The 72,089-nt window shown below is 44.4% G+C and overlaps 3 protein-coding genes across 4 annotated transcripts; 1 reads left to right on the forward strand and 2 right to left on the reverse strand.

Moving 5' to 3' along the window:
* The first annotated feature begins 18,002 nt into the window (after positions 1-18,002).
* LOC125555980 (GDSL esterase/lipase At2g04570) lies at positions 18,003-19,912 on the forward strand. The gene is made up of 2 exons (XM_048718782.2): positions 18,003-19,112; positions 19,508-19,912. Exons 1-2 carry the CDS (start codon positions 18,233-18,235, stop codon positions 19,699-19,701), a joined length of 1,074 nt encoding a protein of 357 aa, XP_048574739.1. The 5' UTR covers positions 18,003-18,232; the 3' UTR covers positions 19,702-19,912.
* Positions 19,913-21,474: 1,562 nt separating this feature from the next.
* On the reverse strand, positions 21,475-24,232 carry LOC125508934 (SWIB/MDM2 domain superfamily protein). The gene is made up of 2 exons (XM_048673746.2): positions 23,838-24,232; positions 21,475-21,850 (listed from the first exon to the last, which is right to left on the reverse strand). Exons 1-2 carry the CDS (start codon positions 24,003-24,005, stop codon positions 21,719-21,721), a joined length of 300 nt encoding a protein of 99 aa, XP_048529703.1. The 5' UTR covers positions 24,006-24,232; the 3' UTR covers positions 21,475-21,718.
* Positions 24,233-35,671: 11,439 nt separating this feature from the next.
* On the reverse strand, positions 35,672-46,235 carry IBR1 (indole-3-butyric acid response 1). 2 transcript variants are annotated; one of them, XM_048673747.2, is made up of 6 exons: positions 45,975-46,235; positions 45,774-45,890; positions 44,269-44,403; positions 44,054-44,179; positions 42,172-42,273; positions 35,672-36,137 (listed from the first exon to the last, which is right to left on the reverse strand). In XM_048673747.2, exons 1-6 carry the CDS (start codon positions 46,104-46,106, stop codon positions 35,988-35,990), a joined length of 762 nt encoding a protein of 253 aa, XP_048529704.2. In that variant the 5' UTR covers positions 46,107-46,235; the 3' UTR covers positions 35,672-35,987. The 2 variants fall into 2 exon arrangements, with proteins under 2 accessions (XP_048529704.2, XP_048529705.2); XM_048673748.2 differs by lacking the exon at positions 42,172-42,273.
* Positions 46,236-72,089: the final 25,854 nt, after the last annotated feature.

Genomic DNA, 72,089 nt, shown 5'->3' on the forward strand with positions numbered 1-72,089 from the left:
ATCATGGTGCTACTTTGAAGCACAAGTGTGGTAAAAGGATAGTAGCACTGCCCCTTCTCTCTTTTTCTCTCATTTTTTTATTATTTTTTTATTTGGGCCTTCTCTTTTTTATGGCCTCTTTTCTCTTTTTTTTATTTGGGCTTCTTTGGCCTCTTTTATTTATTTATTTTCGTCCGGAGTCTCATCCCGACTTATGGGGGAATCATAGTCTCCATCATCCTTTCCTCACTGGGACAATGCTCTAATAATGATGATCATCACACTTTTATTTTTCTTACAACTCAACAATTACAACTCAATACTTAGAACAAGATATGACTCTATATGAATGCCTCGGCGGTGTACCGGGATGTGCAATGATGCATGAGTGACATGTATGAAAGAATTATGAACGGTGGCTTTGCCACAAATACAATGTCAACTACATGATCATGCAAAGCAATATGACAATGATGGAGCGTGTCATAATAAACGGAACAGTGGAAAGTTACATGGCAATATATCTCGAAATGGCTATGGAAATGCCATAATAGGTAGGTATGGTGGCTGTTTTGAGGAAGGTATATGGTGGGTGTATGATACCGGCGAAAGGTGCGCGGTATTAGAGAGGCTAGCAATGGTGGAAGGGTGAGAGTGCGTATAATCCATGGACTCAACATTAGTCATAAAGAACCCATATACTTATTGCAAAAATCTACAAGTTATCAAAGCAAAGTACTACGCGCATGCTCCTAGGGGGATAGATTGGTAGGAAAAGACCATCGCTCATCCCCAACCGCCACTCATAAGGAAGACAATCAATAAATAAATCATGCTCCGACTTCATCACATAACGGTTCACCATACGTGCATGCTACGGGAATCACAAGCTTCAACACAAGTATTCTTTAACTTCACAACTACTCAACTAGCATGACTTTAATATCACCATCTCCATATCTCAAAACAATCATCAAGCATCAAACTTCTCTTAGTATTCAACACACTCATAAGAGAATTTTATTATTCTTGAATACCTAGCATATTAGGATTTTAAGCAAATTACCATGCTATCAAGACTCTCAAAATAATATAAGTGAAGCATGAGAGTTCATATATTTCTTCAAAATAAAACTACCACCATGCTCTAAAAGGTATAAGTGAAGCACTAGAGCAAACGACAAACTACTCCGAAAGATATAAGTGAAGATCAATGAGTAGTCGAATAATTATGCAACTATGTGAAGACTCTCTAACATTTAATAATTTCAGATCTTGGTATTTTATTCAAACATCAAGCAAAACTAAAAAAATGATGCTCCAAGCAAAACACATATCATGTGGTAAATAAAAATATAGCTCCAAGTAAAGTTACCGATGAACGAAGACGAAAGAGGGGATGCCTTCCGGGGCATCCTCAAGCTTAGGCTCTTGGCTATACTTGAATATTACCTTGGGGTGCCTTGGGCATCCCCAAGCTTAGGCTCTTGCCACTCCTTATTCCATAGTCCATCGAATCCTTACCCAAAACTTGAAAACTTCACAACACAAAACTTAACAGAAAACTCGTAAGCTCCGTTAGTATAAGAAAATAAATCACCACTTCAAGGTAATGTAATGAACTCATTATTTATTTATATTGGTGTTAAACCTACTGTATTCCAACTTATCTATGGTTTATAAACTATTTTACTAGCCATAGATTCATCAAAATAAGCAAACAACACACGAAAAGCAGAATCTGTCAAAAACAGAACAGTCTGTAGTAATCTGGATCGAACATATACTTCTGGAACTCATAAAATTCTCAAATAAATTTCTGTAACTGAGTAATTTATCTATTAATCATCTTCAAAAATAATTAACTAAATATAAATCTCCAAATAAAAATGGCAGCAATTCTCGTGAGCGCTAAAGTTTCTGTTTTTGACAGCATGATCATAAAGACTTCACCCAAGTCTTCCCAAAGGTTATACTTGGCACAAACACTAATTAAAAGCATAAAACCACATCTAAACAGAGGCTAGATGAATTATTTATTACTAAACAGGAGCAAAAAGCAAGGAACAAAAATAAAATTGGGTTGCCTCCCAACAAGCGCTATCGTTTAATGCCCCTAGCTAGGCATGATGATTTCAACGATGCTCACATAAAGGATAAGAATTGAAATATAAAGAGAGCATCATGAAGAATATGACTAGAACATTTAAGTCTAACATAATTCCTATTCATAGGAATTTTATGAGCAAACAACTTATGGGAACAATAATCAACTAGCATAGGAAGGCAAAACAAGCATAACTTTGAAACTTTAAGCACATAGAGAGGAAACTTGTTATTATTGCAATTCCTACAAGCATATATTCCTCCCTCATAATGATTTTCAGTACCATCATGAATGAATTCAACAATATAACCAGCACCTAAAGCATTCTTTTCATGATCTACAAGCATAGAAAAATTACTACTCTCCACACAAGCAAAATTCTTCTCATTCGGAATAGTGGGAGTATCATAAGAGACTTGAATACTATAAATTGTTTCCACATTAAAAGAGTAATGTTCAGAGAAGGGGTAATCATAATCATGACAAGTTTTATAAATATAATCACTACTTTTATAGCATAAGTATCATCACAATAATCATCATAAGTAGGAGGCATGCTATCATCATTATAAACTTGCATATCAAAACTTGGGAGACTAAAAACATCATCTTCATTAATCATAGCATCCCCAAGCTTGGGACTTTTCATAACATAAGCATAATCACTCTCATCATTAATAGTATGGATAGCACCAATAGTATAGCAATTATCATATTCTTCCAAGCAAGTGCCAAAAAGATTTTCAAGATCATAAGAAGTATCATTATCTTCCACAATTATATTTTCATGAGGCACAATAGTAATGGGAGCAGCATTATTTGGGGGAGATATCTTTTTACCTCTCTTCCTTTTTCTTTTATTCTTCTTCACCACATCATGTGTGGGTTCAATCCTCTTTTTGGAGCTCCTTATTAATGAGATTGGTTGAATAGGAGGCTCCTCCTCGTTACCTGATTCATCATAAGAAATAATAGGAGGATATTGGGAAGTCTCTTCCCTTTCATTAGTATTCTCTTCATCTTCTATTTGTTTTATTTTCTTTATGTAATTGTCAATATAAGGATTTTCAATACAATTCACCGCACAATACATATAAATATTCTCTAGATCAAAATGAAGAACTTTATCAAGATTAAACTTGGGAATACCCTTAGTTATACATTTCATTTCCTCATACCCCCAAAGAAGACTAATCTCTTTATGATGCTCAAGGGTAATCAAATTATCACAATTTTTGGATACGGTTCGGTCATGAAACAATTTGCACTGGAGATTTAAATGACCATGTTCATTGCAAAGTTCACAAGGAGCGCGAAAAATATTGAATTTTTCAGCAAATTCATCTAGCTCTTCTTGCAACAATTTGGTTTCTAAGTACTTATGCCTCTTGCAATATCTATCTTCCCTATTTGGTGTGTACTTGCAAACCCAGTCTACTCCACAAAAATTGACATGTTTATAGGAGACATTTTCATCATAACTAGTGCAATCATCATTAGTATCATGGATATTCAAAGAATTCATACTAACAACATTGCAATCATGCTCGTAATTCAAATATTTAGTGCCAAACATTTTATAGATTTCTTCTTCTAGCACTTGAGCACAATTATCCTTTCCATCATACTCACGAAAGATATTAAAAAGGTGAAGTGTATGAGACAAACTCAATTCCATTTTTTATAGTTTTCTTTTATAAACTAAACTAGTGATAAAACAAGAAACTAAAAGACTCGATTGCAAGATCTAAAGATATACCTTCAAGCACTCACCTCCCCGGCAACGGCGCGAAAAAAGAGCTTGATGTCTACTACACAACCTTCTTATTGTAGACGTTGTTGGGCCTCCAAGTGCAGAGGTTTGTAGGACAGTAGCAAATTTCCCTCAAATGGATGACCTAAGGTTTATCAATCCGTAGGAGGCGTATGATGTGGTCTCTCTCAAGCAACCCTGCAACCAAATAACAAAGAGTCTCTTGTGTCCCCAACACACCCAATACAATGGTAAATTGTATAGGTGCACTTTCGGCGAAGAGATGGTGATACAAGTGCAATGTGGATAGAAGATAAAGGTATTTGTAATCTGAAATAATAAAAACAGCAAGGTAGCAAGTGATAAAAGTGAGCGTAAACGGTATTGCAATGATAGGAAATAAGGCCCAGGGTTCATACTTTCGCTAGTGTAAGTTCTCTCAACAATAATAACATAATTGGATCATATAACCATCCCTTAACATGCAACAAAGAGTCACTCCAAAGTCACTAATAGCGGAGAACAAACGAAGAGATTATGGTAGGGTACGAAACCACCTCAAAGTTATTCTTTCCAATCAATCTGTTGGGCTATTCCTATAAGTGTCACAAACAGCCCTAGAGTTCGTACTAGAATAACACCTTAAGATACAAATCAACCAAAACCCTAATGTCACCTAGATACTCCAATGTCACCTCAAGTATCCGTGGGTATGATTATACGATATTCATCACACAATCTCAATTCATCTACTCAACCAACACAAAGGACCTCAAAGAGTGCCCCAAAGTTCTACCGGAGAATCACGACGAAAACGTGTGCCAACCCCTATGCATAGGTTCCCAATGTCATGAAACCCGCAAGTTGATCACCAAAACATACATCAAGTGGATCAATAGAATAACCCACTGTCACCACGGTTATCCCACGCAAGACATACATCAAGTGTTCTCAAATCTTTAAAGACTCAATCTGATAAGATTACTTCAAAGGGGAAACTCAATTCATTACAAGAGAGAAGAGGGGGAGGAGAAACATAGGATCCAACTATAATAGCAAAGCTCGTGATACATCAAGATCGTATCATCTCAAGAACACGAGAGAGAGAGAGAGATCAAACACATAGCTACTGGTACATACCCTCAGCCCCGAGGGAGAACTACTCCCTCCTCGTCATGGAGAGCGCCGGGATGATGAAGATGGCCACCGGTGAGGGTTCCCCCCCTCCGGCAGGGTGCTGGAACAGGGTCCCGATTGACTTTTGGTGGCTACGGAGGCTTCTGGCGGCGGAACTCCCGATCTAATCTCTGTTCTGGAAGTTTTAGGGTATATGGAGTTATATAGGTAGAAGAAGCACGTCAGGGGAGCCACGGGGGCCCCACGAGGCAGGGGGCGCGCCCTAGGGGGGTGGGCGCGCCCCCCACCCTCGTGGGAAGCTCCCGTATCTTCTGACGTGGGGTCCAAGTCCATCAGGTGTGTTTCCTTCCAAAAATAACTTCTCTAGTTGATTTCGTTCCGTTTCGACTCCGTCTGATATTCCTTTTCTTCAAAACACTGAAATAGGCATAAAACAACAAATCTGGGCTGGGCCTCCGGTTAATAGGTTAGTCCCAAAAATTATATAAAAGTGGATAATAAAGCCCAATATTGCCTAAAACAGTAGATAATATAGCATGGAGCAATCAAAAATTATAGATACGTTGGTGACGTATCAGGCACCGCATTGAATCGAGCAAATGCAGTCCATCCGAGGAGTGCGTGATAGCCACTGCGGAAGGGGACAATGTCGAAGATCAATTCTTCGCTTCAGAAGTTGCCCGGAGATCCGAAGACAACTTCAAATGTGATTGAACCCATGTAGTGGGCCTCTACACCTGGTATTACTCCTCTAAAGGTAGTTTTTGTGGGCTTGATCCTTGATGGATCGATGCCCATTTTGCGGACTGTATCCTGATACAGCAGGTTGAGGCTGCTGCCACCGTCCATGAGGACTCGCATGAGGTGGAATCCATCAACGATTGGGTCGAGGACCAGTGCGGCTGAACCGCCATGACGGATACTGGTCGGATGGTCCCTGCGATCGAAAGTGATCGGGCAGGCCGACCATGGGTTGAATTTTGGGGCAACTGGCTCTATCGCATAGACGTCCCTGAGCGCATGTTTGCGCTCCCTCTTGGGGATATGGGTAACGTATATCATGTTCACCGTTTTAACCTGGGGGGAAACTTCTTCTGTCCCCCCGTGTTCAGCGGACGGGGCTCCTTGTCATCATTCTCACTTTGCGACCCCTTCTCCTTGTCTTCGACTTTTAACTTGCCGGCCTGTTTGAAGACCCAACAACTCCGGTGGGTATGATTAGCTGGTTTATCAGGGGTGTCGTGGATCTGACATGGACGATCGAGTATGCGGTCCAGGATGGAAGAGCCCGAGTTGTTCCTTTTATATGGCTTCTTCTGTTGATCGGACCTGGAGCCACTGAATCCGGCGTTGATCGCCGTGTCATCAGTATTGTCACTATTGTTTCGACGCTTATGCATGTTGCGTCGGGGCTTGCCATTGCTATTCTTGGCTTCGGAGGTGCCAGGTTTTCTTGCATTATGGTTGCTATGGGCTAGCCAACTATCTTCGCCCGCACAAAAGCGGGTCATAAGTGCGTGAGGGCCGCCATGGACTTCAGCTTTTCTTGACCGAGGTGTCGGGCGAGCCATTCATCACGGATGCTATGCTTAAGGGCCGCTAGGGCTTCGGCATCCGGGCAGCGACGATCTGGTTCTTTTTAGTTAAGAACCTTGTCCAGAATTTCCTGGCTGACTCTCCGGGCTATTGAACTATGTGACTTAAGTCGTCGGCATACGGGGGTCGGACGTATGTGCCTTGGAAGTTGTCGCAGAAGGGGTCTTCCAAGTCCTCCCAACTGCCAATGGAGTTTTCGGGTAGGCTGTTCAACCAGTGTCGAGCTGGTCCTTTGAGTTTTAGCGAGAGGTATTTGATGGCATGAAGATCATCACCACGGGTCATATGAATATGGAGAAGAAAGTCCTCAATCCATACTGCGGGATCTGTTGTTCCATCATATGATTCAATATTTATGGGCTTAAGCCCTTCTGGGAATTCATGCTCCATTACTTCGTTAGTGAAGCAGAGGGGGTGTGCGGTGCCTCTATATCGGGCCAGGTCACGACGTAGTTCGGATGAAGTCCGTTTGCGGCTTTCGGCCCAGGCGTGATTATGCTTGTCATGTTTGGCTTGATAGCCGTCCTCGCGCGTCAAGGCACGCCCCCGCGATCCATAGATCGACCTGGTTGGACCTGGTTTATTCTTCAGGTCCTGCCGCAGGTCATATGTGTGTCCCTAAGCCGTTTGGTCTCTACCTTTACGGCGAGATAGTATGGGTCGGTGTTCGGCTTGAGTTGCCATTTCTCCCGGCCATGTGGTGGCCGGTCAACTGCATTATGCGCTGCTGGTATGGGCTCAAGTGCCTCGTCGTCGAATTGAGGTAGCAGTTTGCGCTTCGCGTAACTTTTGGTTGGGCACACGAGGCCGTATTCCTCGGCTGCCAGGACATTAGTCCATCTGTCGTTGAGTAGATCTTGATCAACTTGAAGCTGCTGTTGTTTCTTTTTCAGGCTCCTTGCAATGGCTATTAGACATTGCTTAAAGCGCTCCTACTCGAGAGGTTCCTCAGGCATGATGAAGTCTTTGTCGCCGAGGCTCACCTCATCCTCGGAGGGGGGAAGATAATTATTGTCCTTCGAGTCTTCGTTTGCGGCCTCTTCATCAGGGCTAACTTGCCCATCTTCTCGGTCGTCCTGTTCGGAGGTTAGCTCGACGGGGTTTTCTTGGTCTTTGGCCTCGTCCGGAGTGTTGTTGTCTCTCGTGCCGGTATCGTTGTCTTTTTCACAGTGTGATTTAGAGTGGCGCCGCTGACGTTGGCGTTTTGGCTGTATCACGGGAGGTTTGTCCTCGACTGGATTTTTCTCATTATCGTCGTCACCCTCGTTGGGTGTATCCACCATGTACACGTCATACGAAGAGGTGGCCGTCCAACGTCCGGTAAACGGCGGGTTTTCGGCCTGCTCCTCTCCGGCATCGTCGTCCATACCGTCGATGTCTTCGGAGCCGTAGTCGAGCATGTCAGTTAAGTCCTCGACAGTGGCTATGAAGTGGGTGGTGGGTGGGATGTAAAATTCCCCGCTCTCATCCCCTAGTCCGGGTTGGGCATAGTCCAGAGCCTCGCTTAAAGGCGAGGTTTGGCCAGGGAGAAGAAAATCCATGGAGTACGGCGGGAAGGGGATTCCTCGGTCGAGCTCACACGATGCTGACTCCGAGAGTGCGGAGCCAGTGTCCGGGGAAGAGTCCAGATTTTTGATGGTTGCCAGCGACACTGCTTCCTCCGGCTCTCCCGTACTGGGCTTAGTGGCCACAGATAGTCCGGCGGGTTTAAAAATCTCGTCTTCGGACCTGGTGACGCGCTCCGGCTCTAAGGCCAGAGCGAAAGTTGGGGTCGTGAATCCTTGGAAGATCAAGTCTCCTCGGATGTCAGCGACGTAATCCAAGTTTCCAAAGCTAATCTAGTGACCTGGGGCGTAGTTATCGATCTGCTCTAGATGACCAAGCAAGTTGGCCTGCAGTGCGAAGCCGCCGAACACAAAGATCTGGCCGGGGAGGAAAACCTCCCCCAGGGCAGCGTTGTTGTAGATGATTGATGGAGCCATCGAACCTTCCAGTTGTTAAACATACATGGTGCATTACACATATACATGACAGAGGAGGATCTTCAGAGATAGTTCAGGAGGTAGTTTAGCTAGGATATGATATCTATTCGGTTGTAACCAAGTCTATCTCTTGCTTTCTTTCTCCTCAAGTTGTATCCTGATTCTCTCTTATCTTCTCAACCAACTCATGTATGCGCCTTAGGGTTATTGCACCCCTGCTATATAACACGTAGCACGTTTCCCAGGATAGGGCAAGACGTTTCCGCCATCGCACAGGGTATCAGAGCCTTCCTCTTCCAATCTAGCCTCCTGATTGCATCTAGTGCATAGACATGTCTTCATCCTCCGGTGCCGCTCAACCTAGCATCAATGGCCGGGTCACCGAGAAGCTCAACCGCACGAACTATGTGCTATGGCGCACGCAGGTCACACCCCACCTGCGGGGCGCCGGTGTCTTCGGCTATGTCGACGGCACCACGCCGGAGCCGGCCAGACTCCAGGTCACCAAGGACAAGGACGGCAAGGAGTCTTCTGAGCCCAACCCTCTCCACCCACTTTGGGTCCGGGAGGATCAACAGGTGCTTGGCTATCTGCTGAGTACCCTCTCCAAGGAGGTGCTAGTCGCGGTCACCGCAATCACCACGGCGCGCGACCTCTGGGTGGCCTTGGCGGGCATGTTCTCATCCCAGTCCCTCAGCCGCGTCAACAACATCAGGACTGCGCTCATCAATGCGTAGAAGGGCAACCAATCGGTCGTCTCCTACTTCGCCTCCCTGTGCGGCCTCGCCGATGAACTCGCCGCCGCCAGAAAACCTATCCAGGACGACGAGTTAATCTCGTACATCCTCCACAGCCTCGACGTCGACTACCAGCCGCTCGTCTCCGCCCTCGACACCCGCGTCACGCCCGTCACCCTCGATGAGCTCTATGCCATGCTGAGTAACTTTGACCAGCGCATGGCCCAGTTCCACAGCTCCTCCGGCGGCTTCAAGTCTTCGGCCAACGCCGCATCTCGTGGTCGTGGTGGCGGCTCTCGCTCGCGTGGATCTCCCCGCAACAAGGGGCAGTCAGGAGGAAACAACAACTCTAGCGGCTCCTCCAACTCTCGCAACGGCCGCTCCATCAACTCCAAGCCTCGCCGCGGCGGCGGCTCCAGCCGGTCCCGTCCTGATGCGCCCCGCTGTCAGATCTGTGGCAAGCTTGGGCACACAGCCAAGGACTGCTGGTACCGCTACGATGAAGATGACGACTCCTCCCAAGACGAGGACAAGGTTGTTTCGGATGCGGACGGCTCCTACGGTGTTGACACGAACTAGTACGTTGATAGTGGGGCTACCAACCACATCGCCAACGAGCTCGAGAAGGTCACCATGAAAGAAAAATACCGGGGCAAGGATCAAATCTACACTGACAACGGCGAAGGTATGAGGATCAGTCATGTTGGTCACTCACTTTTTAGTACCCCTCGTCGTAAAATTCATCTAAAGAAAATTTTGCTAGTTCCTAGTGCCGACAAGAATCTCATTTCTGTTCATCGAATTGCCATTGACAACCATGTCTTCCTTGAGTTTCATCCTTATTTTTTTCTTGATCAAGGATCAGGCAACGAAGAAAGTGCTCTATCAAGGTAGATGCGTTCGAGGGCTCTACCCGTTGATTCCAGAGCGTAGAAGATTCAATAAACAAGCCTATGGTTCTGCCAAACTCTCATCAACACAGTGGCACGATAGATTAGGACATGCTGCTTTCTCTTTAGTTGGAAAACTTCTTAGGAAAAATAAGCTCCCGTTTGTTGGTGAGCGTGATCTTGAAACTATTTGTGATTCTTGTCAACATGCAAAAAGTCATCAATTGCCTTATCCCATATCTACTAGTGTTTCTACCAAACCCTTGCAATTAATCTTCTCTGATGTTTGGGGCCCTGCTCCTAGTTCTGTTGGTAGACACAATTATTATGTGAGCTTCATAGATGACTACAGCAAATTTTCTTGGATTTATCTTCTCAAGAAAAGATCCGATATTTTCAAGTCTTTCAAAACTTTTCAAGCTCTCGTTGAACAAAAATTCGATAGTAAGATCATTGTTGTCCAGTCGGACTGGGGAGGGGAATATGAAAAATTTAATTCCTTCTTCCAAAACCTTGGCATATCACAACATGTGTCATGCCCTCACGCTCATCAACAGAACGGCTCTGCTGAACGCAAGCACAGACACATAGTTGAGGTTGGTTTAGCCCTCCTAGCTGGCGCATCTATGCCCCTCAAGTTCTGGGATAAGGCTTTCCTCCCAGATGTTCATATCATAAATATGCTTCCTAGTCGTGTCATTAACAATCAAACACCACTAGAACGACTTCTCCATGTTAAACCCGACTACAAATCTCTTCGTGTCTTTGGGTGTGCCTGTTGGCCCAATCTTCGCCCATACAACAATCGAAAGCTCATGTTTCGCTCCAAACAATGTGTTTTCCTAGGCTATAGCACCCAACATAAAGGTGTCAAGTTCCTCGACGTTGCCACTGGCCGTGTGTATATCTCACGCGACGTTGTCTTTGATGAAACCAAATTTCCTTTCGCTAATCTTCACCCCAACACCAGTGCTCTTCTTCGCCAAGAGATTCTTCTTTTGCCTCCTCATCTCTCCGGTGTTGATCAAGGGGGAAACAATAGTGATGATCAACTACTGACTAACCCTCTTACTGATGATATGCATGAGCCTTGTGGTGTTACAGGTGAAAACAGCAAGGAAAATGGCGAAATCAAAGAAGAAAATGGTGAAGAAAATCCTCCACCAGCGCCATATTTCATGTGCCCGGAATCTGGAGACAAATCCCCCTCAGGATCCGTTCGCTTGCAGCATATCAGATCCGCCTCGGGATCAGCGGCGGCAGACGCGCCAGGGGCGCCAGCAGCACACACGCCCGCCTCGGACCAAGCGCGCCCCACGCGGCCACCGCTCACGGGCTACGGCGCGTCGTCACCTCCGCACCAATCGCCATTCGCCACTTGTCAGCATGTGGTTGGCGCGGGCGGTGCACGCTTCACCGGCCAACCGGTGTGCTACAAGCGGCGGCACCCGGTCCGCCCGACCGGTGTGGGGCCCGAAGCTGGCGCGGGATCCAGCGTCGATCCACGCGTGCGCCCGACCGGCGTCAGACCCGAGGCTGATTCGCCATCATGTGGCAATGCTGAACCTGCTGCTGCGGCCGGATCTTCTGTGGATTCTGCATGTGGGCAACCACTACCCCTTGCCACAGAAAAACCGAGCGGGGCAGAATCTGCTGCTGCTGCGCGCGAATCGTCCTCGGGATCGGCCCCTGCATAAACTCCTATTCAGCCTGCGGGATCATCTGTGGCTGAAAATCTGGGCACTTCTCCTCGGCATACACGACTACAAAAGGGAGTAATACAACCTGTTAATTACAAACGTGTAACAAAACATGGCATGGTTTATTCTACAGGTGAATCAGGTGAACCTCATACTCTAGAAGAAGCACTTGGTGATGAAAAGTGGAAGAAAGCAATGAATGAAGAGTACATAGCTCTAAGGAAAAATAAGACATGGCACTTAGTTCCTCCACGGCAAGGTAAAAATTTAATTGATTGCAAGTGGGTATTCGGGATCAAGAGAAAATCTGATGGAACTATTGACCGCTACAAGGCTAGGCTCGTTGCAAAAGGATTTAAACAACGGTATGGCATTGACTATGAGGATACCTTTAGTCCAGTTGTTAAAGCTGCAACCATCCGTCTTGTTTTGTCTATTGATGTTTCTAGGGGCTGGAGTCTCAGACAGTTAGACGTACAGAATGCGTTTCTTCACGGTGCTCTAGAAGAGGAAGTGTACATGAAGCAACCTCCTGGGTTTGAAAGCAAAAATTCCCCCTCTTATGTGTGTAAACTTGATAAGGCACTTTATGGGTTGAAGCAAGCACCGAGAGCATGGGACTCTCGTCTCTGTCATAAAATGCAAGCACTTGGCTTTATTCCATCCAAATCTGACACTTCTTTATTCATTTACAACAAGTCCAACACATGTATATTTGTTTTGATATATGTTGATGATATCATTGTGACAAGCTCATCAAATGAAGCAATCACGGGAATGTTGAAAGATTTGAGTGCATATTTTGCTCTAAAGGATCTTGGTGACTTGCACTATTTTCTTGGAATTGAGGTGAAGAAACATGCAAGTGGGCTTCATCTCTCTCAGGAAAAGTATGCAGATGATTTGGTAAAAAAAGGCTGGTCTGCAAGGTTGTAAGCCAACACCTACTCCATTATCTAGCTCAGAAAATCTGTCTCTCACAGAAGGTAATCTCTTGAGTCCAGAAGATAGCACAAAGTACAGGAGCTTGGTAGGAGCACTTCAATATCTCACTTTGACCAGACCTGATATATCTTTTGCTGTCAACAAAGTGTGCTAGTTTCTTCATGCACCTACTAATGTCCATTTTACTGCTGCAAAACGCATAGTGAGATATGTCAAAGGAACTATGAACATTGGTCTAGAATTCAGCAAGTCATCTTCAAATCTTGTTAGTGCCTTTTCTGACTCAGATTGGGCAGGATGCCTGGATGACAGACGCTCCACTGGTGGTTTTGCAATCTTTTTTGGACCGAATCTAATCTCATGGTGTGCTCGAAAACAGGCCACTGTTTCTAGATCCAACACAGAGGCAGAGTATAAAGCACTGGCGAATGCTACAACTAAGATTATATGGGTTCAGTCCATGCTGAAAGAACTAGGCATAAAGAACACACCAGCTCCATGTCTGTGGTGTGATAACCTCGGTGCAACTTATCTGTCTGCCAATCCAGTTTTTCATGCAAGGACAAAACATATTGAAATAGATTATCACTTTATTCATGAGAGAGTTTCTCAAAAGCAACTTGATATTCGCTTTATTCACTCCAAAAATCAGCTTGCAGATGGATTTACAAAGGCTTTGCCTATGAGAAGCTTTGAAAATTTTAAACATAATCTCAACTTGATGAAGTTGTGATTAAGGGGGGTGTTAAACATACATGGCGCATTACACATATACATGACAGAGGAGGATCTTCAGAGATAGTTCAGGAGGTAGTTTAGCTAGGATATGATATCTATTCGGTTGTAACCAAGTCTATCTCTTGCTTTCTTTCTCCTCAAGTTGTATCCTGATTCTCTCTTATCTTCTCAACCAACTCATGTATGCGCCTCAGGGTTATTGCGCCCCTGCTATATAACACGTAGCACGTTGCCCAGGATAGGGCAAGACATTTCCGCCATCGCACACTGGTGACGACGCAGCGGAACTCTCAATGAAAGCACCAATGTCGGTGTCAAAACCGGTGGATCTCGGGTAGGGGGTCCCGAACTGTGCATCTATGGTCGATGGTAACAGGGGACACAATGTTTTACCCAGGTTCGGGCCCTCTTGATGGAGGTAATACCCTATGTCCTGCTTCATTGATATTGATGAATATGAGGATTACAAGAGTTGATCTACCATGAGATCGTTGTGGCTAAACCCTAGAAGTCTAGCCTGTATGATTGATCTTGCCTCTACGAACTAAACCCTCCGGTTTAGACATCGGAGGGGCCTAGAGTTGTACAGAGTCGGTTTACAAAGGAAGGAATCTACATATCCGAACGCCAAGCTTGCCATCCACGCAAAGGAGAGTCCCATCCGGAAACGGGAGGAAGTCTTCTGTCTTGTATCTTCATAACCCATCAGTCCGGCCCATGTTACATAGCCCGGACGCCCAAGGAGCCCTTAATCCAGGACTCCCTCAGCCTCCACCACATCCACCTTGATGATATCCCAGGCACTTCGTAAAACTGCGTCGTGAACCCATCTGGACCCGCGACCCTATCCACCGACAAGGATTTGAAAACCTCCCACACCTCATCCTCCATCATTGCCTCTTCCAAGTCTGAAAGGTCCTCCGTGGCTAGATCTAGCTCGGCAAAGTTGATCGAGCAGCCCCTCTCCTCTGCAATCCCAAGGATCTGCATGAAGTGGTTGTATGCCATTTCTTCCATACCCTCCTGATCTGTGCAAAGAACCATGCCCTTCGCAGCTTCAACGTGATGTTGCGACATCGCCTCTTGGCCACGTGCGCATGGAAGAATTTTGCATTGGCAGCCCCCTCATTCGGGGTTGTGGTGCACAATATTTGACTGGCGATAGTGTGATGCAACGATGCCAAGCCGAGGCACTTACGCTTGAGATCAACCTTGGACCATGTTTCCTTGGCGCTGAGATCCCTCTCATCTTGTCTCTAGGCTAGCCTTGGCACAATCACGTTGTCCAACATAAGCTACTCGCAAATGTTACTCACCGAATGGGCACTCCATCAGTTGAGCCTTTAGCCACCGTGGCAAGCTTTTTTGAAGAACCACCATCTTCTCGGTCCTGAACATGGGAGCAGCCCAAGCCCTCTCCACTTCTACCATGAAACCCAGAAGTTTGGTCCAAAAACTTTGGAATTAGCACCGCCATTGAGTGAGCATGCCAACATTAGTGCTCAACAACATTGGGCAATGGTCCGACATGGACATAGCCTGAGCCACCAGCAAACATGAGAATGCGCTTCCTCCCACTCGAGCAAGTGAAACCAACGATCCAACTTGACGAGCGTGGGGCTCTCACGCTCATTGTTCCACGTGAAACACCGGCAATGAGAGGCGCCTCGGAGATCTCGGGGTTATTAACCAACTACCTGAATCCATTCATTGCAAGTCGGTTGATACGTGCATTGTTTTTTTCCGTAGCATTCAAGGTGATGTTGAAATCTCCCGCAATACACCATGACCCTACAGAACTTTCCAGCGGGAGCCGAAGCTATTGAAGAAAATCAGGTCTCAATCTCTCATCCGTGGGGCCATAGACCATGGACAACCACCAACTATCCCCATTCAACAACTCTAGCATTATGGACACAGAGAATGTGTCCACCCTGGTCGTAAGGAGCTTATCATCGCTCGCATGCCATGCCACGATGATGCCCTCGGTGGGTGCCCACCACCGGCAACGCAACAAAGTCACCGTACTCCAAACCGGGAATTCTCATTAAAATCTGTGAGGTTACAATATTGAGCTTGGATTCCACCATAGCAACTACGGCTGCAGCGGCTTCCCTAGCTGTGTCATGAACCACAGCCCACTGCGTCGGTTATTAACACCATGCACATTACACACTAAGAAGCGTGCATTGATTTCTAACATGAGCCAAGCCCACAGGAACGCCGATACACAGCTGTGGACTCACAGCCTCGCCTCCACCATCATGAGCTCCTCTAGCAATTGGATGGATGGCGAACAATGCAGCGAGAGCAACGATCTGCTTCGGCGACAGCGGGTCCTTGAACAAAGCCGCATATAGCTCGAGGTTGTCTTGCGAGATCTCCTCCTCCGACACAATAAGACCCAGCTTCTCCATCAACAAACGTTGCGCTTTCTCAACCGCACTTGTTGGCAGCCCACGCGATTTTCCAGCCAGCCTGCCACTCCTATGGCCATCGAGACCTTGCGCTTGCGCGCTTCCTAATATGCATTGGCAGCCCGTGCTGGCAGTTGCCTGATTTTTTTCCAGCGGAGCTTTGGCTTGTTGTGTCCGTCTGAATTTCATATTTAAACCCGATTGGTGGCGCTATTTTTTCTTGCCGAACAAGAACTCTTTTATTTTAGTTCATGATGAGCGGATTCACAATCATGCATTATGCAAGTCGGCAGGCTAGGTGTACCCACCCACATTACAAGGTGATCCTCATAGGATGCCTGATTAGCACAAATCAAGATGTGACACAGTCCAGTCTATTCTAAATAAAAGCAACAAAACCTCTACTGAGCCCCTTGATCTCTGCCTAGATTGGGGATACTTCCGATCCCGAGCGAAGGAAAGTGCCTCTTTCCACATCTGCGCCGTTTGAAGAGAATCACATTGGACTGGACTGGAATCCTCAGGCGTGTGGTTCCATCAAGGACTGCAATAGCTTCAGCGAGCAGGTGCGACATGCTCCTCCCACGGGGGATGTTGCCGCGTTAAATTCACCAACCTCGTCTCTGAATATGAACGACGCTAGTCCCGCCTCGGCCTTGATCAGTAATGGAAAAACTGAAAATGCCTCTCCGCGCATCGGAGTGACACAAGGCACCGTGGGTTGGTTCACCTGATGTGGTGATGAACTCTGGAAAGTCTGTTTTTTCAACCTGAAGAAACTATTTCATCCTGATTTTCTGAAGGTGCTACTCTCTTTTCACTAGGCACCCTATGCACCTGGAGGAAGGGAATACTACTACGGTGTATCTCTACACTGTAACCACGGAATACACGGGAGTGGGTACTAGTACGTCAAAAGAATCGAGACCTTGGAAATAGGAAGCAAATGAGAATGGGAGGCCATAAATACGTACGTACAACAGGGGCATCAGCGCCATTTTACATCAGCTGCTCCTGCTCACGCGCGCTTTTCCATGAGGCTAGTCATAATGGGAGTAACTTAGGTAGTAACATAGCGCACTTCAAGAATTTTTTGCTTATATGACACATAGTTAATAAGGAGAGAGGTATTTAAAGTAACATAATATGTTACTGTAACATAGCGCTTCCCGAGAAAGTATGAGTCTATAAGGTAATAAATGTAGTCATCTATGACACTACTACTCCCTCTTTTCATCTATATAAGGTCTAATGCGTTTTTCAAGGCTAACTTTGACCAAATATTAGAGCTATAATATATGACATGCAATTTACACAAAGCACACCGTTAAATTCGTGTGTGAAAGGAGCTTTCAATGATATAATTTTCACATTGTGCATGTCATGTACTATTAATCATGTCAATAGTCAAAGGCGGTCTTAAAAAATGCATTAGGCCCTATATAGATGGAAGGAGGAAGTATTATGTTACTTTGCACTATGGAGGTAGTAACTTAGGGCCTGTTTGGTTTTAATAAGTCACCCGATTTATAAGTCAGGTGACTTAAAACTAGTGATTTATAAGTCACGTCTGTTTGGTTGTCACCTGACCTATAAGTCACCTGACACATCTTTCCACACCAATCAACATCATGCAGGTGATGGGACCCACGCAAAAGGAGGTAACTTATAAGTTTTAAGTTGGGATGGAGCAATTTATGACTTATAAGTTGGGGTGACTTATACGTCAGGTTTGTTTGGCAAAATAAGTCATTTTTTTTATTTTTCGACTTATAAATTGGTGACTTATTTGAAATCAAACAGACCCTTAGACTAGTGTCATATGCATGACACTATTATAAATTACTCCCCGCTATGACCATCCTGAAGGCAAGGCACGCACAGAGGAACGCGCGATTTTAATGCGGTCCGAATTAATTAAGCGCCTCACATGCAGCTGAACCTATCGAGCTCCTCAAGGCCTGAAAACGGCCCATCGCTCTCGGGGGCGTTGCCACATCGGGCGTGGCATCGCCCGCATACACCACGCCACCACAGTCTCAGTGCCACTATATATACATGCTGTCGCCGCCGGCGATACGTAGAGCAGCCAGTCAGTCAGGCGGCGTTACAGTACGTCCATTCGGCGCCTTAATCTCGTGACGACACAGACACCAACCTCCTGTCCTGCACCAAACGCTCGCAACAAGAGAAAGAAAGATCGTTCGTTCGTTTCCAACGAGATTGATCGGCCTGTCTAGTCTAGCCATCAATGTCGTCGCTCCACAGGTGCCTGCCGTGGCTGATCCTCCTCCTGGTGCTCCGCGACGGCGGCGGGGGGACGGCGGTGGCGGCTGCCGGGAAGGTGCCGGCGATCATCGTGTTCGGCGACTCCTCGGTGGACACGGGCAACAACAACTTCATCCCGACCATCGCGCGGAGCAACTTCTGGCCCTACGGGCTCGACTTCGCGGACGGCCACCCCACGGGCCGCTTCTCCAACGGCCGCCTCGCCACCGACTTCATCTCGGAGGCCTTCGGCCTGCCGGCCTCCATCCCGGCCTACCTCGACACCACGCTCACCATCGACGACCTCGCCGCGGGCGTCTCCTTCGCGTCTGCCTCCACCGGCCTCGACAACGCCACCGCCGGCATCCTGTCCGTGATCACCATGGCGGAGCAGCTCGAGTACTTCAAGGAGTACAAGCTGCGGCTGAAGCTGGCCAAGGGCGACGCGCGCGGCGAGGAGATCATCCGCGAGGCGCTCTACATCTGGAGCATCGGCACCAACGACTTCATCGAGAACTACTACAACCTGCCGGAGCGCCGGATGCAGTACACGGCGGCGGAGTACGAGGCGTACCTGCTGGGGCTCGCCGAGTCGTCCATCCGCGCCGTGTACGCGCTCGGCGGCAGGAAGATGGACTTCACGGGGCTCACGCCCATGGGCTGCCTCCCCGCTGAGCGCATGGGCAACCGCGGCGACCCCGGGCAGTGCAACGAGGAGTACAACGCCGTCGCCCGGAGCTTCAACGCCAAGCTGAAGCAGGCCGTCGTCCCCAAGCTCAACAAGGAGCTCCCCGGCCTCCACCTCGTCTACGCCGACACCTACGACGTCCTCGACGCCGTCGTCAGGAAGCCGGCCGACTACGGTACGTGCGCAGTACGCGTGGCCATGCATGCACAGCCGATCAACTCCGGCATGCATGGCCGTGGCCGAGCTCGCTTTTCTGAGTTGGTAGGATGCATTCATGCCCTGCGCTCAATCGTTTCGATTGATGGTGCACAGCACTGCACCACTGCAACGGGAAGCACGGCATGGGCGCCACATGCCGTGTCTCCTGTTGCATGCACCACCTCCAGTTGCACGCACAGTGCGTGGCATCATCATGCATTGAATTAACGTCCGTTCAGACTTTTGTTTCTCTCTCTGTACACATTCTTAGACTCTTAGTAGTAGTAGTCCCTTTCACATTCCTGACTAGTTATGCAGTGACTTTACCTGTCCAAATTTATTCAATTTCTGATGATGATGATGATCTTGCAGGTTTTGAGAACGCAGAGCGAGGGTGCTGCGGGACGGGGATGTTCGAGGCCGGCTACTTCTGCAGCCTGAGCACCTCGCTGCTATGTACGAACCCCAACAAGTACGTCTTCTTCGACGCCATCCATCCCACGGAGAGGATGTACAATATGCTTGCCGATAAAGTCATGAACACCACGCTTCATGTATTTCTCTGAATTTCAGTTCGGTTTTCTCGGTTGAGAAGACAATATATGGAGGGATGACCGTATATGTTGTGTGTGCGTGTTTATGCTCTATGAAAACGATACATCATGTTACACTGATCCATGGCGATCGACCATGTGTACATGTAGTACGCAATGGACTGTAAATGAAAGCTTTTTGTTAGTTTTGTACTCCCTCCGTTCCTAAATATTTGTCTTTCTAGAGATTTTAACAAGTGACTACATACGAAGCAAAATGAGTGAACCTACACTCTAAAATATGTCTACATACATCCGTATATTGTAACCATTTGAAATGTCTAGAAAGACAAATATTTGGAAACGGAGGGAGTATAATGTTTTTTTTTGCAAGATAGTTTTATAATGTTATTTTAGACAGCTTTATAATATAAGATGATCCGAGGAAGATATGAGTTTATGTGCCGTGGACAAGAAAAAACAGTAGTCAAGTCCATATAAATATGGTAGTGAGTTTTTGGTGTGATGCTGCTGCTCACATCTTACTCCGTTCGGTGAAAAGTGTACATTTGGCTTTGAAATTTGTCCACAAAAGAGTCTACTTTAAAGTAGAAAAAAAATGTTTCCCTCTTATCACACGATAATCAAAACCAATAACATTCTACGCATGGTCTTCTTAATTTCTACATGTATTTAGCTCATTGGGGTTGGATAATTAAATAGGAGAAAGATGGTGGCTGGCACTTTTTCAATGCATTTTTTACTTTACTTCATAATTTATCTTAATTTTTTATATGTACATTTTTCACCGGACGGAGTATGTACCAAACAATTCTAAGACTTTCTTAAAAAAAACAATTCTCAGACTTCAGCCTGGCTTTGGAATAACCGCAGCCTACCATTTTATCCCCAAGAAAAAAAAAATCGTAGTGAGTTGATGATTGCTGCCAAAAGCGTCTAGTTGAACTACTCAAACTTGAACCTGCAAGGTGTTCTCTTTCTTCCTTTTGGCAGAATCTCTACCAATAATGTTTTGTTCATACAAAAAAATCCACACACACTATTTGTTTAGAGAAACAAGGTGTTTCCTTTCTTTCTTTTGGCAGTTTGTATTCTCTTTATAAACCTCTACTTCCAACAAATTTGCTCATATCAACAATTTCGCACACTGCCTAGAGAAATTAGTAGTGCTATCATTATGGTCAATGAATTCTATTTATTCACAAAGATATTTTTGATTGCCAATAAATTTTGTTTATGAACATAGGACTTACATGTCTGCACAAGGATGTCACGTTTTTTTCTACATCTAGCATAGCATCACCTGCTTAGGGCATCTCCAACAGTTGTGAGATAGGTATTGGTAAATTTGCCACCTAGGACATAGTGATGATGTGGCATGTATTAAATGTGAAGAGAGAGTAAAGTTGTATGTAGATTAACCAACAACCTTTGCACAAGCTCCAAGGTGAAATAGAGAGCAATCACATTTATTGTCTCACCATCTATTGGATAGCTTGAATACAATTCATTAGAGTAGTTGTATGATAGCTTGTTGGTTGATGACATGGACATTTTACCAACAAGACTAACATACAACATGTTGGAGATGCCCTTAAGCGTACCATCACCCCATTCACTCTGGGTAGTAGCAAAGTTAAGGAGGCCCTGAGCGTATATCTTCTAATGAGACTTAATGAAGTACCCTAGTTGTTAGGGACGACAGCTCGACTGCTCACGTACAAAAGCAAAAGAAAGAGAAAGCTATCATCATTAAACTCCACTTGCCGGGCAGATAGGAATATCTAACCAACAATTTCAGGCCTTGCATTCAATAACCGCCTTCCAAATTCAGTTCAAGTTCAATACACAATATGCCAAGAGAGACAGGAAGCAACTATATGGTACTACATGTTTTTCCTTCATCTGGACACAAGCTGAAGCTACTAAAAGTTGAAAAATACACACGTACCAAAGAGGTTAGGAGGACTCATATGTTGTCTACACATCAGCCATGCATGGAGATTTTGTAAAGGACAGCTTATTATTCTTACGACTTGAAAACTTTTGGGAAATGTAGCTTGACAAGCATTGGGAGTTCCGAGAGCTCCACCTTAGACCTGCCCAACAGCACAGTTTTCAGCTTCTCATCGCAGTTTACTATGTTCCTGTTGGTCGGGTCCTGCAAATCAGAGTAATTTAATGTAAACAACTTGTAGAAATCACATATCCATATGAAAAGTAATAAGAGGGTGCTTGGATACGTATTCTTGACTAAAAGTAGTGGGATTAAAACTTGCTAGACTCACCCATGCTTGGATCCAAATACTCCCTCCGTTTTTATTTACTCCGCATATTAGAGTTGACTGAAGTCAAACTTCGTAAAGTTTGACCAAGTTTATAGAAAACAATATAGACATTTATCATAATAAATCTATACGATGTGAAAGTACATTTAGTAATAAATCTAATGTTGTTGATTTGTTATTGTATATCTTAATATTTTTGTATATAAACTTGGTCAAAGTTTGTAAAGCTTGACTTTGACCAAAGCTAATATGCGAACTAAGGCTGGTCACAATGGGGAGGAACTTAGGAGTAACATCACACACTCCAATACAACTTTGCTTATGTGTCACATATTTAATGAAGAGAGAGTGCTTGTGGTAACTAGCTAAGTTACCGGAACATCACACACTCCAAGAAACAATGAGTCTATAACCTAATAAATACATTGTTGCATGACACTACATAGATGTTTCTACCCACTGTGGAGGTAATAACATAGTCTAGGGAAGTGTGTAAGTTACTAGACTATGTTCTTGCCCATTGTGACCAGCCTAAATAAAAACAGAGGGAGTACTAAAGAGACTAAAATCAAGTTAATGAGCATTTATTATCCTCCAAACCCTCCAATCCAGAACTCGCCTGTGTTAAAGGAGAGGAGTTAAATGAGGAGAGAGGGGACTAATCCACATTTTAGTAGGGGTACCCCTGACTAAAACATTTTAGTCTCAAGACTAGTTTTAGCCCCTCTTTAGTCAGGGGTGCTTGGAACTTTAGCCTCTTAAAGAGACTATTTTTAGTCAGACTAAAATAAGTCCCTTGGATCCAAGCACCCTCTAAATGAATATCATGGTACATCTGACAGGGGTGAAAAGCTAACAGGTTTTCTGTTTCCTCTGAAACAAAAATTGTGCGAAACAAAGCTATGACCTTAAAATTTTAATTTATGCCTTGCCATTCACCAAGATTCAACCTGGTTTTATAGCTGAGAGCCATGAGATTTAAATACTCACTCCGTCCAATACGAAAATTTATTTCATGATGAATCTGACAGTAATGATTTGGTATTCTAGATTTTGAGAAAAAATTCTATAAATTTGGTCAAAGTTTAAAAGGTTTGACTTTAGAAAAAAAATCTAGTACGCACTATATTTTGGGACAGAGGGAGTATATATTACAGCATGACAGAAGAACTCCTTCAAGAATGCAGCAGTGCCACATCTAGGCTTACAAACAACATGTCAAACTCAAGATGACTTTATTGGCGATTATCTAGTGTAAAACGGTTCTAAACAGGTACCTAAATGGAAGATGGAGCCACAACTACTTTCTGCAATGTAGCTCAAGTCCAACTGATGGCAATAATGGTGCCACCCAACTAACTGTATCACCGCATGGCCTGGATATATATGGAGAGAGATGATGTCTTCTTCTTCATGTTAGATATGAAGTCAACAAAAACAGAAGCGCCTGCTCAAACCTCAAAGAGAACAATGGACAGTTGGCCTTGAAAAGGATGTGCAGGCCTCCAGGGGAAGCAATACCCCGAAAGTAGAAACACCGACAGATCCTAGAACACTGAGCTATAGCCCAGACTTAACACTGCAGGTGGTTCTGATCCAACTAAGCCGCGGCCATTAGCTGAGTTGGTCGTATGAATGTCTTATTCGGCAAATTCCTATCCTAGCTGAGTTGGATCAAATGCGTGAAGTTCACCAGCAACAAGAGAACATCTAGCTTGCTGACTAAATGGAAACGGAATTTCAAGGGCAGGTACCAAATCTTCCGTGATAACAGGGACGCTCAACTAATTCCGGGTACTAAACCTAACGTGATTAACTTCCGAGGCGACCAAACAAACAGGTGGAGCCAGAAGGATGTACCTGGAGGTTGTTGTTCTTGATGTGTGACCAGACGCCGAGGAAGAAGGAGAGGTGGGACATCTGGGACCGGCCCCCGGCGAACTCCCGCAGCGCCGTCGGCAGGTTCACCAGGTCGACCAGAGCCGCCACCTTCTTAGGGGACTCCACCGCCGCCCGCCGCAGCACCATCTCCCTCTCTCCCCCTTACGTGGTTGGTGGCTCACTCGCTGGAAGGGGGAATCGAGAGAGGGTAGGTGGAGACGGCAGCTAGGAGGCGAAGGAGAGAGGTGCACGTACGGCGGGCAGCGAGGTGGCGGGGCAGAGGCGGCTGCGCCGCGCCAGAGAGCGGACGGGGGAGCGTGGCGGCGGCGAGGCGAGCAAATGAAGATGGGTACCTTCCTCCAGTGGACGGCTGGATCGAGAGTTGGCACCGATCAGACGGTCCTTGCTCCAATTGTTTTTCTTTTTTTGCTTTTGTTCCAAACTGTTAGCAAGACGCAGGTTTAGGGTTCGACCCGCCGAAATTTTGTCAGTGCCTAAAGAGCTACTCACTCTTGGAAAAAAATTAACAACTCAATATAATGTAAATGGTGCGAAACACGATATACAAATCACTTTCAAGATGACTCTGGACATTGTACCGGCTTTCCATTATCTTCTATATCCCTCTAACATGGCATGAGACCCACATGATAATGTAGTTAGTTGAATAGGACCCGCATGACATAATCTTGCACCATCGTCATCCCCTCTCTCTCTTTTAAGTTTCGCTCTCCGGACTTTCTTCAGTTAGAGGCAACACAACTAAGTGCAAGCTATAGTTCGAAAAGTCGGAGATTGTACCAAATTGTTTTGCTATATCTAAAATTAGATATTCTTTTGCAAAGCGGTGGGCTGCTGCATTAGCACTCCCGCGTATAAAAACAAAGCTCAAAAGTTTTGAACCATTTCTTACATCTCCCGAGAGATATGAAAGCCCATAGACTTTTTCCCCGTTACTACTTCCCACATTTTCTTCACATTCTAAGTAGTCACATCCTTAAAACCCTCTTTCTCTTTCTCTTGCCTTAATTACTGCATCTTAACATGCCAAAAGCTTCAGCACAAGAGGTTCCGTTATACTTGCATAGGCGAGATGTAGCATGAAATCACCATCGTGGTTCCGCACCACCACTCTCGTCCTCTCCCATGCATAGAATTTACCGTGCCATCGATGTTTAGGTTGGTCAAGTCTGGTTCTAAAGGACTACACCGAGCGAGATCAGATCAATCTGCACCCTCTCCATTACATGCGAGAGGATCTTCATGTTGGAAATATGCCCTAGAGGCAATAATAAATTGATTATTATTATATTTTCTTGTTCATGATAATTGTTTATTATCCATGCTATAATTGTATTGATAGGAAACTCAGATACATGTGTGGATACATAGACAACACCATGTCCCTAGTAAGCCTCTAGTTGACTAGCTCGTTGATCAATAGATGGTTACGGTTTCCTGACCATGGACATTGGATGTCATTGATAACGGGATCACATCATTAGGAGAATGATGTGATGGACAAGACCCAATCCTAAGCATAGCACAAGATCGTGTAGTTCGTATGCTAAAGCTTTTCTAATGTTAAGTATCATTTCCTTAGACCATGAGATTGTGCAACTCCCGGATACCGTAGGAGTGCTTTGGGTGTACCAAACGTCACAACGTAACTGGGTGACTATAAAGGTGCACTACGGGTATCTCCGAAAGTGTCTGTTGGGTTGGCACGAATCAAGACTGGGATTTGTCACTCCGTGTGACGGAGAGGTATCTCCGGGCCCACTCGGTAGGACATCATCATAATGTGCACAATGTGATCAAGGAGTTGATCACGGGATGATGTGTTACGGAACGAGTAAAAGAGACTTGCCGGTAACGAGATTGAACAAGGTATCGGGATACCGACGATCGAATCTCGGGCAAGTATCGTACCGCTAGACAAAGGGAATTGTATACGGGATTGATTAAGTCCTTGACATCGTGGTTCATCTGATGAGATCATCGTGGAACATGTGGGAGCCAACATGGGTATCTAGATCCCGCTGTTGGTTATTGACCGGAGAGTCATCTCGGTCATGTCTGCATGTCTCCCGAACCCGTAGGGTCTACACACTTAAGGTTCGGTGACGCTAGGGTTATAGAGATATTAGTATGCGGTAACCCGAAAGTTGTTCAGAGTCCCGGATGAGATCCCGGACGTCACGAGGAGTTCCGGAATGGTCCGGAGGTAAAGAATTATATATAGGAAGTGCTATTTCGGCCATCGGGACAAGTTTCGGGGTCACCGGTATTGTACCAGGACCACCGGAAGGGTCCCGGGGGTCCACCGGGTGGGGCCACCTGCCCCGGGGGGCCACATGGGCTGTAGGGGGTGCGCCTTGGCCTATATGGGCCAAGGGCACCAGCCCCAAGAGGCCCATGCGCCAAGAGAAGAGGAAAAGGGGAGAGTCCTAAAAGGGAAGGCACCTCCGAGGTGCCTTGGGGAGGATGGACTCCTCCCCCCCCTTGGCCGCACCCTTCCTTGGAGGAAGGGGCAAGGCTGCGCCCTCCCCCTCTCCCTTGGCCCTATATATAGTGGGGGGAAGGGAGGGCAACCACACCTAAGGCCTGGCGCCTCCCTCTCCCTCCCGTGACACATCTCCCTCCTCCCGCAGCGCTTGGCGAAGCCCTGTTAGAATCCCGCTGCTTCCACCACCACGCCGTCGTGTTGTTGGATCTCCATTAACCTCTCCTTCCCCCTTGCTGGATCAAGAAGGAGGAGACGTCGCTGCTCCGTACGTGTGTTGAACGCGGAGGTGCCGTCCGTTCGGCGCTAGAATCATCGGTGATTTGGATCACGACGAGTACGACTCCATCAACCCCGTTCTCTTGAACGCTTCCGCACGCGATCTACAAGGGTATGTAGATCCACTCCTCCCTCGTTGCTAGATGACTCCATAGATAGATCTTGGTGACACGTAGGAAAATTTTGAATTATTGCTACGTTACCCAACAGTGGCATCATGAGCTAGGTCTATGCGTAGTTTCTATGCACGAGTAGAACACAAAGTAGTTGTAGGCTTTGATTTTGTTCAATATGCTTGCCGTTACTAGTCTTATCTTGATTCGGCGGCATCGTGGGATGAAGCGGCCCAGACCAACCTTACACGTACGCTTACGTGAGACCGGTTCCACCGACTGACATGCACTAGTTGCATTAGGTGGCTGGCGGGTGTCTGTCTCTCCCACTTTAGTCGGATCGGATTCGATGAAAAGGGTCCTTATGAAGGGTAAATAGCAATTGGCATATCACGTTGTGGTTTTTGCGTAGGTAAGAAACGTTCTTGCTAGAAACCCATAGCAGCCACGTAAAACATGCAAACAACAATTAGAGGACGTCTAACTTGTTTTTGCAGGGTATGCTATGTGATGTGATATGGCCAAAGGATGTGATGAATGATATATGTGATGTATGAGATTGATCATGTTCTTGTAATAGGAATCACGACTTGCATGTCGATGAGTATGACAACCGGCAGGAGCCATAGGAGTTGTCTTTATTTATTGTATGACCTGCGTGTCAACATAAACGTCATGTAATTACTTTACTTTATTGCTAACCGTTAGCTGTAGTAGTAGAAGTAATAGATGACGAGACAACTTCAAGAAGACACGATGATGGAGATCATGATGATGGAGATCATGGTGTCATGCCGGTGACGTTGATGATCATGGAGCCCCGAAGATGGAGATCAAAAGGAGCAATATGATATTGGCCATATCATGTCACTATTTGATTGCATGTGATGTTTATCATGTTTTTGCATCTTGTTTACTTAGAACGACGGTAGTAAATAAGATGATCCCTCATAAAATTTCAAGAAAGTGTTCCCCCTAACTGTGCACCGTTGCGACAGTTCGTTGTTTCGAAGCACCACGTGATGATCGGGTGTGATAGATTCTAACATTCACATACAACGGGTGTAAGACAGATTTACACACGTGAAACACTTAGGTTGACTTGACGAGCCTAGCATGTGTACAGACATGGCCTCGGAACACAGAAGACCGAAAGGTCGAGCATGAGTCGTATGGTAGATACGATCAGCATGAAGATGTTCACCGATGTTGACTAGTCCGTCTCACGTGATGATCGGACACGGCCTAGTTAACTCGGATCATGTAATCACTTAGATGACTAGAGGGATGTCTATCTGAGTGGGAGTTCATAAGATGAACTTAATTATCCTGAACATAGTCAAAAGGTCTTCGCAAATTATGTCGTAGCTCGCGCTTCAGTTCTACTGTTTAGATATGTTCCTAGAGAAAATTTAGTTGAAAGTTGGTAGTAGCAATTATGCGGACTAGGTCCGTAAACTGAGGATTGTCCTCATTGCTTCATAGAAGGCTTATGTCCTTAATGCACCGCTCAGTGTGCTGAACCTCGAACGTTGTCTGTGGATGTTGCGAACATCTGACATACACATTTTGATAACTACGTGATAGTTCAATTAAAACGGTTTAGAATTGAGGCAACGTAGACGTTTTGAAACGTCGCGAAACATATGAGATGTTTCGAGGGCTGAAATTGGGATTTCAGGCTCGTGCCCACGTCAAGAGGTATAAGACCTCCGACGATTTTCTTAGCCTACAAACTAAGGAGAAAAGCTCAATTGTTGTGCTTGTGCTCAGATTGTCTGAGTACAACAATCGCTTGAATCGAGTGGGAGTTGATCTTCCAGATGAAATAGTGATGGTTCTCCGAAGTCATTACCACCAAGCTGCTAGAGCTTCGTGATGAAATATGATATATTAGGGACATATATGATGATCCTTGAGATATTCGCGATGTTTGACACCGCGAAAGTAGAAATCAAGAAGGAGCATCAATTGTTGATGGTTGGTGAAACCACTAGTTTCAAGAAGGGCAAGGGAACAAAGGGATACTTCATGAAACGGCAATTCAGCTGCTGCTCTAGTGAAGAAACCCAAGGTTGAACCCAAACCCGAGACTAAGTGCTTCTGTAATAAGGGGAACAACCACTGGAGCAGAATTACCCTAGATACTTGGTAGATGAGAAGGCTGGCAAGGTCGATAGAAGTATATTGGATATACATTGTGTTAATGTGTACTTTACTAGTACTCCTAGTAGCACCAGGGTATTAGATACCGGTTCGGCTACTAAGTGTTAGTAACTCGAAACAAAAGGCTACGGAATAAACGGAGACTAGCTAAAGATGAGCTGACGATATGTGTTGGAAGTGTTTCCAGGGTTGATATGATCAAGCATCGCACGCTCCCTCTACCATCGAGATTGGTGTTAAACCTAAACAATGGTTATTTGGTGTTTGCGTTGAGCATAGACATGATTGGATTATGCCTGTCGCAATACGGTTATTCATTTAAGGAGAATAATCGTTACTCTGTTTATTTGAATAATACCTTCAATGGTCTTACGCCTAAAATGAATGGTTTAGTGAATCTCGATCGTAGTGATACACATGTTCATGCCAAAAGATATAAGATAGTAATGATAGTACCACCTACTTGTGGCACTGCCACTTAAGTCATATCGGTATAAAACGCATGAAGAAGCTCCATGTTGATGGATCTTTGGGCTCACTCGTTTTTGAAAAGTTTGAGGCATGCGAACCATGTCTATTGGTGTATATGCATGAAGAAACTCCATGCAAATGGACCGTTTGACTCACTTGATTTTGAATCACTTGAGACATGCAAATCATACCACATGGGCAAGATGACTGAAAGCCTCGTTTTCAGTAAAATGGAACTAGAAAGCAACTTGTTGGAAGTAATACATTTTGATGTGTGCAATCCAATGAGTGCTGAGGCATGTAGTGGATATCGTTATGTTCTTACTTCACAGATGATTTGAGTAGATGTTGAGTATATTTACTTGATGAATCACGAGTCTGAATTATTGAAAGGTTCAAGTAATTTCAGGGTGAAGTTGAAAGATCATCGTGACAAGAGGATAAAATATCTATGATATGATCATAGAGATGAATATCTGAATTATGAGTTTGGCACAGAATTAAGACATTGTGGAAATTGTTTCACAACTAATACAGCCTGGAACACCATAGTGTGATGGTGTGTCCGAACATCATAACTGCACCCCATTGGATATGATGCATACCATGATGTCTCTTATCGAATTACCACAATAGTTTATGGGTTAGGCATTAGAGACAACCACATTCACTTTAAAAGGGGCACCACGTAATTCCGATGAGATAACACCATATGAACTATGGTTTAGAGAAACCTAAGCTATCATTTCTTAAAAGTTTGGGGCTGCGACGCTTATGTGAAAAAGTTTCAGCCTGATAAGCTCGAACCCAAAGCGGATAAATGCATCTTCATAGGACACCCAAAACAGTTGGGTATACCTCCTGCCTCAGATCCGAAAGCAATAAGGGATTGTTTCTAGAATCGGATCCTTTCTCGAGGAAAAGTTTCTCTCGAAAGAATTGAGTGGGAGTATGGTGGAGACTTGATGAGGTTATTGAACCGTCTCTTCAACTAGTGTGTGGCAGGGCACAGGAAGTTGTTCCTGTGGCACCTACACCAATTGAAGTGGAAGCTTATGATAGTGATCATGAAACTTCAGATCAAGTCACTACCAAACCTCGTAGGATGACAAGGATGCGTACTACTTCAGAGTGGTACGTAATCCTGTCTTGGAAGTCATGTTGCTAGACAACAATGAACCTACGAGCTATGGAGAAGCAATGGTGGGCCTGGATTCCGATAAATGGCTCGAGGCCATAAAATCCGAGAGAGGATCCATGTATGGAAACAAAGTGTAGACTTTGACAGAACAGCTCGATGGTCGTGAGGCTATTGAGTACAGATGGATTTTAAAAGGAAGACGGACAATGATGATGGGTATCACCATTAAGAAAGCTCGACTTGTCGTTAAGATGTTTTCCGACAAGTTCAAGGAGTTGACTGCGATGAGACTTTCTCACTCGTAGCGATGCTAAGAGTCTGTTGGAATTATATTAGCGATTACTTCATTATTTATGAAATCTTGCAGATAGGATGTCAAAACATTGTTTCCTCGACGATTTTCTTGAGGAAAGGTTGTATGTGATACAACCGGAAGGTTTTGTCAATCCTGAAAGATGCTAATAAGTATGCAAAGCTCCAGCAATCCTTCTAAGGACTGGAGTAAGCATCTCGGAGTTGGAATGTATGCTTTGATGAGATGATCAAAGATTTTGGGTTTATATAAAGTTTATGAGAAACTTGTATTTCCAAAGAAGTGAGTGGGAGCACTATAGAATTTCTGATGAATATATGTTGTTGACATATTGTTGATCAGAAATGACGTAGAATTTCTGGAAAGCATATAGGGTTATTTGGAAAGTATTTTTCAATGGAAAGCCTGGATTAAGCTACTTGAACATTGAGCATCAAGATCTATAAGGATAGATCAAAACGCTTAATGGTACTTTCAAATGAGCACATACCTTGACATGATCTTGAAGGTGTTCAAGATGGATCAGCCAAAGAAGGAGTTCTTGCCTGAGTTGTAAGGTATGAAGTTAAGACTTAGAGCTCGACCACGGCAGAATAGAGAGAAAGGACGAAGGTCGTCCCCTATGCTTTAGACGTAGGCTCTACAGTATGCTATGCTGTGTACCGCACCTGAAGTGTGCCTTGACTTGAGTCAGTCAAGGGGTACAAGAGTGATCCAAGAATGGATCACAGGACAGCGGTCAAAATTATCCTTAGTAACTAGTGGACTAAGGAATTTTCTCGATTATGGAGGTGGTAAAAGAGTTCGTCGTAAAGGGTTACGTCGATGCAAGCTTAACACCTATCCGGATAGCTCTGAGTAGAGATATCGGATACGTATAATGGAGCAACAATTTAGAATAGCTCCAAGTAGAACAGTTATTTGAAATGGCTCCAAATATAGCGTAGTAGCCGCATCTACAAGATGACATAGAGATTTGCGAAGTACATACGGATCTGAAAGATTCAGACCCGTTGACTATAACATTTCTCACAAGTATAACATGATCAAACCCAGAACTCATCGAGTGTTAATCACATGGTAATGTGAACTAGATTATTGACTCTAGTAAACTCTTTGGGTGTTAGTCACATGAGGATGTGACCTTGAGTGTTAGTCACATAGCGATGTGAACTGGATTATTGACTCTAGTGCAAGTGGGAGACTGTTGGAAATATGCCCTAGAGGCAATAATAAATTGATTATTATTATATTTCCTTGTTCATGATAATTGTTTATTATCCATGCTATAATTGTATTGATAGGAAACTCAGATACATGTGTGGATACATAGACAACATCATGTCCCTAGTAAGCCTCTAGTTGACTAGCTCGTTGATCAATAGATGGTTACGGTTTCCTGACCATGGACATTGGATGTCATTGATAACGGGATCACATCATTAGGAGAATGATGTGATGGACAAGACCCAATCCTAAGCATAGCACAAGATCGTGTAGTTCATATGCTAAAGCTTTTCTAATGTCAAGTATCATTTCCTTAGACCATGAGATTGTGCAACTCCCGGATACCGTAGGAGTGCTTTGGGTGTACCAAACGTCACAACGTAACTGGGTGACTATAAAGGTGCACTACGGGTATCTCCGAAAGTGTCTGTTGGGTTGGCACGAATCAAGACTGGAATTTGTCACTCCGTGTGACGGAGAGGTATCTCTGGGCCCACTCGGTAGGACATCATCATAATGTGCACAATGTGATCAAGGAGTTGATCACGGGATGATGTGTTACGGAGCGAGTAAAAGAGACTTGCCGGTAACGAGATTGAACAAGGTATCGGGATACCGACGATCGAATCTCGGGCAAGTATCGTACCGCTAGACAAAGGGAATTGTATACGGGATTGATTAAGTCCTTGACATCGTGGTTCATCCGATGAGATCATCGTGGAACATGTGGGAGCCAACATGGGTATCCAAATCCCGCTGTTGGTTATTGACCGGAGAGTCATCTCGGTCATGTCTGCATGTCTCCCGAACCCGTAGGGTCTACACACTTAAGGTTCGGTGACGCTAGGGTTATAGAGATATTAGTATGCGGTAACCCGAAAATTGTTTGGAATCCCGGATGAGATCCCGGACGTCACGAGGAGTTTCGGAATGGTCCGGAGGTAAAGAATTATATATAGGAAGTGCTATTTCGGCCATCGGGACAAGTTTCGGGGTCACCGGTATTGTACCGAGACCACCGGAAGGGTCCCGGGGGTCCACCGGGTGGGGCCACCTACCCCGGGGGGCCACATGGGCTGTAGGGGGTGCGCCTTGGCCTATATGGGCCAAGGGCACCAGCCCCAAGAGGCCCATGCGCCAAGAGAAGAGGGAAAGGAAGAGTCCTAAAGGGGGAAGGCACCTCCGAGGTGCCTTGGGGAGGATGGACTCCTCCCCCCCCCCTTGGCCGCACCCTTCCTTGGAGGAAGGGGCAAGGCTGCGCCCTCCCCCTCTCCCTTGGCCCTATATATAGTGGGGGAAAGGGAGGGCAACCACACCTAAGGCCTGGCGCCTCCCTCTCCCTCCCGTGACACATCTCCCTCCTCCCGCAGTGCTTGGCGAAGCCCTGTTAGAATCCCGCTGCTTCCACCACCACGCCGTCGTGTTGTTGGATCTCCATTAACCTCTCCTCCCCCCTTGCTGGATCAAGAAGGAGGAGACGTCGCTGCTCCGTACGTGTGTTGAACGCGGAGGTGCCGTCCGTTCGGCGCTAGGATCATCGGTGATTTGGATCACGACGAGTACGACTCCATCAACCCCGTTCTCTTGAACGCTTCCGCGCGCGATCTACAAGGGTATGTAGATCCACTCCTCCCTCGTTGCTAGATGACTCCATAGATAGATCTTGGTGACACGTAGGAAAATTTTGAATTATTGCTATGTTACCCAACACTTCAGTGAGCTAACAATTTCCTCGATGAGTACGTATCTCCTCGTCATGGGTATAGTTGTTCAAGCTATGTCATATGGCCCACATAAGTATTATGCATATAGTTGCCCTTCTTCGACATCAAACTAGCATCCAGAAATCTTCGGTCCAAGCATTTGGGTGCATCTTTGGTTTGCTTGATATTGAAATATGTTGTTGCTACCTCCCAAAATAGGTTTCCATGGTCGCAAGGCATCAGGCTATATATAGGGCTAGTTTGGATCGAGGCCTGACATTCATGCCTGGGAGAAAGTGAAGCCTGGCCATGGCCTGGATACATGCAAAAAATTTACCGGCCAGGCTAGCCTGGGAGCGGTACGTTTGGTTTGTGTCCATAACTAGCGTAGCAATGATTTCTCTTGTCAGTTTGTAAAAAGTTGCTGGCCCACAAGAAAAAGTACGATTAGAATATCAAGCACGATCCAGGCGACCGATGGAGCACGCCTGATCCAGGCTAACGAATGTGCCTGGTGTTTCGACCAGGCTAATTACCATACTACATGCTCCAGGCCAGGCACTAGTCTGCCTCTGGAGGACATCAACCAAACAGTCTCCAGGTTGATCTCAGGCAAGCTCCAGGCCAGGCAAATCTTTCCCAGGTCTCAAACCAAACTAGCCCATAGTTTCATCCTCATGACTACACAACAGGCAGATCACCATCGTTCGGATGTGTCTTCAGTGCAGTACTATAGCTGGGCAGCATATTGTTCACCATAGGCCACCAAAACACCCAGATTTTTGGAAGCACCTAAAGCCTCCACAAAGCCTTCCACGTATGCTTTTTTCCTCGAGAACTATCAGTAGCAACACCCTCGCTACATCTCTTGTCAATGATTTATCGGTAGGCTGATTTCACCAAAAAAATCCCTGAGCTCTCCCATGCCAATCTTGGTTGTGGCATAGCCAATATAGCATCTGCATCGGGTCCCCCCCCCCCCCCCCCCATCCATTTGCCGTGCCACATTTCTATCATGCTCCCGTTTTCGACGTCTAATCAAACCCGAACATGATGACCACATATGATAGCCAACCACGTAGGCAAGGCTTCAATCGGGCACCCCGGCGTAAGGAAACCTTCGTCGGGATAGTATCTTTCTTTAAGAACCCTAACACATAGACCATGAGGATTCTCATGTAATCTCGAATCTTGCTTGGCAGGCATTGCGTTATTAAAGATTTACATGTCCCTAAAGCCTGACCCTCCTTTTGACTTGAGAGATAGCCATTTTCTCCAAATTTTGCCAATGCATTCCTCTCTTGTCGAATGATCACGCCCACCAGTACTTTGACTCAGTTATAGTAATTTTCTTACAAAAATCTTTTGTGAGTTTGAAACAACTCAGAGAATAGGTCAGAAGTGCTTGAACGCTTGGACCAGAGACTTGAGAACTTTAGCTGCCCATGAGATCAATTTTCACACCACCCTTGCACCTTCACCCGCGATCGCTCACTAATATGTTTAGATTGTTGTTCACTGATATCTCTCTCATAAATCATATATTTCATAAACTAATAATTACCACCTTGATTTATTTTGCAAATATGTTCTGCTGACTTGCAGGTTGAATCAAGCAAAATATAGGTTTACGAGAAAAAAACCACCAAATAGAAATTCTCAATACGTTGCCCGTTGTAACGAACTGTGTAAGTCCAAAACTTAACCCACCCCTACACTGCGCCTAGACTCAAACAATGCAGCAATAATAACTTAACAATGACAAAAAAATGAAGGCCAAATATTCCAAGTATGACTAATAGGCCGAAGCAAGAAAAACAAAAGTATAAAGACATACTGAAGACTCATTCGAAATCTGGAAGGGTGCAAGTATGAATGAGGCAGGGAGACAAAGTACAGCAATTCAACCTGCAATGTTTCATTGGCTCAAAATAATCACTAAACCGCTGAAAAACTGAAACCCCAAATAAAATGCTGCGGCATACTCTGTCACTTCACCGCAATTCCTATACATGCACACAGGTTATACAAAAATACATGTTCGGACCACAGACTATCATTCGTCCTTGCTGTATGGTGCCCCAACATCAAATTTATTACACTGCATCTTGTTTATATCTAAGCGTGCTTGAAATGTTGTATACTAGACCTACTAGTATCACTATATTTATTGATCATGACACTGTAGCTGATTGACCCTCAAAACTTATCTATAGTCTTGATTGTGTTCCTCCAGCAACAACAATTGTTTCAGCTGTAATGAAGGATGAATCGTCGGATGCCAGGAAAGCGGCAGCTGAAGCCATGTCTTCCACGCTACCCAATCTCTTAAGTATGCTCCTCTCGATAAGTTCATTTCTCTGTAGAATTATTTGGTTAGGTACATATACATGCATGGAAGAAAACATACATTCAATTTACTTGGTGGTACAGCTACAGCTATTCAGACAACAATATTGTTCTGAAATAGCTTGCATTCGTAAGAACCTAATTTATGACTGAGAAGAGCAGTGCCATGTGTAAGATGACAAAAGCACTAGGATAACAGTGAACATCAAAGAAATTAAGAATCTAGAAGAACCTGGCCATTTAAAATCTAAGCAGTCTTAGAAAGAACTACCAAAGTACCAAGATGGACAATATCAAATTGATATTGCTAGATTTTTCATAAAATATAATATATATTTTTATATTGTATTTGTTTGAAACAGCATTTTTTTAAAGATCAACTTGTTACCGTACTAGAAAGACCAACTGAATGCAAGATATGAGTGAGTACTTAAAGTAAAATAAAAATAATGAATTTCTGGCAGATTGAAAGAAAAACAATGCATTAGCTAATTGAAATCGCCATATTAATAATCATATTGACTATGGCATATATAGTTACAATTGCCATCCATGAATATGTAACACATCTGATAACTAACTACCCATGATTGAGAAAGTACAAAGATCAATTTAATAACACTAATCTTTTGAAGTGGGAGATTGTGGTAAAAGTCTCACACTGGTCGAGGGTCCTTAAACTCTCAAGATAGCTTTTTGGTATGAGAAGACCCACTACAACCATACAGTGTTTCTACTTTCTGCCCATTGGATTGGTTCTCCAACTTCCCGTGATGTGTCAATGACTCGATGGCAGACCATAACAAAGCCTGCTAATTATACGATGATAAGTGAGCAAGGAACGGGTCATTGCATCATAGCCGGTTCGAAGCCCAGGTAAAGAAGGAGGGTCATGATCGAGCCAATGTCAAAACTCAACCACCCTTATGGAGATGAAACCCAGAAGTACATTGTTGGGGCATAACCATCTTACCGACGAGCCATATTGGAACCCAAGTGTGCTGTTAAATGGGCAAGCCCCCCCTCCCCCCGTTGATGGGCCGTATCTTGATTTTGATCTAGTGATAAGCGAGCACGGACCGGGTCGTCGCATCCTTAGTGCCGCGCTACATCAACGCCAAGGGTCTTCGCATTTGACTCGACGAATGCGAAGGGTAAGGAAGCTAGCCGAGCCTAGTAGGACCTGCATAGGTAGCTAGAACGTAGGGTCCCTGACTAGTAAGCTATGGGAGTTAGTTGATACAGCCGTGAGGAGAGGTATTGATATCCTGCGCGTTCAAGAAACCAAATGGAAGGGACAAAAGGCGAAGGAGGTGAAGGGTACCGGCTTCAAGCTGTGGTACATGGGGACAACTACAAACATAAATGGAGTAGGTATCTTTGATCAACAAGAGCTTCAAGTATGGAGTGGTAGATGCCAAGAGACAAGGGGACCGGATTATCCTGGTCAAACTGGTTGTTGAGGACTTAGTGCTCAATGTTATCAACTCATATGCCCCACAAGTGGGCCACAATGAGAACACCAAGAGGGAGTTTAGGAAGGCCTGAGGACATGGTTAGGAGTGTACCTATTGGCTAGAAGCTCTTCATCGGAGGAGACCTCAATGGCCATGTGGGTACATCTAACACAAGTTTTGAAGGAGTGCATGGGGGCCTTGGTTATGGCAGTAGGAATCAAGAAGGATAGGATGTCTTAAGCTTCGCTTTAGCCTACGACATGATCATAGCTAACACCCTCTTTCGAAAGAGAGAATCCCATCTAGTGACTTGTAGTGGTGGTCAACGCTCTAGCCAGATTGATTTCATCCTCTCGAGAAGAGAAGACAGACGTGTTTTTGCCTAGATTGTAAGGTGATACCTAAAGAGAGTGTTGTCCCACGACATAAGCTTGTGCTGGCTGACTTCTGCTTTCGGATATCTGTCCGGCGGAATAAGTGCGCCAAAGTCGCTAGAACAAAGTGGTGGAAGCTCAAGGGGAGGCAACTCAGGCTTTCAAGGAGGGGGTTATTAAGGAGGGCTCTTGGGAGGAAGGAGGTCATGCAAACAATAGGTGGATGAAGATGGCAACTTGAGTTCGAAAGGTGGCTTTAGAGGAGTTTGAGGTGAAGAGGGGGAGTAGAAGCGAAGCGAAGGTTACCTAGTGGTGGAACAATGATGTCCAAAAGGCTATTAAGGAGAAGAAAGAATGTTCGCCTACACCTGGATAGGAGTGCAGACAACATATAGAAGTACAAGGTGACAAAGAGACCACAAAGCGAGCTGTGAGTGAAGCAATGGGTCGGGCCTCTTTCAGCGTTTAAACATGAGGGAAGCGAAAGGGACAACTACAAGGAAGATGGGGAATGTCAACCAAGTCAAATGCATCAAGAATGGAACAAGTCAACTTCTGGTTAAGGACAAGGAGATCAAGAATAGAGGGCGAGAGTACTTCAACAAACTGTTCAATGGAGAGAATGAGAGCTCAGCCATTGAGTTGGACGACTCCTTTGATGATACTGAAAGTGCATGTAGCCCCTAAGTGTGGTTTTGGTAATTAATGACAATCTCTATGGACTAATGCTTTCATGGAGATATATTTGAAGGAATATTCCATAGGTGGTACCTTAAGGATATTGGATGGATTCAAGGATGATTGCCATAAAGATGAAGATATGCTCTAAGATTTGGTATTGAATGACAATTCATATGGAGCATCAAGTGCATTGTATCCTGCATGAAGAACTGTTCCATAGTGATGCATGAAGCATATTGGTTTGATTTGGGAAGAGTTCCATCAAAAGACTCACGTAGAGATCATCATGGTATCCCTCTCTGCTTACCTCGTCCCCAGGGAAATCTCTCCAGACACATCGTCCGCATGGGCCTCCTCTCCAGACACATCGTCCGCATGGGCTTCCTCTCCAGACACATCGTCCGCATGGGCCTCCTGACCTCCGTGCACACGAGGTCGAGTGTTAAACTCTCTAGATGCCCCATGCGCATGGGGTCCCTGGCCCCATGCCCACGGCCAGGGCCTAGGGTTTTACTCTTGGGGTCTCATGTCCAGTGAGGTTACCAGTTGGTCTTTTTGGAGATATCTATTGAAGCCATCAAGATCGATCTCTATGCGTAACCAAATATGATCAAGGTGGAGTTCATTGGAGGATATCAAAGGTTGACATATTTGAGCTTATAAGGATCAAGGACTTTAGAGAATTATTTAAGGAAGAATTCAAGTTATGGTTATAAGACAAGAACATGTTGGGTTTGTGTGTTGGGTTTTGGTTGATCAAGTCTTGAAGCAAGCTACTAGAGTGAATAATTCATTGTGCCTCTCAAGAGATTGTGATAGAGCATTTAGAAGAGCAAGTGATGACCAATATGATGTCCATGGTGAAACTTGATATGGTCATGAAAGAATCTTTGGTGATCTAGTCTTGAAGCAATGAAGCGAAATAAAAAGTTCATTGTGACTTTTAAAAACCAAGATGGAGCATGACTAAAGATGTTAGTTGACCAAGATGAAGCTAGAAGATTGAATACTAGATGGTCAATACACAAGCGCAACCAATGTACCGCATGGCATCTAGTGATCTAGTGGTATGGTAAGTAATTGTGAATTGCGCTTTGTGAACAATCACATGCTATATGTTTGTTATGTCTATGTGGGTTAGGTGTTTCTCATGGGCTTGTGTCAAAAGAAAGATTTCAAGTAGCCTATGTAAGGATGACATCAAGTGGTGATGGTCATTGAGAAGTGCAAGTGCAAGATGAGCGACATCAAGTGGTGATGGTCATTGAAAGGTGCAAGTGCAAGATGAGCATCTGGAGATTACATGCTTTGAAGCTTGCGGTCCACCTCGTGATAATGTACATGTGAAGATGTGCTTAAGTGAAGGCTTCCCTCACTGCAATCGGGGGAAGCAATTCAAGTATCTTCACCAAGTGATTGTGGTCAAGAAAAGGATTTCAACTTGAGGCAAACATTAACGTCCTTATCAAGCTGAAGCAGAATGCGCAAGGCAAAGGTATAACTTAGCTAGGTTTCCCTAGTTTTACCGGTCTCATGGGGCTTGGCGGGAGACCGGATTATAGGTTTGATAGCCGTACTATCAAGAGGGACTTTCGGGCGAGTAGCTTGATCACGTCGTATGTAGAGGGCTCAAACCTTCGCATTTTTGCATCATTCTTTATTTCTAATCTTGGGTGGTTCTTTATCTGTAGACCTTGGGCTTGTCCATAGCTTTAAAACAAGCCCAAGATCATCAAAATCAGAGTTCGTATGACTTATGCATGTTTAGGTTTCTGTTGTAGGCTGTTTCTGGGTAGGCCATGCGCACGGGGTCTCCCGTGCCCACGGGCTTGTACCATGCCCACGGGGCCCATGGGCACGGGGTGTCCAGAGAAGGTCTGTTTGAGCCAAACAGCTAGTTTTTGGGAGTTGGCTCTTTAAGGGCTCTTCTTCCCCACCGGTTTGGGTGCCATTCATACATGTTTTTACCACTCTTCTGAGCCACAAATCACCTCCCCCAAACCCCTATCTCCCCTCTATGTGAAGGGGGGTTTGTGGATGGCTCTTGGAGTCATTTGTTGATCTCCTCCATTGATTCCCCTCTATCTCCTAATTTCTTGAGTTGCGTCTTGTGAGACTGAGAGAGTGAGTTGAGCATCTGTTGCTTGACCTAGCTTTGCATTGTTGCATTGGTTTGAGCTCCCCCATATGGTGTTCCAATTAAAATAGGACTACACCAAGGGTCAACGTTGAGCGCTTATCTTTTTGCTTTGGTGATGATGAGCTCACAATATACAAGGAGATATCCCATGGAGTATACTCTTTGCGGATGATGCGGTGCTAGTCAACGATAGTCTGAAGGGGGTTAATAATATAAAGTAAAGAGCCGCAGAAACCGACTTTGGAATCGAAAGGTTTTAGGATTAGTAGAACTGAAATTGAGTACATGAGATGCAGTTTTAGGCTTAGTAGAACTAAAACTGAGTACATGAGAAGCAGTTTCAGTACTACTAGGCATGAGGAGGAGGTTAGCTTTGATGGGCAGGTGGTACCTCAGAAGGCAACCTTTCGACATTTGGAGCCAATGTTGTAGGGGCAAGTGGTACCTCAGAAGGCAACCTTTCGACATTTGGAGCCAATGTTGTAGAGGGATGGTGATATCGATGAAGATGTGAGCCATCGAATCAAAGCTGGATGGATAAAGTGGCGGCAAGCTTCTGGTGTCCTCTGTGACAAGAGGGTGCGAGAAAAGCTAAAAGGCAGGTTCTATAGGATAGCGATTCGACATGCGATGTTGTATGGCACTGAATGTTGGCCAACTAAAAGGCGACATGTCCAGCAGTTCGGTGTAGCAGAGATGCACATGTTGAGATGGATATGTGGCCACACAAGAAAGGATTGGGTCTGAAATGATGATATACGTGTTAGAGTTGGGGTAGCACCGATTGGAGATAAGCTTGTGCAACATCGTTTGAGATGATTTGGACGTTAAACCTACAGCATGCTAATTATATTTCTGTAAGGAATGAGTTGTGTTTTTTAAATCTCTTGTTCATTCTGTGTCTTAACTGTACCATTTTTCTGAGTGCTCCCTTGCTTTCAGAGATTTGACAGAGGTCATTCCATGTGTAAAGTAAAAATAGTGCCTTCACGTTTTTCAACAGTAATGTTAGTTATAATGTTATCCCATGTTGGCAATAGTTGCTGCACAATTTGAACTTTTTTCAAAATATAAAGTTTATCTACTTTCTTGTTCGTAAAAAACTAATTGCAGTATAGTTGGGAAACATAATAATTCATGAGAAAATCAGTGTATTTATATGTGCAGGCTTTTGCTTTCTATGTATAAGCCTGTGTCAGCAGTACAAGGCAGCAAATGTGTGGCTAGTAATGAATCTTATTCATCAAGAAACTTTCAAAATGTACAATTGCCCTCTTGATTCACTTTTCCTTGCAAGTGATGTAGGGTCTTGCCTCTTTGTTATGAGTATGACCAACCAGATATACCAACATATACAAGAAAAGGAGCATGATGGATATCAGAAATTACTCACGATGGTCTCATTAGTTGTGAGGAAACCAGCAAAGCGTGTAGGAACAAACCCAGGAGCTATACAGTTAACACGGGTATTTGGGCCCATCTCAGTAGCAAGAGCCTGGACAAGGATACATATATGGACAGAGTCAGTGGAGAAAATTCCTCTTCAGGTGTAAAACAATGTATATCCTGACAGTTTAAGGCCTCCTTTGCTTTAGAGGAATTTCATAGGAATTCTAGAGGATAGGATTTTTATAGGATTTTTTCCTTTAAAGCCCTTTGGTTCATAGGAATGGATTCCTATTCCTACATAGGATTGGTTCCTATCCTCCACATTTCATAGGAAAATAAAAAAGAGCCTAGACTCAATGGAAAAATTCCTTTGATGTCAACCAAATGACATCTTGTTTCCTATTCCTACTCATAGGATTTGAGATACATGTCATCTCATTTCCTACAAGATTCCTATTCCTATGATAATCCTATCCTATGAACCAAAAGAGGCCTAAGGGGAAAAGCATATGTGCACTTATGGGTGACTGCATACGAACTTGAAAGTCACACTTATGCACCCTACAACAAATATCAAAAAAATGATGTGCAGCAAGCGCACATGCAAAAAGAAGTGCACAAATATTATCTTATGTGCATGGGTGCAAAAAAAAACAGAAAATTGTGCTACTTATTATTAGTCTTATTTGTTTGTATGTGCGCACTTTTTGCAAGTGCAAATGTTTTACTTGCTGCACATAATTTTTCTCAGATTTTTTTAAGATGCACAACTAGGCAATTCAAGATCATGTGCACACATGCATAAGTTGTCACATGTACATAAAATCCACAATTAACAATAAAATATGGTCACAAAGTTACAACATGAATACCCAGTGATGGGAATAAACCGCCTTGTAATACAACTTCAGCTGTCATGAAAGTTTACAATGTTCTGTTAGATGGCTATCTGGTACTCTAAACTGTAGATGTGCAACATCTAACCATATGTGTGAATGCAAGATTCATCATGCTAATCTATTGAACTCTATCGAGCTTGCGCATCAGTGCACACATTCGTAGACACTAAATTACAGTTAGGCGTTTGCCAGATGTGAATCACTGAATCTGATTAATTGTGCACTTAAAAGTATAGCTCAATTCATAAGCATGTCTGTAGTGTGTAAGGATTTGGAGGGAACCTAGAATCGAACTCGAAAACTTTCTCAAGGTGACAAGTGACAACATCCAATCGCTTATTTATAGCCACAAAATTCCAGTTCCCGGGTTTTCAAAGTGTAAATTTTATGAGCTTGTTATTACAAGATAATTTTGCTTAATTTGTAGGAGCATCCCCCCACCCTGTCAGTGGTAGCTTTGCTTTCCGAAGACGAAGTGGCACCACATACAAGCAGCATGTCTCATGATGAGATAAATTTCATATAAAATTGTGGATTACCTATATATATGCTCTCCCCTGAAGCAAGTCCATCAATTAACTTGCCTAGGACAAATATATTCCTATATACAATATATTTATCAAGATAAATAGTCCTTCCATTTCGCTATATCTATCCATGAAAGCAAGAGTCATCATCAAAACGTCTGTCCATTCAGCGAACCAAGAGCAGTTCTTACAACGCTTCTACTCTCCACCCCTGCTTAAATGCTTTGAAGAGGTTAGGTCATAGGTGGTTCCGGTATGGTCTTTCAATGGGTTATTAAGAAGTCATTTCTCAGTAAGTCGATGCTTCCATGGTCTATGCAAAAACGTCTTACATTAAGTTACAGAGGGAGTATATCGAAATGAAGTGAGTATTAACCACACTAACACACAATTCTTTACAATTTTGATATGAATCAATACGCGTGCACTAACACAACAATCACAAAGGATTAGCATATACCTTCGTGAGACCAAAAAGGGCAGTCTTTGTAACACCATACATCGTTAAAGCTGCATCAGGATTATAGCCAGCAATTGAAGAAATTAGTATCACAGATGATCCCTTCCTCAAATGTGGTGCGGCGTCCTAACATAAGGAAAATGGGAAGTGATTACTTGTGCGACAGTTATTTATAGAACATGTAAATTAGGATTTAGAATGCAGCATTAATTCACCTGAAGTAGAAGAATAGAAGCTTTGACATTAATATCCCATAGCTTGTCAAGAACTGACTCTTTCATCTCTAGTATGCTATCCACAGAAGGATTTGCAGCGGCATTGGAGACAACAATATCAATATGTCCGAAATTCTGCAGTAACATAATTATTATTTTTTTGTCATGGACCAGCCCTGTACTGGGGCAGGATCACCCTGATGTTGATGCTAAGAGAAGACATAAATAGCAAGGGCGAGAGATGGAAATGAGACTGCTTTATATTGATCTTCAGACCCTGTGGGGTTGTGTCACAAACTGGTGCTGTGATTCAGGTCGCTATCTGTAGATCCGTGTCACATGCTGGTAACGTGATTCAGGTCAATATCTGTGGGGATGTGTCAATTTATAAAGCCTTCTACTGTAATGGTATTGCATATCAAATGAGAGTACAAATATCCGCTCCCCAATTCTTATTTCTTCTTTCTTCTTCCCCAAACTAACTCTCTTATATCCTAAATCCATGTTCTATCCACCTAAAAAATTCCCCATTCTATCTCCAGGGACATTACAACTTTTTTACTACCACAATCATTTCAATACTACCTGGCTGCAATAATCATAAGTATACATGCAGATGCAGTAAAGTATTTCAGATATGAGCACAAACTATCAGCTCGTAATTGTGGTAAGATAAAAAAAAACAGTTCAGATGCACCCAAAATGAAATGCTAACCATGAACTCTTCCTACATCATTAGACGCAGAGAAATATAAGTAGGACTAAGCAGCAACAAAAATAATACAGCGATCGCCATAGTTGTGGATACACATGTACTGCTCTCCAAATGAGAGCTCTGGTTTCAAAAGAAAACAGTTTTATTCAGAATGGATACTGCTACAGCGCGACAGCCGTATCGCGCAACACCCACTGGTCCTTCCATGTTAACCACGTTTCCATCACAAACACAAACACATGGCCGCAACACGCAATCAAATGGCCAGCAGCGTGTCACATTTCAAGCCTCCAAGCTGAACATTCGCGCCCTACTGGCCCTCTTTGTTTCAACTTCAGTTGGCTTCGAATCACCTGTGGATTTGCTTCACTGAAGTACACTTGGACGTGCTTCAGGCAATTACACTGAAAATGGCCTGAATCCAGCTCCAGCTTCAATGGCAAGCTGATTCCAAATAGCTGTTTGTTTCAGCTTCTGATTTTTCGCCTAAAGCTGAAACAAACAGGGTCGCAGAATAGCAGTTTCGCCCTCTCCTATTTTGTCTAACAGCCAACAAGAATGGTATGCAGAATTTGGTCAACATTTGGGAACAACTCACAGTCTAGTAAACCAACACCTCACCCGGGCCGAAATTCCACTGTAGAGTGCCGATCTATTTAAAATCGCAGCTCCCAAGTAACGAATCTGACAACGTTGTAACCCAAGAGCCCCAGGCCCCAGCACTGTCAAAGGAAATCTCTCACCCTACCACCACCACCACCGAACTAAGAACAGACAGCCTAAATCTCACCTTGACGGCCGTGTCGATGAGGTGCTTGCGCTGCTCGGCGTTGGAGACGTGGCAGACGGCCCCGACCACGGTGATCCCCTTTGCTCTGAGGCCCTCCACCGCCTCGTCCACGTTTTTCTGCGGCGCCAAGAAACCACTCGATCAGAGAAAGCAAACCACACGGCCGACGCAATCGAGACCCCAGGAGGGGTGTGGCTGGACCTGCTTGCGGGAGGAGATGACGACCGCGGCGCCCTCCAGGCCGAGGCGCTCGGCGATTGCGAGGCCGATGCCCTGCGTGGAAGCCGTCACGACGGCCACCTTCCCCTCCAGACGCCGGCACTTGACATCCATCGCCGGCCTCGCCGTGTTTCCTTTGCTACGCGCCGCTGTCTTTTCCCGATGGAAGCGTGCGTTTATGTGAGAGAAGACGCGGCGATGGAAGCAAGGCAAGTAGAGCGGCGTGCCGCATATCCGCTTCGACCGGCGACCCGTGCGCTCGCTTATCTGGACACTGGAGCGTGGGCCCGGGCAAGGAGTAGCAAACTGTATGTCGCCAACAATTTTCATGCGTGAGTCACGCTGACAGTGTGAAAAATAATAAAATACTACTCTCTCTAGGCCTAATTACTTGTCGTAGAAATAGATAAAAATGAGTGTGTTTAGATTTTAAAACTAAAATATATTTAGATACATTCATTTTCGTGACAAATAATTTCAGATGGAGTACATAGGAAACGTCTGGATCAAGCTATTCGGGTGCAATTTGTCATCCAACATCGTCCCACATTGTTTCGTGGATTAATTTGCTTGTCTGTCTCCCTGCAAACCGAAAGCAAATTAGGAAAGCTTTGCGGGAGTCCAGACTGTTGCCACGTTGGACTCCGACACCCCCGACTCACCCAAGACCCCTTCCGGACCCGCGCTTTCATCCTTCCCTCCTTCTTGCATCCGCTTCCTCCCTCGTTGACATCGCCGCTCTACCACCCCGGTCGCCCCGTCAAACCCTTTTCGGACCTCCGCGGTCTCCACCGCCACACCCGGTTGTCATGCCGCTAGTCCTCCGCCGCGCAGGCACCATCCGCCCTACAGGGGTCACCACGTCTGACAAGTGTTTGGTGAAATGTTCGTGCTAATTTTTTTGTCCTTTCTTTGAAGCAATGAATTCGAACATAGAGTACATATACGAGCACTTGATGAAGGAAATATGCCCTAGAGGCAATAATAAAGTTGTTATTTGTATTTCCTTATATCATGATAAATGTTTATTATTCATGCTAGAATTGTATTAATCAGAAACTTGATACATGTGTGAATACATAGACAAAACAAAGTGTCCCTAGTATGCCTCTACTTGATTAGCTCGTTAATCAAAGATGGTTAAGTTTCCTGACCATAGACATGTGTTGTCATTTGATGAACGGGAGCACATCATTAGGAGAATGATGTGATACACAAGACCCACTCGTTAGCTTAGCATAATGATCGTTAAGTTTTATTGCTATTGCTTTCTTGATGACTTATACATATTTCTTTGACTATGAGATTATGCAACTCCCGAATATCGGAGAAACACCTTGTGTGCTATCAAACGTCACAACGTAACTGGGTGATTATAGAGATGCTCTATAGGTGTCTCCGAACGAGTTTGTTGGGTTGGCATGGATCGAGATTATGATTTGTCACTCTGAGTATCAGAGAGATATCTCTGGGCCCTCTTGGTAATGCATGATAACCCACAAGTATAGAGGATCACAACAATTTTGGAGGGTAGAGTATTCAACCCAAATTTATTGATTCGACACAATAGGAGCCAAAGAATATTCTCAAGTATTAGCAGTTGAGTTGTCAGTTCAACCACACCTGAAAGACTTAATATCTGCAGCAAAGTATTTAGTAGTAAAGTAGCATGGAAGTAACGGTAACTGTGGCAAAAGTATCAGTAGTAGTTTTTGTAGCAATCGTAACAGTGGCAACGGAAAAGTGACTAAGCAAAGATCAATATGTGAAAAGCTCGTAGGCAATGGATCAATGATGGATAATTATGTCGGGTGCGATTCCTCATGCAACAGTTATAACATAGGGTGACACATAATTAGCTCCAGTTCATCAATGTAATGTAGGCATGTATTCCGAATATAATCATACGTGCTTATGAAAAAGAACTTGTATGACATCTTTTGTCCTACCCTCCCGTGGCAGCGGGGTCCTATTGAAAACAAAGTGATATTAAGGCCTCCTTTTAATAAAGTACCGGACCAAAGCATTAACACTTAGTGAATACATGAACTCCTCAAACTACGGTCATCACCGGGAGTGGTCCCAATTATTGTCACTTTGGGGTTGCCGGATCATAACACATAGTAGGTGACTATTGAATTGCAAGATAGGATAAAAAAACTCACATATATTTATGAAAATATAATAGGTTCGGATCTGAAATCATGGCACTCGGGCCCTAGTGACAAACATTAAGCATAGCAAAGTCGTAACAACATCAATTTTAGATCATAATGGATACTAGGGATCAAACCCTAACAAAACTAACTCGATTACATGGTAAATCTCATCCAACTCATCACCATCCAGCAAGCCTACGATAAGATTACTCACGCACGGCGGTGAGCATCGTGAAATTGGTGATGGAGGATGATTGATGATGACGATGGCGACGGATTCCCCTCTCCGGGCCCCGAACGGACTCCAGATCAGCCCTCTCGAGGAAGATTAGGACTTGGGGCGGCTCCATATCGTAAAACGCACTGAATCCTTTTCCCTGTTTTTTTCTCCCCGAAAGTGAATATATGGAGCCGGGGTTGAGGTCGGTGGAGTCCCAGGGGGCGCACAAGGCAGGGGCGCGCCCTGCACCTTCGTGGACAGGATGTGGGCCCCCTGATGCTGATTCTTTCGTCAGTATTTTTCATTAATTCCAAAACGTGTCTCCGTGGATTTTGAGGTCATTCCGAGAACTTTTATTTCTGCACAAAAATAACACCATGGCAGTTCCGCTGAAAACAGCGTCAGTCCGGGTTAGTTCCATTCAAATCATGCAAGTTAGAGTCCAAAACAAGGCAAAAGTGTTTGGAAAAGTAGATACGTTGGAGACGTATCAACTCCCCCAAGTTTAAACCTTTGCTTGTCCTCAAGCAATTCAGTTGACAAACTGAAAGTGATAAAGAAAAACTTTACAAACTCTGTTTGATTTTGTTGTTGCAAATATGTAAAGCCAGCATTCAAGTTTTCAGCAAAGATTATGAACTAACCATATTCACAACAACATTTAGGTCTCATGTTTACTCATATCAATGATAATCAACTAATGAGCAATAATAATAAATCCCGGATGACAACACTTTCTCAAAACAATCATAACACGATATAACAAGATGGTATCTCGCTAGCCCTTTCTGAGACCGCAAAACATAAATGCAGAGCACCCCTGAAGATCAAGGACTGACTAGACATTGTAATTCATGGTAAAAGAGATCCAGTCACAATCATACTCAATGTAAATTAATAGCAATGCATGCGAATGGCAGCGATGCTCTCCAACTGGTGCTTTTTAATAAGAGGATGATGACTCAACATAAAAGTAAATAGATAGGCCCTTCCCGGAGGGAAGAAGGGATTTGTAGAGGTGCCAGAGCTCAAGTTTTGAAACAGAGATAAATAATATTTTGAGTGGCATACTTTCATTGTCAACATAACAACCAAGAGATCTCGATATCTTTCATGCTACACACATTATAGGCGGTTCCCAAACAGAATAGTAAAGTTTTTACTTGTTGGAAATATGCCCTAGAGGCAATAATAAAATGGTTATTATTATATTTCCTTGTTCATGATAATTGTCTATTGTTCATGCTATAATTGTGTTATCTGGAAATCGTAATACATGTGTGAATACATAGACCACAACACGTCCCTAGTGAGCCTCTAGTTGACTAGCTCGTTGATCAAAATATAGTCATGGTTTCCTGACTATGGACATTAGATGTCATTGATAATGGGATCACATCATTAGGAGAATGATGCGATGGACAAGACCCAATCCTAAGCATAGCTCAAAGATCGTGTAGTTCGTTTGCTAGAGCTTTTCCGAATGTCAAGTATCATTTCCTTAGACCATGAGATTATGCAACTCCCGGATACCGTAGGAGTGCTTTGGGTGTGCCAAACGTCACAACGTAACTGGGTGACTATAAAGGTGCACTACGAGTATCTCCGAAAGTGTCTGCTGGGTTGACACGAATCGAGACTGGGATTTGTCACTCCGTATGACGGAGAGGTATCTCTGGGCCCACTCGGTAATGCATCATCATAATGAGCTCAATGTGACCAAGTGGTTGATCACAGGATCATGCATTACGGTACGAGTAAAGTGACTTGCCGGTAACAAGATTGAACGAGGTATTGGCATACCGACGATCGAGTCTCGGGCGAGTAACGTACCGATTGACAAAGGGAATTGTACACGGGATTGATTGAATCCTCGACATCGTGGTTCATCCGATGAGATCATCGAGGAGCATGTGGGAGCCAACATGGGTATCCAGATACCGATGTTGGTTATTGACCGGAGAGTCGTCTCGGTCATGTCTGCGTGTCTCCCGAACCCGTAGGGTCTACACACTTAAGGTTCGGTGATGCTAGGGTTGTTGAGATATTAGTATGTGGTAATCCGAAAGTTGTTCGAAGTCCCGGATGAGATCCCGGACGTCACGAGGAGTTCCGAAATGGTCCGGAGGTGAAGAATTGTATATAGGAAGTCCAGTTTCGGCCACCGGGAAAGTTTCGGGGGTCACCGGTATTGTACCGGGACCACCGGAAGGGTCCCGGGGGTCCACCGGGTGGGGCCACCTATCCCGGAGGGCCCCATGGGCTGAAGTGGGAGGGGAACCAGCCCCTGATGGGCTGGTGCGCCCCCCATGGGCCTCCCCCTGCGCCTAGGGTTGGAAACCCTAGGGGTGGAGGGGCGCCCCACTTGGCTTGGGGGGCAAGCCACCCCCTTGGCCGCCGCCCCCCCATCTAGATGGGATCTAGAGGGGCCGGCGCCCCCCTGGACCCCTATATAAAGAGGGGGGAGGAAGGGCTGTGCACCCTAGCCCCTGGCGCCTCCCTCTCCCTCCTGTGACACCTCTCCCTCTCGCTGAGCTTGGCGAAGCCCTGCCGAGATCACCGCTGCTTCCACCACCACGTCGTCGTGCTGCTGGATCTCCATCAACCTCTCCTTCCCCCTTGCTAGATCAAGAAGGAGGAGACGTCTTCCCCAACTGTACGTGTGTTAAACGCGGAGGTGCCATCCGTTCGGCGCTCGGTCATCGGTGATTTGGATCACGACGAGTACGACTCCATCAATCCCGTTCTCTTGAACGCTTCCGCTCGCGATCTACAAGGGTATGTAGATGCACTCCCCTCTCCCTCGTTGCTAGATGACTCCATAGATTGATCTTGGTGAAGCGTAGAAAATTTTAAAATTCTGCTACGTTCCCCAATAGTGGCATCATGAGCTAGGTCTATGCGTAGTTTCTATGCACGAGTAGAACACAAGTTGTTGTGAGGCGTTGATTTTGTCAATTTACTTGCCGTTACAAGTCTTATCTTGATTCGGCGGCATCGTGGGATGAAGCGGCCCGGACTGACCTTACACGTACGCTTACGTGAGACTGGTTCCACCGACTGACATGCACTAGTTACATAAGGTGGCTAGTGGGTGTCTGTCTCTCCCACTTTAGTCGGATCGGATTAGATGAAAAGGGTCCTTATGAAGGGTAAATAGAAATTGGCATATCACGTTGTGGTTTTGGCGTAGGTAAGAAACGTTCTTGCTAAGAAACCTATAGCAGCCACGTAAAAATTTGCAACATCAATTAGAGGACATCTAACTTGTTTTTGCAGCATGTGCCATGTGATATGATATGGCCAAAAGGATGTGATGAATGATATATGTGATGTATGAGATTGATCATGTTCTTGTAATAGGAATCATGACTTGCATGTCGATGAGTATGACAACCGGCAGGAGCCATAGGAGTTGTCTTTATTTATTGTATGACCTGCGTGTCAACATAAACGTCATGTAATTACTTTACTTTATTGCTAACCGTTAGCTGTAGTAGTAGAAGTAATAGATGATGAGACAACTTTAAGAAGACTCGATGATGGAGATCATGATGATGGAGATCATGGTGTCATGCCGGTGACGTTGATGATCATGGAGCCCCGAAGATGGAGATCAAAAGGAGCAATATGATATTGGCCATATCATGTCACTATTTGATTGCATGTGATGTTTATCATGTTTTTGCATCTTGTTTACTTAGAACGACGGTAGTAAATAAGATGATCCCTCATAAAATTTCAAGAAAGTGTTCACCTATTTTCTAGCCAACCCGAATCTTGAGGGCGAGATTCATCTTAAGGGGGGTAGGTTTGTAACATCTCAAATTTTCAATTTGGAATGTTATACATTAGATCATCATGCATATCATATTTTATTTTGCATTTTGGTTGATCCTAGAAATTCTACGCAACTCAATGACCCACGGAGAGAGTTGGGGATTTCGTTATTTTCATATTTGAGTTCTCTCAAAATTTGAGAATAGGATCATTTGATTTTATTTATTTTATCGTCAATTATTTCTATTACAAAAATATGAGAGAGGGAATAAAATGAATTTCCCAAAATAAAGAAATATTGAGGATTTAATAATAAAATCAAATAAGATTTTATTTCGGAGTTTTTCGGTGTTTTATTTGAATTTAGGAAAAATTTGCGTTTTTCAAAATTGCATTTAGGGCCCAAATAAATGTTCACCTTGTGCGGCTTGATTTTAGAAGCCCGTGAAAATTTATTTTAGAACTTTTGGAGTCCGTTTAGTATTTCTTTTTATTTTTCTTCCAAGCGGAATAATTAAAAAAAACGAACCGACTTCGGGCCATACCCGAGCGGGACACTGCCCGGGGGCAGCCTTTAAATAGCGCCGCCCCAGCCCATCAGCCCTGCCTCGATCCACGCGCGCCACCGGAGCCGCCGCCGCCGACGGCGACGATCCCGCCGCCCGAGGTTCGTCGTGCCTCGTTTTCCGTGCCGAAAAAAAAGAGAAAAAAAATAAAATTTCGGCGTTCGTCGTTTTTCTTTTTCTCGGATTAAATCCACGATTTTTCTGATCGCGGTTCCTGATCCGATTTTCGTTTTAGTTTATCTTTTTGCTCGTTTATCGGAATCAGGCGATTCAAGCGCCTAGAGTTTCGTCTCGAAACCCTCTATCCGTTTAACCAACTTAAACAAGTTTTTGTTACTATAAAATTTTCCTTAGATCCAGATTAGTAGAACGAAGTTGTTTTCTTTCGCCGTTTGTCTTTCGTTGCTTCGTTCGATTTGATTCTTTTTGCCAACCGGAGTTCTTAAGTTGAAGTTTCTGGTTAGATCTCTTATTTGAGTTTTACCTGTGCATTAGATGAGTACTTATTGTATGCTTGTTTGTTTGTCTGCGATAGAATACCCGGAGTGCGCCGCCTGTTACTTCGAATCGTTAGGTTTCGTGGATCATCAGCAAGGCAAGTAACACTTTGATCATACCTTTTCCTACTACCCAGTTTTATTGCATTAGATCAATCCTCACACATTGCATGATTAGAATCTAATTAAATTGTGAGATGAGAAGTAGATGAGGTAGTACCTATTACCTGTTTATTTTCAAACCTTTGGGAGTTACTTCTACGTTTGCTTATTGTGCCATGCTATGCTAGTAGACGTGGATTGGATGAGTGAAATCCATGACAGATGTGAGATTGTTAATTAATGGTTTATCTAAGGTGACAACTTAAACACACATCTGGGTGGATTGAGGCACCTGGGTATTCCAGGACTTGCCTGTTTTCTTTTGGACCGCCACCTAGACTCAAAGGGATCATGAGACTATTCATACTAGAAACTTCCGTGTGCAGCCACAAGCTATTATGGGCTCTAGCATAGTTGACTAAGTCGTGTGAACTCTTACAGTGGTAGACTAGCAGATGTAGGGGATGTAGGTGGTACGGTCTACCCCATCGTAAGGTGCTAGCGCTTCTGAAAGACTATGTCTCGGTCATCCGTCTTCTCAAACACCATGTAGTGCGAGAAACCAAACGGAGGCGATCGAGTCTTGTGGGGAAAAGTGTGCAAAACCTCTGCAGAGTGTAATAAACTAATCATGGTTAGCCGTGTCCCTGGTTATGGATATCCTGAGTATCTAGTACTTGGATTTTCATGTGAATCTCAACATGTTACTCTAAATTAATTTTGTTGGGTTATGTTTAATGATGATGCTTAATTGGGATTAAGAATGCTGTCAAGCATTCTCAATGTTTAACAACCACCATGATAGTAATTAAATCTATTCCTTTGTAGTAGGGAAAAATTGGGTTTACGCAAAACTGTAACCATAGAGCTTTCCACCAGCCAAATATGCATATAGTATAGCTGTTTCATTCCATTGCTCTTTATGTGTTACCTTGCCAGCATATTCCATGTGTTGACCCGTTTTCGGGCTGCAACGTTAATGTTGCAGACTTTTCAGACGACGATTAAGGAGTTTAGGTCGTGGTTCTATACTCAGTGATGTCGTTGGAGTTGATGGACTCACTTATCTTCCAAGCCTTCCATTGTTATCGTTATTAGATGGCCTTAAGCCATATTTATTGTAATAAGTTCTCTATGGAGACACTCGATGTAATAAGTGTGTGATTGCAACTCTCTTATAAATCCTCCGAGTACTGTGTGGTGTCAACATTACTGATCCAGGGATGACACCGGAGCACAGAGATCAGACTGTTTGAGGTCTGGTCGCTACAGAGATGGTATCAGAGCACACGCTGACTGTAGGACACGATCACTAAGCACAAGACCTAGATCACTATTCACTCTCTTCTCTTCTGACCTCTTATCTTTTCTACTCTTTAGGATGGCGGATGCAAGGAACAAGTTCACACAACCGGATGAAGATACACCCTTTGGACATCACTTGAAGGAAGTCACTAGATACCTGAACATAGGAGTACCAAGCTTCACGGGAACCTACAACGCCACTTTACCTGAAGAAGAGCGCTGGATGATTCAAGTTCAAGTTTCAGGAAGGACGTTCATGCCAGTCACTGAACCCATAGAATTTTCTTTTGATGCACCAACTTGGAGTCTAGGAAAGAGCATGGCAGGTCACATCGCCATGGGACGCATTGGAGAAGTCTACCGCAAGGATCTCAAGGATACTATCTACCAGATTTGTGGGCGCCGAGGTGAACACTGGGAGATGATCAGCACCAGGAAGGATAGATCAATCGCAGCTTTTATCCAGGAGCTAAACCAGCACATTCGACGACAGGAGAACCAGATGTGCGCCGACATGATAGACCTGAAGAAGGCAAAGACTAGAATCAAGGAACTGGAGGAAGAACTCAAGGCTACACGGGAAGATTATGAAGAGGAAATTGAAGTATTGGTGGAGAAGAATGACAACCTGATCAAGAAGATTGGAATATTTATGGGAGACCCTACGCCAGTAGATGAAGATGAAGAACCCCAGGAAATTAGCCCGGAAGACTACATCATCATCGACGACACCGACTCGGAAGCAGATAGTAGCGATGATGACTATGTTGATGAAGCTGGAGTAGATATTATGGAGTCAACGACCGAAGAATATTTCTAGTAGACCACCTCATTAGTAGTAGTAGTCCACCATGTAAATATAGTAGCCCGAGCACTTTTGCGATAGTTAGATCGATTGTATGCCTTTGTTTGATTGATTGAAGTGAATTGTTTGCTTTTGCCTCATGTGCATATGGGTAGTGTTTTCTCTTTAGACCCCCTCTATTCTTATATCTCATCTTTTCTAAACCCTTAGATGCCTCCGAGACATGACCCCAGATTTGCCTTTCCACCGGAGCTCACCCAGTTGATCCAGCAGCAGAACACATTGATGCAGTTGCTAGTCCAGAATCAGAATCAGGGGAACAATAACAACAACCCACCACCACCACCACCTGTTGACCACTTAGCCCGTTTTCTTAGGCTGAACCCGCTGGTGTTTTCCAGTAGCACCGAGCCGATAGTAGCAGATGATTGGCTCCGCAAGACAGCTAGGGAGTTGACCACAGCAGGATGCACAGATGCGGAGAAGGTGAAGTTTGCCGCACATCAGTTAGAAGGACCCGCAACATCATGGTGGGAGAATTTCACCGCCACTTTCCCAGTCGACACTGTCACATGGGACCAGTTTCAGCAGGCTTTTTGTACTGCCCATGTTTCAGTAGGAGCTATGGCCATGAAGAAGCGTGAGTTTCGCAACTTGCGCCAAGGAGGATGGACAATTGGCCAGTATGTGGAGGAATTTAGTAAGTTAGCACGTTATGCACCAGATGACGTCGCTACGGATGCAGCGAAGCAGGAGAAGTTTTTAGAAGGACTGAATGATGAGTTGAGCATGCAGTTGATGGTAGCAACCTTCAACAACTACCAGGAGTTGGTAGATCGTGCTCTTATGATTGAAGGGAAGCAACAGCAAATTGAGAATCGCAAGAGGAAGTATGGACAAGGAAAGTACAATTCAGGAGCTCAGCAGAAGCCACGTTTTACCCCTAGACCGGGAGGACATTTTCAGCATACCCATGGAGGAGGTAGCTCGCACAATCACAATGGAACCAAGAATGGTAATGGCAATGGAGGAAGCAACGGCCAGAATCGCACCAACCCCTCAACCCCAGCCAAGAAGGACCTAAGCCAAGTCACTTGCTTTAAGTGTTCGAAGACAGGACATTATGCCAATGAATGTCCTGAATTACAAAATGGAAATAGCAATGGAAGTTCTGGGAAGAAGCCGAACCCTTTCAACAGGGGACAGGTGAACCACGTTAGCGTGGAGGAGGTTGAAGCTCATCCCGATGTAGTAATAGGTAAGTTTTTGGTTAAGTCATTTACTGCACTCGTTCTTTTTGATACTGGCGCATCACATTCATACATCTCAAGGGGATTTGTGGATAAGTATAACCTACCAACCCAAGCCCTTAGGTCACCCATGTTAGTAACCTCGCCCGGAGCAGAGTATGTGGCTAGTCTATGGTGTGATCGATTACCATTAAAGATTGGTAACTATGTTTTTCCCTCAGACCTAATAGTATTGGAATCTCAAGGATTGGATGTGATATTAGGCATGGATTGGTTATCAAAGTATGAAGGGAATATTGAGTGTGCTAGTAAGTCAATTTTGCTTACCACCCCAGAAGGGAGAAGGATCAAGTATGTATCCCGGCATGTGCCAAAGAGGACTCAAGTAAATTGCCTAACAGGAGTTGTGCAGGAGGAAGTACCAGTGGTAAGGGATTTCCCTGATGTATTTCCAGAGGAGTTGCCAAGCATGCCACCGGATAGAGATATTGAGTTTTTGATTGAGCTATTGCCAGGCACAGGACCAATATCAAAGAGACCATATAGGATGCCAGCAAAGGATTTGGTGGAAATTAAGAAGCAGATTAAGGAGTTACTGGATAAAGGATATATTCACTCAAGTTCTTCGCCTTGGGGATCGCCAGTACTTCTATTGGAGAAGAAGGATGGATCGTTAAGGATGGTTGTTGATTATCGAGGATTGAATGAAGTAACGATCAAAAACAAGTACCCACTACCAATGATCAATGATCTGTTTGATCGATTTCAAGGAGCTAAGGTATTTTCCAAGATCGATCTGCGATCAGGATACCACCAGTTGAAGATTCGAGAACAGGATATTCCAAAGACAGCTTTTACCACCAGGTATGGGTTGTACGAGTATACTGTTATGCCATTTGGTCTGACTAACGCACCTGCCTATTTTATGAACATGATGAACAAAGTGTTTATGGAGTTTTTGGATAAGTTTGTCGTCGTGTTCATTGATGATATCCTGGTTTATTCGAAGAATGAAGAGGAGCATAAGGAGCATTTGCGTTTGGTACTTGGAAAGCTAAGAGAACATCAATTATATGCCAAGTTCAGCAAATGTGAGTTTTGGTTGAAGGAAGTAGGATTCCTCGGACATGTTATATTTGGAGAAGGTATAGCAGTAGATCCCGCTAAAGTTGAAACCGTGACCAAGTGGGAAGCCCCAACAACAGTTGGAGAGATCCGGAGTTTTCTTGGACTCGCAGGATACTACCGGAGATTTATTGAGAATTTCTCAAAGATTGCGAAGCCTATGACTGAGTTGTTGAAGAAGGATACCAAGTTCATATAGACAGAGGAATGTGAGGCTAGTTTCCAGGAGTTGAAGAAATGTTTGGTTACCTCACCAGTGTTGATTTTGTCAGACCAGACCAAGGATTATGAGGGTATTGCGATGCTTCACGTCGAGGACTTGGAGCAGTGCTTATGCAGGAAAGGAGAGTTGTTTCATATGCCTCAAGACAACTGAAACCTCATGAGTTAAATTATGCCACGCATGATTTGGAGTTAGCAGCCGTAGTGCATGCTTTGAAAACATGGAGACATTTCCTCATTGGAAATCATTGTGAGGTGTACACGGATCATAAGAGTTTGAAGTACATTTTCACCCAGAAGGAGTTAAATCTCAGACAAAGGAGATGGTTGGAGCTTATCAGGGATTATGATATGAAATTGGATTATCACCCCGGAAAGGCTAATGTAGTAGCTGACGCATTAAGCCGTAAGAGCCATGTCAATACGTTAATGACGGGAGAAATACCAAGGGAGTTAGCCGAAAATCTTCATGAACTATGTTTGGAAATAGTTCCGAGAGGTTATGTAGTAGCAATGGAGATTCAGTCAACCTTGATGGATAAAATCAGGGAAGCTTAGAAAGCTGACAAAGAGATTGCCGCTATAAAGGAGAAACTGAGCAAAGGAAAAGCTAAAGGATTTCGTGAGGATGAGCACGACACCCTATGGTTTGAAGACCGCGTTTATGTGCCCAATGACCCGGAGATCAGGAAGTTGATTTTGCAAGAGGCACACGACTCACTGTATTCGATTCACCCAGGAAATACCAAGATGTATTTGGATTTGAAGGATATTTTCTGGTGGATCGGAATGAAGAAGGATATTGCGGAGTATGTAGCAGTTTGTGATGTATGTCAGAGAGTAAAGGCAGAGCATCAGAAGCCAGCAGGATTGTTACAACCATTGCCGATACCCGAATGGAAGTGGGATAAGCTAGGCATGGATTTTATCACGGGATTGCCCAGGACTCTTTCAGGCTATGACTCGATTTGGGTTGTAGTTGATCGATTGACGAAGGTAGCTCATTTCATCCTAGTAAAGACCACTTACACCAGTGCTAAGTTGGTAAAGATATACATGTCCAGGATCGTATGTCTGCATGGAGTTCCAAGGAGTATCGTATCAGATAGAGGAACCCAGTTTACCTCAAAGTTCTGGAAGCAGTTGCACGAAACTTTGGGTACCAGGCTAGAATTCAGTACAGCTTTTCATCCACAGACAGATGGACAGACCGAGAGAGTCAATCAGATTTTGGAGGATATGCTGAGAGCTTGTGCGCTAGATTACGGATCTAGTTGGGGCGATAATTTGCCATATGCAGAGTTCTCTTACAACAACAGTTATCAAACCAGTTTAAAGATGGCCCCTTTCGAAGCTTTGTACGGAAGGAGGTGCAGGACACCGTTGTCATGGGACGAAGTTGGAGACCGCCAGTTGTTTGGACCTGACTTGATTAAAGAGTCTGAACAGAAGGTGAAGTTGATTCGCGATAGGCTCAAGGTAGCCCAGTCCAGACAGAAGAGTTATGCGGATTCTAAACGCAAGGAGACAGTTTACGAAGTCGGAGACAGAGCTTATCTTCGAGTATCTCCACTTCGGGGAACAAAGCATTTTGGAGTTAAAGGGAAGTTAGCACCACGATTTGTAGGACCATATCGAGTTTTGGAGCGTATGGGAGAAGTGGCCTACAAGTTGGAATTGCCCGAAGGATTGTCAGGAGTACATGATGTGTTCCACGTTTCTCAGTTAAAGAAATGTCACGCGGAGATGGCTGACATACCGTTGAGAGACACAGTGCCTTTGGAAACTATTCAGTTGGATAACGATTTGACCTACGAGGAGAAACCAATTAAGATTCTCGAGTTTGCCAGCCGAGTTACTCGCAACAAAGTTATTAAGTTTTGCAAAGTTCAGTGGAGCCACCACACGGAGGATGAAGCCACCTGGGAACGAGAGGAAGGTTTGCTCAAAGACCACCCTCACCTATTTTCTAGCCAACCCGAATCTCGAGGGCGAGATTCATCTTAAGGGGGGTAGGTTTGTAACATCTCAAATTTTCAATTTGGAATGTTATACATTAGATCATCATGCATATCATATTTTATTTTGCATTTTGGTTGATCCTAGAAATTCTACGCAACTCAATGACCCACAGAGAGAGTTGGGGATTTCGTTATTTTCATATTTGAGTTCTCTCAAATTTTGAGAATAGGATCATTTGATTTTATTTATTTTATCGTCAATTATTTCTATTACAAAAATATGAGAGAGGGAATAAAATGACTTTCCCAAAATAAAGAAATATTGAGGATTTAATAATAAAATCAAATAAAATTTTATTTCGGAGTTTTTCGGTGTTTTATTTGAATTTAGGAAAAATGTGCGTTTTTCAAAATTGCATTTAGGGCCCAAATAAATGTTCACCTTGTGCGGCTTGATTTTAGAAGCCCGTGAAAATTTATTTCGGAATTTTTGGAGTCCGTTTAGTATTTCTTTTTATTTTTCTTCCGAGCGGAATAATTAAAAAAAAACGAACCGACTTCGGGCCGTACCCGAGCGGGACACCGCCCGGGGGCAGCCTTTAAATAGCGCCGCCCCAGCCCATCAGCCCCGCCTCGATCCGCGCGCGCCGCCGGAGCCGCCGCCGCCGCCGATCCCGCCGCCCGAGGTTCGTCGTGCCTCGTTTTCCGTGCCGAAAAAAAAGAGAAAAAAAATATAAAATTTCGGCATTCGTCGTTTTTCTTTTTCTCGGATTAAATCCGCGATTTTTCCGATCGCGGTTCCTGATCCGATTTTCATTTTAGTTTATCTTTTCGCTCGTTTATCGGAATGAGGCGATTCAAGCGCCTAGAGTTTCGTCTCGAAACCCTCTATCTGTTTAACCAACTTAAACAAGTTTTTGTTACTGTAAAATTTGCCCTAGATCCAGATTAGTAGAACGAAGTTGTTTTCTTTCGCCGTTTGTCTTTCGTTGCTTCGTTCGATTTGATTCTTTTTGCCAACCGAAGTTCTTAAGTTGAAGTTTCTGGTTAGATCTCTTATTTGAGTTTTACCTGTGCATTAGATGAGTACTTATTGTATGCTTGTTTGTTTGTCTGCGATAGAATACCCGGAGTGCGCCGCCTGTTACTTCGAATCATTAGGTTTCACAGATCATCAGCAAGGCAAGTAACACTTTGATCATACCTTTTCCTACTACCCAGTTTTATTGCATTAGATCAATCCTCACACATTGCATGATTAGGATCTAATTAAATTGTGGGATGGGAAGTAGATGAGGTAGTACCTATTACCTGTTTATTTTCAAACCTTTGGGAGTTACTTCTACGTTTGCTTATTGTGCCATGCTATGCTAGTAGACGTGGATTGGGTGAGTGAAATCCATGACAGATGTGAGATTGTTAATTAATGGTTTATCTAAGGTGGCAACTTAAACACACATCTGGGTGGATTGAGGCACCTGGGTATTCCAGGACTTGCCTGTTTTCTTTTGGACCGCCACCCAGACTCAAAGGGATCATGAGACTATTCATACTAGAAACTTCTGTGTGCAGCCACAAGCTATTATGGGCTCTAACATAGTTGACCAAGTCATGCGAACTCTTACAGTGGTAGACTAGCAGATGTAGGGGATGTAGGTGGTACGGTCTACCCGATCATAAGGTGCTAGCGCTTCTGAAAGACTATGTCTCGGTCATCCGTCTTCTCAAACACCATGTAGTGCGAGAAACCAAACGGAGGCGATCGAGTCTTGTGGGGAAAAGTGTGCAAAACCTCTGCAGAGTGTAATAAACTAATCATGGTTAGCCGTGTCCCCGGTTATGGACATCTTGAGTATCTAGTACTTGGATTTTCATGTGAATCTCAACATGTTACTCTAAATTAATTTTGTTGGGTTATGTTTAATGATGATGCTTAATTGGGATTGAGAATGCTGTCAACCATTCTCAATGTTTAACAACCACCATGATAGTAATTAAATCTATTCCTTTGTAGTAGGGAAAAATTGGCTTTACGCAAAACTGTAACCATAGAGCTTTCCACCATTCAAATATGCATATAGTATAGCTGTTTCATTCCATTGCTCTCTATGTGTTACCTTGCCAGCATATTCCATGTGTTGACCCGTTTTCGGGCTGCAACGTTAATGTTGCAGACTTTTCAGACGACGATTAAGGAGTTTAGGTCGTGGTTCTATACTCAGTGATACCGTTGGAGTTGATGGACTCACTTATCTTCCAAGCCTTCCGCTGTTATCGTTATTAGATGGCCTTAAGCCATATTTATTGTAATAAGTTCTCTATGGAGACACTCGATGTAATAAGTGTGTGATTGCAACTCTGTTATAAATCCTCCGAGTACTGTGTGGTGTCAACATTACTGATCCAGGGATGACACCGGAGCACAGAGATCAGACTGTTTGAGGTCTGGTCGCTACACCTAAAGAAACTACTGGGTATACCTTCTACCTCAGATCTGAAGGCAAGATCTTTGTTGCCAAGAATGGATCCTTTCTAGAGAAAGATTTTCTCTCGAAAGAAGTAAGTGGGAGGAAAGTAGAACTTGATGAAGTATTGCCTCTTGAACCGGAGAGTGGCGCAGCTCAAGAAAATATTCCTGAGGTGCCTGCACCGACTAGAGAGGAAGTTAATGATGATGATCATGAAACTTCAGATCAAGTTGCTACTGAACTTCGTAGGTCCACAAGGACACGTTGTGCACCAGAGTGGTACGGCAACCCTGTCCTGGAAATCATGTTGTTAGACAATGGTGAACCTTCGAACTATAAAGAAGCGGTGGCGGGCCCAGACCCCGACAAATGGCTGGAAGCCATGAAATCCGAGATAGGATCCATGTATGAAAATGAAGTATGGACTTTGACTGACTTGCCCGATGATCGGCGAGCCATAAAAAATAAATGGATCTTTAAAAAGAAGACAGACGCAGATGGTAATGTGACCATCTACAAGGCTCGACTCGTCGCTAAGGGTTATCGACAAGTTCAAGGGGTTGACTACGATGAGACTTTCTCACCCGTAGTGAAGCTGAAGTCCGTCCGAATCATGTTAGCAATTGCCGCATTCTATGATTATGAGATATGGCAAATGGACGTCATAACGGCATTCCTTAACGGCTTTCTTAAGGAAGAATTGTATATGATGCAGCCAGAAGGTTTTGTCGATCCTAAGAATGCTAACAAGGTGTGCAAGCTCCAACACTCAATCTATGGGCTGGTGCAAGCATCTCGGAGTTGGAACATTCGATTTGATGAGATGATCAAAGCGTTTGGGTTTACACAGACTTACGGAGAAGCATGTGTTCACAAGAAAGTGAGTGGGAGCTCCGTAGCATTTCTCATATTATATGTGGATGACATACTGTTGATGGGAAATGATATAGAATTCTTGGAAAGCATAAAGGCCTACTTGAACAAGTGTTTTTCAATGAAGGACCTTGGAGAAGCTGCTTATATATTAGGCATCAAAATCTATAGAGATAGATCGAGACGCCTCATTGGTCTTTCACAAAGTACGTACCTTGACAAGATATTGAAGAAGTTCAATATGGATCAGTCCAAGAAGGGGTTCTTGCCTATATTGCAAGGTGTGCAATTGAGCACGGCTCAATGCCCGACCACGACAGAAGATAGAGAAAAGATGAGTGTCGTCCCCTATGCCTCGGCCATAGGGTCTATTATGTATGCCATGCTGTGTACCAGACCTGATGTAAACCTTGCCGTAAGTTTGGTATGAAGGTACCAAAGTAATCCCGGCATGGAACACTGGACAGCGGTCAAGAATATCCTGAAGTACCTGAAGAGGACTAAGGCTATGTTTCTCGTTGATGGAGGTGACAAAGAGCTCGTCGTAAAGGGTTACGTCGATGCTAGCTTCGACACAGATCTGGATGACTCTAAGTCACAAACCGGATACGTGTATATTTTGAATGGAGGGGCAGTAAGCTGGTGCAGTAGCAAGCAAAGCGTTGTGGCGGGATCTACATGTGAAGCGGAGTACATGGCAGCCTCGGAGGCAACACAAGAAGCAATCTGGGTGAAGGAGTTCATTACCGACCTAGGAGTCATTCCCAATGCGTCGGGCCTGATGACTCTCTTCTGTGACAACACCGGATCTATTGCCCTTGCCAAGGAGCCCAGGTTTCACAGGAAGACCAGGCATATCAAGCGTCGCTTCAACTCCATTCGTGAAAGTGTTCAAAATGGAGACATAGATATTTGTAAAGTACATACGGACCTGAATCTAGCAGATCCGTTGACTAAACCTCTCCCTAGAGCAAAACATGATCAACACCAGAACTCTATGGGTGTTCGATTCATCACAATGTAACTAGATTATTGACTCTAGTGCAAGTGGGAGACTGTTGGAAATATGCCCTAGAGGCAATAGTAAAATGGTTATTATTATATTTCCTTGTTCATGATAATTGTCTATCGTTCATGCTATAATTGTGTTACCCGAAAATCGTAATACATGTGTGAATACATAGACCACAACATGTCCCCTAGTGAGCCTCTAGTTGACTAGCTCGTTGATCAAAAGATAGTCATGGTTTCCTGACTATGGACATTAGATGTCATTGATAATGGGATCACATCATTAGGAGAATGATGTGATGGACAAGACCCAATCCTAAGCATAGCTCAAAGATTGTGTAGTTCGTTTGCTAGAGCTTTTCCGAATGTCAAGTATCATTTCCTTAGACCATGAGATCGTGCAACTCCCGGATACCGTAGGAGTGCTTTGGGTGTGCCAAACGTCACAGCGTAACTGGGTGACTATAAAGGTGCACTACGGGTATCTCCGAAAGTGTCTGTTGGGTTGACACGAATCGAGACTGGGATTTGTCACTCCGTATGACGGAGAGGTATCTCTGGGCCCACTCGGTAATGCATCATCATAATGAGCTCAATGTGACCAAGTGGTTGATCACGGGATCATGCATTACGGTACGAGTAAAGTGACTTGCCGGTAATGAGATTGAACGAGGTATTGGGATACCGACGATCGAGTCTCGGGCGAGTAACGTACCGATTGACAAAGGGAATTGTATACGGGATTGATTGAATCCTCGACATCGTGGTTCATCCAATGAGATCATCGAGGAGCGTGTGGGATCCAACATGGGTATCTAGATCCCGCTGTTGGTTATTGACCGGAGAGTCGTCTCGGTCATGTCTGCGTGTCTCCCGAACCCGTAGGGTCTACACACTTAAGGTTCGGTGACGCTAGGGTTGTTGAGATATTAGTATGCGGTAATTCGAAAGTTGTTTGGAGTCCCGGATGAGATCCCGGACGTCACGAGGAGTTCCAGAATGGTCCAGAGGTGAAGAATTGTATATAGGAAATCCAGTTTCGGCCACCAGGAAAGTTTCGGGGGTCACCGGTATTGTACCGGGACCACCGGAAGGGTCCCGGGGGTCCACCGGGTGGGGCCACCTATCCCAGAGGGCCCCATGGGCTGAAGTGGGAGGGGAACCAGCCCCTGATGGGCTGGTTCTCCCCCCTTGGGCCTCCCCCTGCGCCTAGGGTTGGAAACCCTAGGGGTGGGGGGCGCCCCACTTGGCTTGGGGGGCAAGCCACCCCCCTTGGCTGCCGCCCCCCATCTAGATGGGATCTAGAGGGGCCGGCGCCCCCCTGGACCCCTATATAAAGAGGGGGGGAGGGAGGGCTGCGCTCCCTAGCCCATGGTGCCTCCCTCTCCCTCCCGTGACACCTCTCCCTCTCGCTGAGCTTGGCGAAGCCCTACCGAGATCACCGCTGCTTCCACCACCACGCCGTCGTGCTGCTGGATCTCCATCAACCTCTCCTTCCCCATTGTTGGATCAAGAAGGAGGAGACGTCTTCCCCAACCGTACGTGTGTTGAACGTGGAGGTGCCGTCCGTTCGGCGCTCGGTCATCGGTGATTTGGATCACGACGAGTATGACTCCATCAATCCCGTTCTCTTGAACGCTTCCGCTCGCGATCTATAAGGGTATGTAGATGCACTCCCCTCTCCCTCGTTGCTAGATGACTCCATAGATTGATCTTGGTGATGCATAGAAAATTTTAAAATTCTGCTACGTTCCCCAACAATACTCCCCCACCACCAACAAACATCAATCCATGGCTTGTCCGAAACAATGGGTGCCTCCAACTAACAACAATCATGGGGGAGTTTTGTTTGCAATTATTTTGATTTGATTTGAGCATGGGACTGGGCATCCCGATTACCGGCCATTTTCTCGTGAATGATGAGCGGGGTCCACTCATCGTGAGAATAACCCACCTAGCATGGAAGATGTAGACAACCCTAGTTGATACATGAGCTATTCGAGCATACAAAACATAATTTCAATTATTTGAAGGTTTAGAGTTTGGCACATACAAATTTACTTGGAACGGCAGGTAAATACCGCATATACGAAGGTATGGTGGACTCATATGGAATAACTTTGAGGTTTTATGGAAGTGGATGCACATGCAGTATTCCTGCTTAGTACAAGTGAAGGCTAGAAAGAGACTGGAAAGCGACCAACTAGAGAGCGACAACAGTCATGAACATGCATTAAAATTAATCGACAATGAGTACAAGCATGAGTAGGATATAAATCACCATGAACATAAATATCGTGGAGGCTATGTTGATTTTGTTTCTATTGAAGAACACAGTAATTTCAAAATAATTCCTATGCACACGCAAGATCTATCATGGTGATGCATATCAACGAGAGGGGAAGAGTGTTGTCCATGTACCCTCATAGACCATAAGCGGAAGCATTATGACAACGTGGTTGATGTAGTTGTACGTCTTCACGATCCGACCGATCCTAGTACCGGAAGTACGACACCTCCACGATCTGCAGACGTTCGGCTCGGTGACGTCCCACGAACTCACGATCCAGCAGAGTGTCGAGGGAGAGCTTCGTCAGCACGACGGCGTGATGACGGTGATGATGAAGGTACCGGCGCAGGGCTTCGCCTAAACACTACGACGATATGACCGAGGTGGATTATGGTGGAGGGGGGCACCGCACACGGCTAAGGGATCAATGATCAACTTGTGTGTCTATGGGGTGCCCCTGGCCACATATATAAAGGATGGAGGGAGGAGGAGGCCGGCCCTCATAGGGCGCTCCCAAAGTGTGGAGTCCTACTAAGACTCCCTAGTCCTAGTAGGATTCCACCTCCCACATGGAATAGGAAAAAGGGAAGGAAGAAGGAGAAGGAAGGAAGGGGGCGCCCCCTTTCCCTAGTCCAATTCGGACCAGTCCATGGGAAAGGGGCGCAGCCACCCTTGAGGCCTTTCTTTCCTTTCCCGTATGGCCCATTAAGGCCCAATACGAATTCCCCTAACTCTCCGGTACTCTGAAAAATACCTGAATCATTCGAAACCTTTCCGATGTCCGAATATAGCCTTCCAATATATCGATCTTTATGTCTCGACCATTTCGAGACTCCTCGTCATGTCCCCGATCTCATCCGGGACTCCGAACAAACTTCGGTCATCAAATCACATAACTCACAATACAAATCGTCACAGAACGTTAAGCGTGTGGACCCTACAGGTTCGAGAACTATGTAGACATGACCGAGACTCATCTCCGGTCAATAACCAATAGAGGAACCTGAATGCTCATATTGGTTCCTACATATTCTACAAAGATCTTTATCGGTCAAACCGCATAACAACATACGTTGTTCCCTTTGTCATCGGTATGTTACTTGCCCGAGATTCGATCGTCGGTATCATCATACCTAGTTCAATCTCGTTACCGGCAAGTCTCTTTACTCGTTCCGTTCCGCAACTAACTCATTAGTCACATTGCTTGCAAGGCTCATAGTGATGTACATTACCGAGAGGGCCCAGAGATACCTCTCCGACAATCGGAGTGACAAATCCTAATCTCGATCTATGCCAACTCAACAAGCACCATCAGAAACACCTGTAGAGCACCTTTATAATCACCCAGTTACGTTGTGACGTTTGGTAGAACACAAAGTGTTCCTCCGGTACTCAGGAGTTGCATAATCTAATAGTCATAGGAACATGTATAAGTCATGAAGAAAGCAGTAGCAACAAACTAAATGATCATTATGCTAAGCTAACGGATGGGTCTTGTCCATCACATCATTCTCTAATGATGTGGTCCCGTTCATCAAATGACAACGCATGTCCATGGCTAGGAAACTTAACCATCTGTGATTAACGAGCTAGTCAAGTAGAGGCATACTAGGGACACTCTGTTTGTCTATGTATTCACACGTGTACTGAGTCTCCGGTTAATACAATTCTAGCATGAATACTAAACATTTATCATGATATAAGGAAATATAAATAACAACTTTATTATTGCCTCTAGGGCATATTTCCTTCAGTTTCAACTACATGTGCGAACATGTGCCAAGTCAAGCCACTCAAATCGTTCAAAGAAGGATACCACCCTATCATACCACATCACAACTATTTAAATAGCATGTTGGCACGCAAGGTAAACCATTATAAACTCCTAGCAAATTAAGAATGGCATGAGAAACTATAATCTCTAATTGTCATTGCAAACATTTTTCATTCATAACAGGCTGAATCAGGAACGATGAACTAATCATATTTACAAAAACAAGATAGGTCGAGTTTATACAACTTCTCTCATCTCAATCAGCCTATCATATATCGTCATTATTGCCTTTCACTCGCACAACCGAACGGTATGGATAATAATAATAGTGCACCATTGGTGCGCGTCGGTCATAAACAAACGGTTTTTTACCCCTTTCCGCGACGGTATTTGGAACCGTCGCCAAGTGAGTGTGGACGATAGGGGGGTCCTTCCCACATGACCGAGAAACCGTCGGGGATATGCCCTCCTGGCACACATGTTCGGCAAAATGAGGTCGTGTGCGACCGGCGAGCACTCAAATACGGAAATATGTATAGTAGAGCTAAAAATATAATTATACGGCGAAATTGTTTCCGCTCAAAAGTACATCCCACACAGTCAGTCCCCGCTAAACATTTCCGTTCATATGCACATCTCACACAGTCGCTCCAAGGAAAACGTTTCTGTTCACATGTACATCACACACAATTTTTCCCATTAAATCGTTTGCGTTATTGAATGTAGCACACACGTTCTGTAGAAGAAACTGTGTGGCAAAGGTTGTCCATGACACACAGTTTTTATGTGGTAAGCGTTTGCGCAAGGTGGCCTAACGCAAACAGTTTTCAAGAGAAAGTCGTGTGTGATTGTTCATTGATCCAACACGATTTATTCCTAGAAACAGTGTGCGTTGCCTGAGATCATCGCCCACGATATTTTTTCAACAACCATTTGCAATATCAAAACCCAATTAGCAGGCTAATTCGACATTAGCAGGCTAATTGCACTATTATTAATAATCCATTTATTAATCTAATTGACATTCATATTAAGCACACAATATATTTCATTTCCATATTAAGGAATCAGAATTTCATAATTGAAATACATCAGAGTACAACATGATATAGCTTCAGCACCCAGCTACCCCATTACACAACTGCACCAACAGCAAGTTCCACATGCAACATGTAGAACCTTTCGAAATTAGCATCATAGACGGTATATAGACAGATGCATCTCATCTGGAAAACTGCTGAAACGGAAGGTGAATATTGAGCCTTCATTCATGTTGAAGGTCTTTGCAACTTTAGGCCAGTGCCTGTGGATGATTGACCGTCCGTCCTTCGACCTCTTCAGGAACACTTCAATATTGAACCGTGGGCGTTGTATGAAAACATTCCTCGCCTCCTGACCATAGAGGTGGTTTGAGAGGTAATCATCAGCGAACTGCTTTGGAAAGGCCTGAAAACAAGGATGTGCATAAATATCTTCTCTATATTGGAAATGGGGCAAAGGAATAAAGAAGGCAAGGTATAATAGTTAGTACCATCTTGTAGTGAACTGATGTCTTCTTCATTGTGCATACAAAGATCTTGTTATTTTTTGTCGCTAATTTCTTTATCCTAACAATCTTTCTGAGTTTCTTGATTTGATTGATATTCATGGACAACTCATTTCCTCATATGCAAAAATGGTCAAACAATGGGTCAAAACCTCTGACAGCAGGACCTACATGTGCAAGACCAAATTGTTAAAAACCAAAATATTAGAATGGTTCCTGCAATTGCACAATAATGTGCTTTTAGACAACGGACCATGCATGTGCTAACCTCAATTGTAAACCTCAGTGCTTCCCATTGTTTCCCTGCAACACATATAAGGTAGTTAGTCATCAGGTTAAGTAAGAGTTCGCATGCTATCAGTAAAATATGTTGATGAAAAATAAGCACATTGCAGATTCATCAGATTAATTGAAGCCACACGGAAAACCCATTTACCCAAACCAAGCATGATTAAGAATTGGGAAATATAGCACCTGTATATGTTTCTCATGTATTAAGTGCAGCTAAATTCGATTTATTCCTCACATGCACATCAATACAAATTACCCATGACAATTAGACATCGCATTGCAGAATTGAACCAAGCAGTTAACTAAACACCACAACAAATGAACCAAACATTAACTGAGCACCAAATGGCACAATATAACATTGAACCAAGCAGTTAACTAAACAACACAACAAATGAACCAAACATTAACTGAGCACCACATTACACAATATAACATACTCCTAATAGAAGATTAGAGAGTTAACCAAATAGTTAACTGCCAATTCTAACAATTGTATTTGTTTCTCATGTATTTACTACAGTCAAATTCAATTTATTCCTCACATGGTATACAATAACAGAATGCACCCACAATTTTGTAAAGATAAATTCGATTTATTTCTCATATGAAAGACAATACAAAATTGCAGCCCGAATAATTGAACATCACATCTGCGGATTTGAACCAAACAGTTAACTGAAGACGACAACTTTTACAAAACAGTTAATAAGTGAGCACCACACTGCACGACATATAGAACATATACACTAGAGCAACGGGTTGCATGGTGAAATTAGATAGCACAATTCACTAGATTTTGTAAAGGAAAGGCAGGAGCAGCACACACAACGGGTAAACCGAGCATGCTTAACCGGCGTAGCTAGCAATTGGCAAGGTGCTCCTCCAAGTTCTTGGGGTCCGCACGAATGGCAGCCATCACGACCTCATCTGTGCGTGCGGACGCGATTTGCTTCTCCGCTGCCAAATGCTCCTTGAGGTCCTGGCTATACTACATGCACCATGGCTTAGGCCGATGCTTATTTGGTGGAGGGGTCGGTGATTTGGGTAGAAGGTGTCGCGCTCGCGCCGGCGGTCGGGGCATGTGGGATGTGGAAGGAGGAGGAGGATGGGGTCGGGTGTGGATTACCTGCCTAGATAGAGGAGGCCGAGCAGCCTGAAGGAGGGTCGCTGGTGAGGAGGCGGCGGTGCTGCAAGCAAGGAGTGAAGGTTTCAACTTGGAAAGAAAGGTAGAAAGAGGGGAAATGTGGATTTTGGCAAGGGGGAGGGGGCGGGGAGGTAGATATTTCCGCGGAAGCCGAAAATTTGGAATAGCTTCACCCAAAAAACTGGCGCGCAAAGTGTCATCAGACACGGTCCCTTATTCAGAACTGTGTACGATATGTGGACATTACAAACGATTCAGATAGCTTAACCCGTGTGTGATGGGTTTGAACGTCAAAAGTTTTGGTTCAAATTTCCATGGTTACAGTGGCCATCCACGTCATTGCATAATTTGGGTGCACAAAGGAGACTACAGCACACCCACACTTCTTAATCAAGCAAGTTCAGCAATTAAAGAGAGCTAGCTGACCTAAACAATACTCTAACAAATGAAAGACCGTCGTACTTAATTAAACAAAACATAGATTACTACTATGGCTGGTGCTCGTCGATCTTCGCCGCCACCTCCATGTCCAGGTCGCGCCCGACGGTCTCCTAGGGAAGGGGCTCCATGGCATCCATCGCACCATACTCGGCAAGCATCTCGCCATCCGCGTCCACCATCTCTTTGGAAATGGCCGCCACAAGCTGGGCGTGGGCGGACGCGATCTGGGCTTGGACAGGCTCCGTCGTCGCAAGGTATGCGACG

Source organism: Triticum urartu, chromosome 5A (genome assembly GCF_056163025.1).
Source record: "Triticum urartu cultivar PI428250 chromosome 5A, HENAU_Tu73, whole genome shotgun sequence".
Lineage (NCBI taxonomy): Eukaryota > Viridiplantae > Streptophyta > Magnoliopsida > Poales > Poaceae > Triticum > Triticum urartu.

Coding starts and splice junctions, on each gene's coding strand:
- LOC125555980 (XM_048718782.2), top strand. CDS start 18,233: ATGTCGTCGCTCCACAGGTGCCTGCCGTGGCTGATCCTCCTCCTGGTG. Junction 19,113..19,507: donor CAGGAAGCCGGCCGACTACG/GTACGTGCGCAG, acceptor ATGATCTTGCAG/GTTTTGAGAACGCAGAGCGA.
- IBR1 (XM_048673747.2), bottom strand. CDS start 46,106: ATGGATGTCAAGTGCCGGCGTCTGGAGGGGAAGGTGGCCGTCGTGACG. Junction 44,180..44,268: donor CTTCTATTCTTCTACTTCAG/GTGAATTAATGC, acceptor TCCTTATGTTAG/GACGCCGCACCACATTTGAG. Junction 42,274..44,053: donor CCCTTTTTGGTCTCACGAAG/GTATATGCTAAT, acceptor ATCCTTGTCCAG/GCTCTTGCTACTGAGATGGG.
- LOC125508934 (XM_048673746.2), bottom strand. CDS start 24,005: ATGGTGCTGCGGCGGGCGGCGGTGGAGTCCCCTAAGAAGGTGGCGGCT. Junction 21,851..23,837: donor TCAAGAACAACAACCTCCAG/GTACATCCTTCT, acceptor TCTGATTTGCAG/GACCCGACCAACAGGAACAT.